Source organism: Vigna umbellata, chromosome 1, assembly GCF_029865625.1.
Source record: "Vigna umbellata cultivar VRB3 chromosome 1, Vumbellata_1.0, whole genome shotgun sequence".
Taxonomy (NCBI): Eukaryota; Viridiplantae; Streptophyta; class Magnoliopsida; order Fabales; family Fabaceae; genus Vigna; species Vigna umbellata.
The window spans coordinates 3985332-4057420 of record NC_142165.1 but is presented as its reverse complement, the minus strand read 5'-3'; the positions used below and the strand labels follow the sequence as shown (position 1 = coordinate 4057420).

Sequence of the window (72089 nt, the reverse complement as noted above, 5' to 3'; positions counted from 1 at the left end):
CCAACCCACATGAGCTAGGGCCAAATCTTACTAAAGGGGCTCATTTGACAACTCTAATGGGAAGTGCGCCGGACGGTTAAATTGGGGGATGGGCTTGGATGTAGATGTTGAAGAGGTGGGTGTGGGAGGGTAAGAAGAAGGTTTTCAGGGAGTGGAGAAGGTGAGGTTGGAGTTGGTGGGGAAGAGGAAGGGGAGAAGGTTTCCATGCAATGAGATTTATTGTGCCACGTGTTATTAAATGCTAGCTCACGCAAAGGCAAAAAATTTAACATCGTCCACAACATTTAATGGCATGGACATTATTGATTCAATTTTATATAAAAAAGGGATTTAATATAGCTATTTCAAAATACGAGGACCTAATTGACACAAATCTGCACAGATAGAAACCTCTGAAATGATTAAACCTATTTTCTATTAATAACTTTAAAATAATTTTAGATAAAATTCAATGTAAAATATAATTATAAATAAAGTTAATTTTGTTAAAAAGATCTATTAAAAATATCAATTTTAATAAAAATATTTTTATAATATTTATATAAAAATAAAATTGTTTTGATTTGGAGATGAACAAAAATTGTTTAATTTAAAAAAAAGACTTAATTGAAACAAAATAAAAATACGAAATCAAAGTGAAATTAAGATAATGACAAAGAATGTGACAGTGACATATGACATGACAGTGACATATGATAATATCATGGTCATATCACATTGTCATAGTTAAGTGTCACGATTTTAGCTTGATACATGATAAATTATTTTTTTTAAAACATTTTAAAAAATAAAAATAAAAATAATTAAAAAATATCTAAGAAAAAAAGTCAACAACCATTGATATAATTACACCAATCAAGTCCTTTTGTTAAATTGACAAAAACAGAGTTAACTCTATGGTAATGTGATAAAAAAATCTGTAATTTTTTTTCTCTGTCCTATGTTCTTTCTCGTATGCGCTTTCTCTCTGTCTTCTCTATTCCTCTTAATATTAAATTTACTTATTAATGATTTTCAAATGTTTTGAAGATTACATTGAATACTACCACCAAGCTCACCTCCACCTCCACCTCCTAGACCACCACCACCGTGACCAAATCCACCACACCAACCCACCTCCACCTCCTAAGTAGACTTGTTAAAACAGCCCATTTTATAAGATTTGACCCTAGCCCATGTGGGTTGGAGCCAAAACAAGCCCACAGAGCCAAAAAAAATTCATTAAAAAAACCTACAGGACCAAATATTCCTAAAGCCCTATGGGTCAGAGCTAGCCTATAGACTTTCCTTTTTACCATGAAAAAATATAATAATAAAAGTAGAAACAAAAGATAGTCAATTCTACAACAACCTCAAACCCAACTTAAACTGCATAATAGAAACACCTCTGCAGAGAAACATATAGCAATTGAAGGTTTGTTTTATGATTAAATGCTGAAACAAAAAACATCATATCTGGAGAATAAAAAGCATATCTAGATTTTGTTTTCTTACTTACCCTTGTCACGGTTCATGCTTATTATTGATCATTGTTCTTTACCAGATCCTGTCAGTGAATTGGCAAATAGAAGCCACTAAAGCATAATCTAAAAGATATAAATTGAGAACCAGAAAGATCAGGAGAAACACTCTTGGTTCCTTGCTTTGAATCGAAAACTACTAAATACCATATGAGATTAGATTAGAAAGTAGTTGATGTTAATTAAGATAAGATTATTTTAAGAAGACAAAGAAAAAAGTGGTAGTAAAAGAAACAAAGGGGATAATAAAATCAAATGACAAGTTGACAGTGGATATATGTAGTGGTTTCCAACCTAATTGGTTCAGATTAAAAGGAAAACTGGGTCATAGAGTTTATCTTGTTTCATAGAAAAACTGGGTCAAAATAATTTTTAAAAAAAAAAATTCTACAACATTACTATCATGGCTTTGAATTGCGATCCATTACCCTTATGATTATTCACAAAACATCAAAGCATCAATGAGAGGAACATGGATTGATTAAATCAATCTTTTTGGCGTCCTGTATTGAAGCTGGTACAGAAAATATGTATAAGTGTACCTTATAACTAGTTTAGGGGCAATATGTACATTACACTCCAATCAAATACCCTTGGAACTGAATAAACTGCACTCAAACACCAAATTTCACTCTTCTTGCTTTTACTAGAAACTTTATAATGAATAATTAGAAATTGATGCTCCAAAGTAACATGATAGCCCATTCCACTTGGTTACCCAACAGGTTCTCTGGATTGAATCCCATTTAAATAACCTTAACTATTTATCTGAAAGAAAGAAGATTCTCACTCAATTGATTTTTCTGAAACAGTATATCAACCCTCTGTATACAGAGAACTCTAACCCTATAGTAATAATTACAGAGAGATCTCTAAAATCTTCTAACAGTTTCTAGTAGTACACCCAATATCCTACTAACAATACCTTAGAACCTCTACCTTTTCTGTGATGACATATTATTTAAGTTTAAATTTAAATAGGATTATTGTGATGCAAATTTAGTATTGCAACTTAAATTTGTTGCCAACCTTTAAAATCTTTTACGTTCGCACATCCCACTTAAAGATGGCCTAGTCCCTATTAGTCAGTTAGCTGGATTGTTAATTAGAGAGATAAAAATGACAAGATATAAATGATAGGAAGAAAAATAGAGATCAATCTTTTCTTTAAGAGTGGGAATTGACTGAATAAGTTTCTTTCCAATACGCATTATATCTTGATGGATAGACAGGTGACTTTTGTAGGTTTGCCAGTAAACATCATCTTGAAGCTATATAAAGTAAATTCTTATTCATCAGCAGCAATTTTGCTGTTCACGGGATCTAAACTGAACCAAAAATGAGGTGGAAGGTCCTTTACCTCAAGGACAAACGCCCCACACTAGGAGGACGCAGACTTAGTGCGTATTATGTAACTCAACACTAGTAGTACCACACTACTCAGATTCCCAAAAGTTTATTAAAATCCAACCTTTCACCCTCCTTCTGATGGGATCGATTTGATTTCTTTTGGCACGAACTCGATAACCTAAAAATTCTTCACTAAATTCACACTGAGCTGACTCAAAGAGACTACTCTGCTTCTATACAATGGCTCAATCTTACAAACACCAAAATCACTTCTCATAGCCACAAACTTACATGTGGATAAACGGGTGCTTCACCCTAACTTCGACCATATATCACCAACAAACATATTCAAGATACTATTTCTGGTTCACACTCATAAACACAGAGAGACAAATAAACATGAAGTAGGTGAGAAACGAAGTGGGTACCTTCAAAATGGGCAGTGTGAAATCGACAAGCAAGAGGGTGATTGAGAGAAAGGTCGAATTGGGTTTTGCAGTTCTTGCAAGTTTTGAGGTTGATGCTGCCGTCGACTACTGTGATTGAGAGAAGGGCCGAATGCTGCCGTCGTCGTCGCACAAAAAAATGGGGGCTAGGGGGCTAACCCGGCTCCAATTCAATCTCAACCCATAAAATGGGGTTTTGGGGGTAGGGGCTTTAGAAAAGCCCCCACCACCATCACCTGCTCCTCCTCCAATGCCTTCACCCACACCATGACCAAGTCCGCCACAAACACCGACATCGACTCCGTGACCAAGCCCACCTTCCCTATTATTCCATTACCATTGATGTCTCTCTGTCCCCGTGCTAATGCTTCTGCACATTTATTTATTTTTCTTTTTCTTTTTCTTTTTCTTTCACACCTGCACGGTAGTCTTAAACTACTTCTGCATTATTGGGGTTTATCCTATTCATTCAGCTTTATTTGATTATGCAGAGCTTTTTCTTGTTCCTAGCTTGGTTAATTATACAATATCAATAGTTAGTGATTAATTTCTGTTTGTAATGAGATGGTGACTAATGAGATAAAATCTGCCTGCTTTTGACGAGGAGATTGTACAATTTTCACAAAGATAGTAAAATCATCGACTTCCCTTTTTTGCATGCATGTGATCCTTCCAAGATGAGAAGAGAAAAATGTGTTCTCGTACCATTTGAAGACCCGTTCAGTTTTCTTCTCTCTCTTTTTTCAAACGATTTTTTGCTAAAACAATTTCATTCATTTCTCATTCAAAATTTATCGTATTTCAAAATTATTTTAAAACTAAGTGTCTCTTTAAAGTATGAATTTCCTTTTTTGGTTTACCAATAAAGTCTAACATAGTTGTGAATAATTAAGTTTCTAAAACATCTTAAAGAAACTTAATTCTTCGATATTGCATATATGAAGAATATTTTGTTTTCATTTTTTTCTTCTATTCTTCTTAAAAACTATATTTTGTCATGTGACTACTCTCCGCTAGATATCTTTTAGCAATCATATTTAGTTATATCTTAAAAACAGTTTTAAAAGAGTTTTTGAAAATTAAAATTAAACACATTTTAATGACCAAAATGTTCTTATTTTTATATATTTTCCTTGTTATTTAGATATTTATGTTATATATATATATATGGTTTGTTAATTTATGTAACCTCTTAAAGTGTACTAAATTTTAGTATTTATAGACTCAATTTGAAATTAGGTCAGAACATTAATAATTCACAATTGTCACGAATAATCAATTATCCTAAATGATAATCAATTATTTATGAATCATTTCAAAAGATAATTTTCCTGAAATAATCGATTATCCTAAGTGGTAATCGATTATTTGTGAGCTTATGCAAAAGATAATTTTTGAGAATAATCAATTATCCCTGAAGATAATTTATTATCTACAAATCATTTCATTTTTAGTTTTTATTGGTACAATCGATTATCCCAAGTGATAATAGATTATACACCCTGATGTGGTAGATCCCAAAAAGAAGCTGGAAGAAAAGACTACAACGGCGGTGGTATCAAATGATGAGAATGTGTTCCTTATCACTGAGGTAAACTATCTAAATATTGCTTTTGATGACTACACTTGGATAGTAGATACCGGAGCATCTTTCCATGTTACTCCTCGTGAGGGATTCTTTCTCATCCTATCAAAACAAAGATTTTGGAACAGTGAAGATGGGAAATCATGTCACAAGCAAAATTGTGGGCATAGGAGAAGTGACTTTGACGATACAAAATGGAAACAAACTTGTGCTGAAGGAGGTAAGACATGTACCAGAGATGCGTCTAAACCTTATCTCAGTCGGTAAGCTAGATGATGCTGGAATGAACAACCAGTGTGGAGATGAAAAATGGAAACTTAGCCGAGGAAGCATGATTGTTGCTCGTGGAAAAAAGCAAGGCTCTTTGTACGTCATGCAAGGAAAGATATGCAAAGGAGAGACAAATGTTGCTCAAGAAGAAAGTAAGGAGTTGTGGCACAAAAGACTGGGCCACATGAGCGAGAAAGGATTAGAGATCCTTGCGAAAGATCATCTCTAGAGTATAAAAGGACAACCACTTGAATTATGTGAAGACTGCCTAGCAGGTAAGCAGCGTAGAGTGTCCTTCCGTAGATCTGAAAGTGGAAGAAGAAAAGAGCATATTTTGGATCTTGTACACTCAGATGTTTGTTCAACATCTGAAAAGTCCCTTGGTGGTGCTCAATATTTTGTTACCTTCATTGATGACCACTCGAGAAAATTGTGGGTCTATCCTTTGAAGAGAAAAGATGAAGTTCTATGAATCTTCAAGGAGTTTCATGCCTCAGTTGAACGTGAAACTGGTAGAAAGTTGAAATGCTTGAGAAGTGATAATGGTGGAGAGTATAGAGGTTCGTTCGAGCACTATTGCAAGACTCATGGGATCAAACATGAGAAAGTACCTCTCAAGACACCTCAAATGAATGGTGTAGCTGAAGGATTCAACAGAACGATTGCCAAGAAGGTCAGGAGCATGTTGTCTCACGCAAAACTTCCCAGGTCATTCTGGGGGGAGGCAGTGGTGACATCAGCTGATTTAATCAATTTATCACCGTCAAGACCATTAAACGGTAAGATACCAGAAGAAGTATGATCCGGTAAAAACGCCTCATAAGCAACTTGAAAGTCTTCGAATGTAAGGCATCAGTTCACATTCCGAAAGATGAAAGAGCAAAGCTCGATGCTAAGGCGAAAGAGTGCATATACCTTGGTTCTCCAAGAGATGAATTTGGTTTCAGATTATGGGATCCTGCAAACAGAAAGATTGTTCGAAGCAGAGATGTGGTGTTCTTTGAAGATCAGACAATCCAAGACATCAAGAAAGTGGAGAAACCAACACTTAAGCTGATAAGTGATCAAAGCCCTATTGTGATGAACAACTTAGGGGGAGAGACTCGTCAAGCTGAGCCAGATCAGGAGTTACAACTTGATGAAATGGCTGAAGAACCTGATCAACCTAATCTGACGGTGGAAGATCAACCAATTGAGAATGCTCCGCAACAAACCCAATTAAGGCGATCAACAAGGCATAAGCAACCGTCAAGAAGGTATTTTTCAGATGAATATGTTAATTTTACTGATGAAGGCGAACCTCAAAGCTTTGTAGAAGCAATGGAGATGAAAGACAAAGACAAATGGTTGCAAGCCATGGAAGAGGAGATGCAATCCTTAAAGGAAAATCAGACTTATGATTTGGTAGAATTACCTAAAGAAATGAGAGCATTGCAGAACAAATGGGTGTTCAAGATCAAGAATGAAGAGAACAACCCAAGCCCAAGGTACAAAGCACGAATTGTCGTGAAGGGGTGCAACCAGAAGAAAGGAATAGACTTTGATGAAATATTCTCACCAGTGGTGAAGATGACATCCATTAGAGCAATTCTCGATCTGGCAGCAACACTAGACCTGGAGATTGAACAACTGGAGGTCAAAACAGCATTCTTACATGGAGACCTAGAGGAAGAAATTTACATGAAGAAACCAGAGGGTTTTGAAGAACCGGGCAAAGAACACTTGGTGTGTCGTCTGATGAAAAGCCTCTATGGTCTAAAGCAAGCTCCAAGACAATGGTACAAGAAATTTGATTCCTTCATGATCCAACATAATTTCAAGAAGACCTCCGCAGACCATTGTGTGTTTGTGAAGCATTATGAAAATGGTGAGTCCATCATACTTCTCTTGTATGTTGATGATATGTTGATTGTAGGGAGGGACAAAATTAAAATAGCTGCTCTCAAGAAGGCATTGAGCAAGTCTTTTGCCATGAAAGACCTGGGTGCAGTGAAGAAGATACTTGGAATGAAAATCTCCAGAGATCGTTCCAGAAGAATGCTATGGGTATCTCAAGAAGATTACATTGAGAAGATTCTCAAAAGGTTCAACATGCACAATGCCAAATCTGCTCGTATTCCAATTGCTGGACATTTCAAACTTAGCAAGTCGCAATGTCCAAAGAATGAATAAGAAAAAGAAGAAATGAGCAAGGTACCCTACTCTTTGCCGTGGATAGCCTTATGTATGCAATGGTTTGTACAAGGCCAGATATTGGCTATGTTGTAGGAGTTGTGAGTAGATTCCTGTCGAATCCAGGAAAGGAGCATTGGGAAGCTGTTAAGTGGATACTAAGGTATCTAAGAGGATCTACCAAAAGAAGCTTGTGTTTTGGAAATGGAGACCTAAAGCTAATCGGATATTCAGACTCAGACATGGCTGGAGATGTCGATTCAAGGAAGTCAACATCAGGTTATCTGATTACTTTTGCAGGGGGAGCTGTTTCTTGGCAGTCAAAAAGCTACAAAAATGTGTGACATTGTCTACTACTGAAGCAGAGTATGTAGCGGTGACTGAAGCCTCTAAAGAGATGCTATGGATGAAGAATTTCCTAAGTGAATTTAAACATGATCAAGATGATTATGTGGTGAATTGTGATAATCAAAGTACCATTCATCTGAACAAGAACCCCATGTTCCATTCACGCTCGAAGCATATCGACGTGCGGTATCACTAGATACGAGAAGCGTTGGATGAGAAGAAATTAAAGATAGAGAAAATCCATACAGACTTGAATTGGTCTAACATGATGGCTAAGTCAATACCAACCAAGAAGGTTGAAGACTGTTGCCAAGGTGCTGGTATATTGGTACCTTCTGACTAAGTCAGAAAGATAAAAAGGTCCATTTAATGTTTATGGGGGAGATTTGTTGAATAAAAAAATAAAATGGACCCACCACTTGTTGAACAAAGTGAGAAATAATGCACCAAAAGATAGTGCACCGAAAGTTGGAGAAAATGTCTCCCATTTCTCCTTGTTTCACGGAACATGAGTGCACCTCACCAACCATGTTCCTTGTTTTTTCTTCTTTACTCTACTATAAAATGGAGGCCATCCATGGAGAAGAAAAACCACCAACAGAGAAGAAGAATACCACCGCGAAGAAAAGAGAGCCACGGTGAAGGAGAGAAATAGAGAGTTTTTTGTGTGAGAGAAATACCGAGAGGTGTAGACATAGTGCAATAGAAGATACTGTGAGTGTGAAAGTAAGAGTTTAGTATACCATCCGAAAGGGTGAGATTTACTGTGAGATTCTCAGAGAGTGAGAGAAACACTGTAATCCTACTTTTATAGTGGAGATATTTTTCTGGACTAGGTCCCGTGGTTTTTTTCGAGAAGATTTTCCACGTTAAAATTTCTGGTGTTATTTTTTCCTACACCTACACTTTCATTTACACTTCTATTTCTATGCTTCCGCATAGTGCCCATTTTGGGGTTCACAGAGGAGGGAACAAATACCGCTGTTCCCAACAAGACCATACTAGGTATCCCACAGCTAAAATTTACAGATTGAAAAGATGGTGAATGACATGCTTAAGGAGGGAATCGTTCGATGGATAACGTATTTTCTCTCATTCTTCAAGAAAAGGCAGAACGTGATCATTGACCACATTTCATCTATTTCTGTTTCTAATTCCCTTGCTTTCTCGATTTATGATAATCAAAAATCCCCAAATGTTAAATTTTAAAAATATAAAGAAACAATGCCCTATTGTGATTTACTTGCTCACAGAAAAGAAAAATACTACAAGTTTGTCGGTTACCCACCCAATTATTTCAAGAATAGTCCCAATAATGTTGCTAATCAAGTTGAATCTTCGCCTCCTTCTTATGTTGATTTAACTCTAGCTTGATGTAAAAAATTCATCAATTTTCTTTCAACAAAAATTCAATCTGAAATTACCTGATATTGCTATATTAATGTTTCAGGTACAAATAAAAAATTTTCTTCAATTAAAAATTCTTCTTGTTGGATTTTAGATTCTAGTGCTATACCTCACATATATGTTGTTTTTCAAATATTTATCATTCTTATACTTCTGTTTCTAATTCTTCTGTCTTAATTCCAAATTCCACGAGAATTAAAGTTGAAGGTATTGATAGTATCAAGCTTAACGAGGAGATATTTCTTCATAATGTTCTCTATATTCCTATTTTTCGTTTCAATCCTTAATTTTAATTTGTAATAATCTTTTTCATTTTTTCATGGAACCTAATGTTTTCGTTTTACAAGAATTATAAACATAGAGAATGTTTGGCACTGTTAAACTCCTACACGACTTTTTGGTTCTGGATTTTACTTCATGTTCTCCTGCACCTTTTATTTTCCTATGAGATTTGGCACAAAAGATTAGGCCATCTTTCTGTTAAGATGTAAACCTAAACTTGATAACCGTTTTAACTGTCAAATGACAGTTCTATGGCCCTATCTCTGTATACATATATCAGTTGCTGGTTAATGAAAAACAACTAGTTTTTCTCTCTCTATTCTCTGTCACGCTTTATCATATGTTCATCTGCACCAGCGCTATCACTTTCTTCTTCAATATATAAAATTGTGGTTGATAAAATTCCCTTGATTGCCATTGATAATTCTTTTGATTGTGACATTTGCCATCTTTAAAAACAAAATAAATTGGCATTTTTTAATCATACTTTAGTGCAAATTATTTTGACCTTATTCATGCCAATATGTGGGATCCTTTTAAACATGCTACTTATATTGATTGTCGTTATTTTCTCACCATTGTTTATGACAAAAGTTGTTTTTCCTGGGTTTATCTTCTTATAAGTAAAAATGATTGCTTGTATACAATCCATAATTTTTGTGCTTATGTTGAAACTTAGTTTAACACTATAGTTAAAGTATTTCATTCTCATAGTGCTAAGAATTATCTTTTAAAGATTTTTTTTCTCTCTTAAAGGTGTGATACATCAGTATTCTTGTGTTGAAAAGCCTCAACAAATAGCATTGTTGATCGTAAACATCTTCATATTCTTAATATTGCCTGCTCTTTGATGTTTCAATCAAATGTTCCTCTTGTTTATTGGGGTGATTGTATCAAAATTGTTCCTTTTAATATGAATCACATTCCCTCTCTTGTTTTAGGAAATTAATCTCCTTGAGGTTTTGTTTGATAAAATTCCTTATTATGTACATATAAGGGTTTTGGTTCTTTATGCTATTCCTCTACTTTTTCTTCACATATCATAGACATAAATTCAGTCCTAGAGCTACTACTGTTATGTTTTTAGGGTATCCCCTGATTATAAGGCTTATAGATTGCTTGATATTTACGCTAACTAGATTTTTATTTCTAGAGATGTTTGATTTTATGAAAATATATTTCCTTTTAATCATATATAGACTAATTCTACGGATATTTTTTCAGCCTATTATTCTTAACCTACGTCAAACCAATGACATTACTGATAGTGATTGTGATTTTAAGCATCATTTTAGACTCTTCTTCCCCTACCCCTTATGACAATTTCCTGGGACAAATGCTCAGTCCACATATATATACATCATCTCTACCTATACTGATAATCACAATCCTCCTCCATGCAGGTATGTTCGTACCACTATTCCCCTGCTTATCTTTCTGAGTATCACCAATATAATGTCACTTCTGATTTAAATAGTACATATCCAATTCGTCAATGTCTTGATTATTCTCGCATTTCAAATTTTCATAAACATTTTATTCATCAAATATCCTCTAATTTTGAACCTTAGAGCTATAGCCAAGCTATAAAATATCCCCATTGGAAAGTTGCTATAGAATCTAAACTTCAAGCCATGGATATAAACCAAACTTGGACCATTACTCCTTTTTCCCCTAGTAAAAATCCCATTAGTTGTAAATGGTTATTCAAATTAAATTTTGATGGTATTGATTCTATACACAGTTAAACTTGTTGGAGGTTTTTCTCAACAATGGTATTGATTTTCAAGAAACTTTTTCTCCTGTGGAAAAAATTACTACCCTTAGACTTCTTCTTTCTATGTTGCTTTGAAAAACTAGAATCTTTCAGAACTTGACATAAACAATGCATTTTTAAATGGTACTCTTAGCGAAGAAATTTTTTATGGATTCTTTAAGGATATAATCATAATTGTTATTCTACCACTTGTCAACCCTTAGTTGTAGGTTAAATAAATCTATATATGGTCTTAGACAGGTTTCACCAAGTTGGTTTAATAAATTTTATCCTACTCTTATTTCCTAGGGTTTCACTCAGTCTATGTATGATTCCTTAAAGGGTTTGCTTTCAATTTTATTGTTGTTTCGGATTACGTTGATGACATTATGCTTGCTAGTCTTAGTTCAACTATCATTCATTTTGTTACTACTATGTTGAATAATCATTTTAAATTAAAATATCTTGGCAATCTTAATTTATTTTTAGGATTAAATCTTTCTCGTCCAAGTATGGTATTTTTATGTCAAAGTCGTTATGTCTTGTCTATTCTTTCTAACTTTGGCATGGTGGGTTGTAAACCATCTTTAGTTCCCATGATGTCGAATGTTAAGTTTCATTATAATTCAGGTGATCCTTTACGAGATCTAAATATTTATAGACATCCATAGATAGATTACTTTATTCAATTATATACAAGCCTAATATTTGTTATATTATTCATAAAGTAAGTAAATTTTTGTCTAATCCTTGTTTTGAATATATGAATGTGTAACGATTGAGAATAATGTTGTCATTGAGGAGGCAGAATGGGTAGAAGAAATGAGGGGCAAGGAGGAGTTAGTTGGGGACCTAGGACACATGACATATGCAACAAAAGATAGTGGTAGACCACCACATGTGAGGGAGAGAAAAGTGAATACATGGCTCAAGGATTTTCATTGGGGAAGGAATGCATACAAAAAGGGAAATTAGTGGGCACTTGATGTATTTCTTTCATTGCTGATTTTTTGTTTAGTTGATACTACAAATTCCTTAGAAGGACCTTCAATTGAGTTACTTAATGGTTGTTGAGAAACACTTGGTGAACTCGGTACAATTGGAGGAGCACAAAAAACAGGAATATTGATAGTATTAGAAGGAGACATATTAGAAGAAGAATGATCATTAAAATAAAAGGAAGACTCATTGAAGGTGACATTTGCATATATAAAATAACGATCAAGAGAAGGAGAAAAACACTTGTATCCTTTCTTTGATTTAGTAAAGCCTAAAAAAACACATTTGTGTGATTGATAAACTAACTTATCAAGACCAGGACCAAAATTATGAACAAAACATGTAGACCCAAACACTTTTAGAGGTAACGGGTGAAGGAGTTCATAAGGAAATAAGATAGAATGATGTAAAAACTGTTAGATTAAGGCACAAGTTCACTTCTATTAGTTTCTTTTGGTGATTCAGTGGTGGTAGAGGGTGGGAGGTGATGTTTGGTGACTTTAAGAAGTGGGGAAGAAGCCATTCTTACTGAGGTGAACAACTTGGACAAGTTTTGCGTTGATCACCTGGAAAAACACTGTGGTAACCGTTTACGGGGGCCTGGTAAACGATTACGCGAGAGAAATCAATGTTTTGTACAGAAAGCTCAACTGAAGTAGTCAGTTGTGCTGACTTGGGTGATCATTGGCAAAAACTGTTAGTTTCAGGCACAAGTTCACTTCTATTTAGTTCCTTTTGGTGTTTCAGTGGTGGTAGAGGGTGGGAGGTGATGACAAACCATGCCAACATATAACTTTAAAACATTTCATTAACATCAACAAAATTCAGCATAAGACAACATTAATAACAATTACGATAGACAACATACACAACATTATGCAGTGTAGGTTTTATATATTACAGTTATCCATGAAATGGTGATAGTCTTCATAATATACTATTACAGATATCCAAAACCAACTATTGGTTGTTTGGTTCTTTGGATGTTGATGGTTGGTCAGATGGAGGGACAAATTTGCGGAGGATGTCATCCACATTGAGTTTCTTCTCTGCCCACATAGCTAGTCGAATGACAGGTTTTGGGGTCTCCTTCACGAGCTCAATTGTTGGAGGACAAACATCAGCTAGAAAAACCTTCACTACATTGCGATGCACAATATTGAGGTAATAGTTTTTCCGAAATGTAGTGAAGGGGTGCACCTAAATGAACATACCAAATTAATTAAAACAACAACAATGAAAGGCAAAAAAAAAATTGTAATTTAAGTAGTGAATGGATGGGTTACAAGATTGAGTAACATAACAGAACCAACTCCAATATTGTCTCCAAATTGAGGATGTTCAAGAACTTTCTTGTTCAACGAAGCCTTCATTGTGGCAGTTGGGTCTTGCTGACATATAATAATGAATTAATCAACCAGAACAACTACTCTGAGAACATCTTGTGAGAAGTATGACCATGCAAAGAAAGTCTTTCAACCGCCCAAGCCTACAATATCATAATATTATTTAATGACACCTATTTGACAATGTTCTCCATTCCATTAACATAATAAACTATAAATCATGTTACCTGCAACACGACCACATTGCCACTAAGAGTTAGTGACTGCGCGATACCTCCTCTCATAATTTTCTTCATACATTTATTTAAATTTTGTACAATATGTTTATGTACACCGGTGTACCAATCGTATAGACACAAACTATCTAAGTCATCTAACACTGCAAAAGGCATGTTAAAAACATGCCTTGACTTCCTAGGAAAATAAAAAGCATCCAAACAGACTAATATATATAACCTAGATACTACATCAACCTCAATGTTTTTATCATGCACAATCACATTAAACATGTCCGTCAAATCCTTCAAACTGATGATTTTTGAATTAAACATTTCACCAACCAATCCAACTACTGATTCATCAAAGGGAATCTCTAAACCACCTATTTCTAAACCTGTGCTCATGAACACATCAATAATAGAAAATGACACCAATTGTTGACTAACTCTAAACTATTATCATGTCCGGCCCACCGGCACACCATCACCTTCAATAATTTCAAATTGACATCCAAAGGGCTTAGAATGTTCAAACAACAACTAAATGGAGTCATCCTAATGCGCTCTACATGACCCTTTCCTAGTAAGCGATTCATTTCAATAATGATCAATGAGTCCATCGAGGTAAGAAGCCGCCACTACACAAAATTATGATAACCTTATTAATTACAAAACTTATGAGGATAAAACATAATCTATAAAAAAAATTAAATTTTATCTCACACTTCGTTTTTGGGCTTCCATTGCACCTGCACCAACAGAACAACATTCCACACAGGTTAAATCATTACGCTTAATGACACACTATAACGCAAATGTACAAAATACAGTTAGGGTTCGCGCATTTTGGCTTACAACAAAAACACAACCACAACAACAAAGGAAAAGAATAATGCGCCACAGCCACGTCGAACAGACGGAAGTCCACAACACTGTCACGAAAACCAAAACGACACCAGCCTTCGAACGACAGAGAAGATGGAAGAATAGATGACACAACGACAGAGATGAAAGAAGTCAAGACGGAAGTCCACAAAACTGTCACCACCCCCAAATCGACACTAGGGTTCGAACAACGGACAAGATAGAGAGGTTGGATGACACAATGACAGTTTTCAACGAAGTGTAGAGGCAACGATTCGTGGACAGAGCGTTGCTAGGAATTTGAAAAGCGCGAAAACATTTTCGTTATCTTTCTCTTCCTATTTTGCCCTTCCACTCAATATTTTTCTGTTTTTTTTTTAATTATTTTTGGCCAATGCAAAGCCGCCACCTGGCGTTGTCAAAACGTTGGCAAATATATGTTGTCAAAGAAACATTTTCGTTTGGAAAATGATGAAAATGATGTGTTTCGTCTTATATTTATATTGGTTAAATCATTTCTTTCCTTTTCATTTTCGTAACAAAAGCGTAGTTTTTTTATTTTTTTTTCTTAATTTAGTTTTTATTTTTAAGATTTGATATATGATTATGTTTTTTTCTGTAGTATTTTACTAATACATTTAGAAAAGGTACCACGTGTGAGATTTTTTATTTTAAAAAAATAAATATTTTTATTTTTATATTCTATTAACTTTTTTATAATCGTGATTTTTAAATATAAAACATGTCACATGTCAAATTAATATATCATGTTACAATACAAGAATAACATAACAGTGGCAATGCCACGAGACATGCGGGTTATTATCTTATTTTTAATTTGGTTTTTATATTTTTATTTTATTTTAATTTAATCATAATTTTTTAAATTTAAAAAATTTTATTTTTCTCTAAATTGAAATAAATTTATTTTTTATATAAATATTATATAAATATTTTTATTAAATATTTTTACCAAAATTAAGTTTATTTATATTTATATTATATATTAAACTTTGTTTAGAATTTTTTTAAAATAAAATAATTACTTTCTTATCAGATACCAAAGACAATGCAAGCGAAGGCACTAGTAACACCAAGAATGTCGACGCCAGCGAAATTAGAGCGAACAAAAGCATCCCACTAGCGTTTAAGTGTGACAATGTTTAAAATCATTATGGATGGGTTCGAGAATGTTAAGTAACATCATTATAAAATGTTAAGTAACATCATTGGAATGGAACCAAATGTAACAAAGTATAGACTAAAATACCAAACCTTAAGGGCAACCCATGCAAGCTTTTTAGCTGTAGGAGTAGATCTCCTAGATAACATCATATGTGTTGCGATGGAACTATTAAAAAGAATTGCTTTAGCATACATTGATATAACAAAGAAAGTTGAAACATTGAGGTTCTTACCAATCTACTACATATCTAAGAGGGCTGGGAGGAGACTTGTGCAATGAACAAAACCAGGCAGCAGTGTTCTCAGTATAGAGATCATAAGTAGCTGCCAATGACACCTGAAATTGGTAATAACTTAATTGTCATATACCAAAATTAATAAATGAAACTTTAAAGTTAACAAACTTCACTTACCCAATTATATAAGGGAGAAAATATATCTCCTTCCCCATTCCAAAGCAGGTGGTGATGTATGTTTGGATATCGTCAAATTTATTTCTTTCATGAGTCATAGAGGGGTCAATGAACCCATATACATCGTTGAAGAAATAATCTGATATAAGTAACTTGATATAAGTAACTTGATAAAAAGGAATTATATAAAAAAGTTCTCATAAACTTACATCATCCACAGCTGAATGAGTGTAATATTAATTTCTTCTCTCCCCGATGCAAGCTCCCTAACATCTTGCTAATGCAAGTACAATGGGATCTGAGCTTCTCTTCCAAATGTAGTAGAATCCCAGTGTACATTCATCGGCGCATCTGAAATGATTTTAGCAAGCTCGTCTAATGCACCAAGAGGGTCGTCCTAAGATAAATGAGTCTTCTTCGGTGTAGGACTTCCCTCTTGACCTATCTGTTGTTACATGAAAAAATGGTTATGTTATAACGTCAATTAGAAGTAAATATTAAAATTGAGAAGTATATAGTACGAGTGTTTACCCGGAGATCAGATACATCACCAACCAAATGTCTAGGCCAGGCGACGAAGGACTTAAATTCCTCTTCCACAATGAAGAACTCATCTGTAGGCACAGGAAGAACGACATCTGGTACGACAACTTCATCCACCGTGACCGTGACCTCATCTTCTGCTAGTTGTACATCATGCACTACAGTGGCTATCTCATAGACTGTGCCACGAGCCACTAGCATGGTCCCGGTATCAGAGAGAATATATAACTGACATGGACGAGTGTCATCCATGTCGTCTCCTAGGGCACCGACAACTAAGCAACTTCCTTTACCGCTTCTACTTGTCAAATTAAATGTTAGGTTATATAATAAGGAAATTAATAAAAAAAATTGATTAAGTTTACCTGTAGGGGGCACAACATGTTCCGCTATAGGAGATGGCGGAGGACGATTGCCATAATCCTCATAACGCTGCTGAAACTGGCGGGCAACCATTTCAAGAACTTCATCATACAACTCTACCCGAACCTTCTTTGTGATCTCCTGCGTCATCTCTTTTCTTATTTCCTCCTTCATATTTTCGTATGAAGATGGACGCGAGGAAGACCCAAAGAACTATTGTATGCCTATGTCAGTCCCATCAACACGCACCCATCCTGGGTGCTCAGGTCGTCCAATAGCTGTGGCAAGAATATCCTAACGACCTTCTTGTGTGAATTGACCTTGGGAGCTCTGCTCAACCAAGGAGTCCTGTAACATAACAAAATTTGAAAGATCTATGTAATATATATAACAAAAATGTTGTAAAAATATGAGAAATGACATCTTACAATTCTTTCAGATATCTCTCTAGCAGACTTGGAAGTGTAGGAGCCCGATGGTCTTATATGGGCTAACTTCCACTTCTCGTGCCGAGATGATGGTGAAGGAGGAGAAGGGTCACCACCCTCAGAAAGTGGAAGTCTACTATCCGACTTCTGCTTCATTATTTTTTTCTCAAGCTTCCTATATCCACCACGAGACAGTAGGTGTGGATTTTTATTTTGAGCACTTATTCCCTGTGCTTTTGACCTTTTTTCTATGACAAAATAAAACAATTGTCATAAAAAAGAATTATGAATGATGAATTGAATGATTTTACCTACACTTACCTGCCACATCTCGGATGAACGAAGCTCTACAAACTGACGTCATGTTTCTTCGTCAATTATTGAATATTTGGAACACGAAGTTTCATTACTTTTTGGTCAAAATATATATTTGGACATCAATTTTGTCTTAAACCCTCGAAATCTTTCTGCAATTGCAGATAAACACTTATTCCTTAAGCTCTTGACATTTGGCATATCAAATGTCATCTACAACAAAGAAAGTAATAACCTTATATCAATACAAATTTATCAATATAATGAATCTAGAATTTGGAGCAATATTGTTTAACTTATCAATAGATCTTGCCATATGAGATTCCGATCAGCCTCAGATACATGGTCAAAGGATGGAATAAGTATAAAGATACGATCACGTGTTAATACTCCAAGGTAAGACCTAAATACATCTGCATTTGGGCCAGATGCAACTCCAGTGACCACGTCAATAATGACTAGGTGTCCTCTCACTTGCATTTCTTCTAAGTATAAGTTGTCGTAACCTTATCGCTCCTCTCGTTCGTCTAGAAGTGGTGGGGACTTCATCCCCTGACGAATGAGGTGACTCAGCCATATATCTGTCACAATAAATAAGATGAAAGATTAATAAAACACTTATAAGATAACATATATTATTTAACAAAAGCCATAAATATTTACACAAACATGAAATTCATACATAATCATATGGATTGGTCATATGTATATTCCCTCATTGTGATCTTCCCGAATTGCTTGTATATCATCAATTAGAGGGTCGTCATCCAAATTTATTGTCTTTTTAAAGGAATGGTTGTCAACAATATGAAGATTACTTAGATTCCCTTCTTTATCTTCAATTTGTCTTTTTTCCTTGAAGAGCAACATACCAATGGTCAGATGCAGGATCTTTGACATAAAAAACCTGACTTGCTTGATATGCCATGATAAACGGTTCATCTCCATAACCAACCTTTCAAAAATCAACAAGTGTCATACCAGATTCATCTATTTTGACACCACTCTTATTGTCGACCCACTTACATTTGAAGAGTGCAACATAAATCTTAGTGTAATCAACCTCCCATATCTCTTCAATTCTACCATAATATCTCATGGATCCAATTACAGGATTTTGATCTATGAATGTGGAAAATTGTAGCGACTCAGCTTCTAGACTAGCACCACTATTTTGTACTGTGCTTTTATCATCCAAAGTCTTTGTATAGAATGTGCAATTATTAATTTCATCGCATGTACAACATACAACATCAAACTTCAAACCATTTGCAAGCCATAACAAAGTCTCAGAAGACTGTGATTCTTTCAAAACTTCAGATTTGAACCAGGACAAGAATGTTCTGTTATGCTTCATCAACTGCCATTTCTCTAATTGTCTTGGATACTTGTCCTTTACAACGGCTTTGTGTGCTTCCAAAAATGGGATCACTTCATCTGTGTTGTTTAATATGTACAGATGTGCTTGCATCAATTCTTCACGACTTTTCGTCACCACATTCACACCTCGGATGCTTTTACTTGTAGAATATTTATTTAACCATGATGTCCGAGGGACTCCTATCGGATTTGCTTTAGTCATATAATTAGAGCAAAACTTGATACTTTCTTCAGCAATATATCTTTCAATCATTGAACCTTTTGGAAAATATTGATTTTTGACATACCCTTTCAAAATCTTCATATAACACTCAATAAGGTACATCCATCTTAAGTATATTGGTCCACACAACTTTAGCTCTCTGACCAAATGAACAAGTAAATGCACCATGATGTCAAAAAAGGATGGAGGGAAAACATTTCTAGCTGACACAAGATGATGATAATTTCGCTTTGAAGTTCATCTAATTTTGTAGGATCGATGACTTTACTACAAATTGACGAGAAAAATGAGCACAATCGAGTTATGGTCTGCCTAACTTTTTTGGGCAAAATTCCATGAATTGCCACGGGTAACAATTGTTGCAATAAGACGTGGCAATCGTGAGACTTGAGTCCAACAAGCTTTTTAAGTCCTGCATTGACACTAAGCTCTTGATATTTGAAGAGTATCCTTGTGGTACCTTTATACTCTTTAAACAAAGACAAAAAATTATTTTCTCTTGTTTGGACATTGTGTAACATGCAGGGGACAAATAAGTACGTTTACCAATCTCTCTTGGTGCCAACTCTTCTCGGATCTTCATGTCAACCAAATCCAAACGCGCATTCACTCCATCTTTTGTTTTTCCTGGATTTTTAGTAGTGTATCAATCAAGCTATCACAAACATTCTTCTCTACATGCATGACATCTATGCAATGTCTAACATCTAACTTTGACCAATATGGAAGATAAAAGAATATTGATTTCTTCTTCCAAGGGGTCGTTACAGAAGACTTCTTGGACGTTTTCCCAAATACATGATGTACTCTATTAACTTTTTCAAGAACTTCAAGTCCAGTAAGTGGAATGGGTGCATTGTCTTTCTCTTGTTCTCCATTGAATTCTTTCTTTAACCTTCGATATGGATGATTAGATTGTAAAAATCGCCGATGACGCATATACATTGTCTTCCTTCCGTGTTTTAATTGATGAGCTACAGTATTTTCTTCACATATAGGACATGCTTTATGACCCTTCACACTGTACCCCGAAAAATTATCGTAAGCTGGGAAGTCATTAATGGTGCAAAATAAAATGGCATGCATCATGAAAGTTTCTGAAGCAAAGGCATCAAATATTTCAACCCCATCAACCCACAACAACTTCAAGTCTTCAACTAGTGGCCTGAGATAAACAACTATGTCATTTCCAGACTGCTTTGGACCAGATATCAACATTGACAACATCATGTACTTTCTTTTCATGCACAATCCAGGAGATAAATTGTAAATTATCAGTATAAGGGGCCAACAACTGTGATTGGTACTTAAATTACCAAATGGGTTCATTCCATCAGTAGCTAAGCCAAACCTAAGATTTCTACATTCTTGACCAAAATATTGACAATTCTTGATCAATATTTTTCCATTGCTTTGAATCAGTTGAATGACGAAGCAACCCATCAGTTGTTCTCTCATCTGCATGTCATCTTAGGTTTTTAGCGTCTTTGGGATTCACAAACAAACGCTTAAGTCTAGCCACAAGTGGAAGGTACCAAACTACTTTTAAAGTAGAACCATTCTTTTCTGTGTGACCACTATCTTCACTGTTTTTTCTTGACTTGTATCGTGATAACCCACATTTTGGACACTTTATTAAAACTTCATTCTCATTCCTATATAATATGCAATCATTCGGACATGCATGTATCTATTTATACTCCATACCCATCAGACAAATACTTTTTTTGCATCATAATTACGAGTGGGTAATGTATTTCCATCTGGCAACATTTCATTCAACAACGACAACAATTCTGTAAAACTCTTATCAGTCCATCTATTGGTTGCCTTTAAATTCATGAGCCTTAACACCACTGACAATCGTGTGAACTTAGTTGAATCGGCATACAAAGGAGTCTTCGCATCAGTGGACATCGTTTCATACACATGCGCTTGGGCAAAAGCTTCTGCGCCAACATAGCAGATAATGTCCTCTAAGTTGTCTTTTTCTGGTCGATCTTCCATATCCATGATGGAATCATATACATTTTCATTTGGAGAGACAATTGGAAAATCTGTTAATTCGCCGTGTCATATCCATGTTGTATAACTTCGTATGAAACCATCACAAATAAGATGTTCTCTAATATCAGTTGCGTTCAACTTCCAACCATTCAAGCAGTTCACACAGGGACATCTGAACTTGACTTCATCATCACCACTTGTACTCGCATTACGTTGCGCAAACTCTATAAATTTTTCTATCCCTCTCTCGTACTCAGTGCTGATGCGTGGTAAATTAATCCACCCTCATCCATACGCATGTTTACTGAAATTGTTTACACAATTTCATTAATCTTGAATGATCACTTTGATCGTTTTCATATTCAAGGTGTGACCCTATCCCTTTCAAAAAGATTCACTTTTTTTAGTTTATTAAACATATAATTTTAAACAACATATCTAAAATTTCACGAAATTTTGCCAGCATTTTGCATTGGTCTTCAGGTTACACGAAATGAAAGTGATTATAAATTACAATCAAATATGCACCCGAAGATCAATACAAAACACAACACCAAAATTTCATGAAATTTAAGACATGTATATTTAACAAAATTGATATGTATTAATAAACTATGAAAAATTTATTACTCTTCTTAAACTGTCCAACCGGACAATTCAAGATTCAATACTTATAAATTATTATTACCATCTCCTCTCTATTCATTTGTAAAAAGTACATTTGTTGAAAAAAATCTGGAGATAGTAAATAATTTTTGTATTGAATCTCAAACGGGAAATTAAGGCTAATTCACAACAACAAACAATATATTGAAGCAAACAACTCATGATTTCCAACCTTAAACTTTATTTAATCAGCAAATCAACCAATTTAATACAATAACCATTATATCAATCTAATAATCAAATAACAATAACCAATATATCAATCTCACAACAACAATTATCAAACACATATCCATTTTAATACTAAAGAATAATAAAATTATAATTCTATTTATCATCAATATATCATCTCACAACAATTATTATCAAACAAATATCAAAATTTTATGATCAAATAACAATATAATTGCTAGTATTATGGCCAATATATCAATCCCCCACCAATTATTATCAATCAAACACAATAAATTTATTATCAATAAAACACAATAAAATATAATGAACCAACCGTGAAATGCGCGAAAGAAATGGAAGTGGAGGCGGAGCCTGCAATGGTGGAGGCTGCAGCGGCAGGAGGCTACAGTGGCGGAGTGTGACCGGCGGAGGCAGCAGAATCAGTCGTTGGAGGCAGCAGCGTCAGTCGTCGGAGGCTCAAATGCAGAACCCTTGGCTCAAGAGAAATGGAGGCAGTGCGCAACGAGAGAAGGAGGCAGAGTTGTGGAAGGTTGAGGCACAGTGACGGAGAAGGAGAAGAAATGGAAGCAGGGCGAGAACGCCGATGGAGGCACGACAACCGCGGAGGGGGAGGGGCGGCGAGGGAAGTGGGCAGTGGTGGAGGAAGGGCAATGGCACAGAAGAAGAAGAAGAAGAAGAAATCTCGCGTGAACGAAACACTTAGCAATTCTGGAATTTTAACTCCAGATATTACCTCGGTTAACCAAATAAACGAATCAGAAAGAGCCTACTACCTCGGCTATACCTAAGACCGATGCATAAACATTTCAGTAAATTTAATTTTTCAAATTAAATTGAGCTATATGCCTCGGTTAGCTGCCCACCTGAAGCTAAAAAGCCTCTATGGCCTTGGTTTCAAGCAACCGAGGCAGTATCTTATTGTGCTAGAACGTAGAATGTTCAGAGGGAGTAGCTTTTAAGCAGGCTATACTGCCTCGAGTGACTGCAGAACCGAGGCAGTATCATTCTTTAGTCATTTCAGCACTGTGGCAGTAGGGCAACGAGGCAGGAAGTGCAGGAAGAGTAGGCATATATGCCTCGGTTCTGAGTGTTAATCGAGGTAGTATCTTTGTCTTCAAAAAGTTGTCAGCTGAAAGGTCAGAGTTTGGAAATTTTGAAAACTTATATGCTTCGGGTAGCTCTAGGAACCGAAACAGTATGCATTTTAGGCCCCGGTTGATTGAGAACCGAGGCATATAGTGTGTTTAGAATTACAGTAATGCCACCGCATTTTGATACGTGAAACCGAAGCGTAATGTGCGAGTTTGAATCTCCTTTTTTTACTAATGATATTGGCAATGAAGAGAGAAGATAAAACATAATGTGGGAAGAGAGAAGAGAGAAAAATATGAAGAGAGAAGATGAGTGAGGATTTTGGGTTCTCTCAAAGAGAGAAAATTAACCTCAGCGTTCGAATAAAAAAAACTATTAAATCAATTCTTTATATAACCTATCTAAAAGGTTCTTAATTTTCTTTTTGTTTACAAAATTAAAATATTAGGTAAGCTTCTTCTATGACTAATCTAATAGGTGGATATTAGATTAGCTACTTCTATAATCAATCTAATAAACTTTCTAATATTTACAAAATTGTCAACATCATTTTAATTACATCGTTTTCTATACAATTTATCTAATACTTTGTTGTAGTATTCTCATTTTCCACCGGTAGAACCACGTTCAATTCACGTTGATATGTTTTCTCTTAACAATTGAGTTTTGTTAGGTCTATTCACTCTAAAAATAAATAAAAAATTCATGTAGAGTGACTTGTTCTACAAGAAAATCACTAAGGCATAGTCAAACTTGAAGCACTTGACCTTGATTTCAAACTGAATTTTAACCATATAAAAAATGTTTTACATTATCACCAACTTTAAATGTGTTTGTCAACAAAAATATCAAAATAAAAATACTACAATCATCCACCATGGTTTGAACAAAAAAAAAATCATACTTACCAAAAGGTATCCAAATGTTTCAATGTAAGATATCAAATAATAGTTGAGACACCTTATTAGAGGAATTGAAAGATGATCTTTAAAACTATACAAGAGATAAAGTTTTACAATTAAGTATAACAATTACGTGGAATGTCAAAAGGAATGTCATTACTCAAAAATCGAATAATTTTATCAAGATTTGTCCAAAATCTTGAATGTCTAATATAAATATTGTAATAAGAATTTATATTTTGAAAAACAATATTTAAAAATTAAAGGAAACAATATGAACAATCCTCCAATAAAATTACCACTACCACTACATTTCATTTGAATTAGAATCTGTATATAATTATCGGTAAATAAATTTAGTTTTTCTTCTAAATATTCCTGGAGTCCAACATCTTCTAGATAAAAAACTGATTTTTAAGAAAGAAGATTGACAAATCACTATACTCTAATAAAGCATTGATAGACAAAAAATTAAAATTGAATTAAAGTACATAAAAAATATTATCCAAAGCAAAAGCTGAGCAAGGACAATAGCTACTACAAAAACAACATATGGATTGGGTAACATAAGGAAAGATTAAAAACATGACAAGAAAAAAACAACATGGGTTCTACCACTTCAATCATTGATCCATCTTTTAACAAAGCATTGGTAATCAACCAAAATGTCTTATTTAGAAAAGAGAGAAGGTTGTATATAATAATAAACATAAGAACAATCTAAAAATAAAATTAAACAAAATAACTAATTATATCATATCTAATTATATTTGATTCTAATAATATAATATATGAGCCCTCAGTGCTCTCGAACATGAGCCCTTAGCACATAAATATAAAAAACTTAGAATAATAATGATGCTTATACCATTATCAAAAACATAGTTAGAACAATAATGAATCTTATACCTCAGGTTAAATATCAAAAACTTTCTTCGAACAATAATTATCTCAGTGTTTGGATACGAGCCCTCAATGCTCGAACACAAACCCTCAGTACGTATGATGAAATCAAATTTAACCTAAAAATCTATTTCATGCATAAATTTGTAACATATTCTTTGCATAAATTTGTAACATATTCTTTGCTTCAAAGAAAATAGAAAAGATTGTATATTTTTAACATTCACATAATAATAAAGACACCTTACTTGTTGACCGTTATAATTTGCCCCATTGCTTTGCATCTATTCTTTGAACCCGAAATTATTTCTTATAATATTTTTTAGTCAAATTACATGCCTTCTCGTAATTTAGTTGCAATTATTTCTTATACTAATTTTTAGCCAGGTTACATTCATAGTCCTAATTGAGTTGGAATTATTTCTTGCAGTATTTTTTAGCTAGGTTATATGTTTACTCCTAGTCGAGCTGGAATTATTTTCTATAGTATTTTTTAGTCAAGTTACATGTTTTCTCCCAACCAAGTTGGAATTATTTCCTGCAATATTTTTTAGTTAGATTATATGCCTACTATGAGCTAGAATTATATTTTGTTTATTTCATACATACATTTATTGTTTATTTTACTAATATTTTTTTTATGTCCTCTAGTTATGCTAATAATTTCAAGTTTGATGTTAAGAGTTTATGATGGTTTTGAAGATGAAACTATATTTAGTCTATTATTAAGTTGTAATTATATTTTATTTTAAATTATTTTTATGTTATTAGGGTAATTTTGATAATATAATAATTTGTATTTGACCATTTTGGTAAAAAAAAGTTTATCATATCTTTTGTTATCATTAATATATTTTAACTTTGTTACAAATTAATAAATGTTTGTTGACACAAAAATATAAATATCTCAAATAGTGACCTACATTAAATAAAATAGTAAACCTTTAAACTAAATAATAGAAAAAATAAAGTTAAAACCTTTTTAGTATAATTGTCAAAGAAGGATATATTAATTCCAAAAAATAATTACAAAAAACAAAAGTAATTTTTACAATAAATTAGTTGAGAATAAATGAAGTTTAAAAAATCCACCAAAAAGAACTTTTATAACATGAATGTGATATCAATGATAGCGGAAAACCTTGGCAGTATACACTACAAAAATAATATATTTTAGGAGGGGTTAGTTTCCGGCGGTTTTAGAAACCCCGAATAAATTCCGGCGGTTTTGACTAAACCGCAGTTACCCCCTTTTTTAATTTTTTTCAATTTTTTAATTTCCTTCAATTTTAATGAAGGTGCCTTTCATTTTTTCAATTTGGGGACTGATTATGAGTATGAGTAGGACTGATTATGTATCCCCGCGCCTTTCATTTCTTCTACCTTTCCCTGATTCTCTAATTTCTCCCAATCCCTAATTCTTCTACCTTCACTCATTTCTTCTACCTTCCCCGCTCCTTCTCTGCACCATCTTCGTGTTGGTCTCCCCTTGTTAGGGCTGAGCAAAGTGTCGAGGTGTGGAGGCATTTGTGGGTTGAGCGAGGCTTCGAGGCAGCGTGGAGGCGCCTTATTGTTCGTCGAGGTGCTCTCGGAACTGAACTGTAGATTTGCTCTTGGAATTTCTCGCATCTATGGTTCACGCGGCTTAGAAAGCGGCGAGGTCACTTCATTTTCTCTTCGTTCATTTTCACTCTACACGTTTGTCTCCTGTACCTTAGTCTATTGAACGCGTTCATTGATTCGATTGTGTCTAACTCTTGTATTTTGCTGTTGTTGTTAACTCTTGTATTCGATTATGCCAACTACTGTTCCGACTGCCCCACATCCACCGACAGTGTGACCTAGAGTTCGCGCTAGAAGAGGACAGGCTACTGATCCACACAGTATAGCTGAAAGAATCAGTGTGGAGCTAAAGTTGCAGTAGCCCTTGCCGAGAAAAGAAAAAATTGTGAAAGGTGAGCTTATACTTCCATAAGATATGTTGGCCAATTCATGTATATATGCCTAGAACTGTTAATAATTTGTCAATGCAAATTTTACTCAATGTAATCGTCAAAAATTTCTTCCATGTCAAATGTTAGCTTCTCTGTCTTCTTCGTGCTATTAGATTTTCTTTAAGTAGAAAATATTATATTGAAGAAATTTATTAAATTACATTCCACTTAAGATATGTAGTCATGAGATATGAAACGCACACACACTTTGCGGAACTGCCTTTACTGCTTGTTGGAAGCATATCAGATGGGAGTGGAGTGGACATGTTGATGATGCTGTGTCCACCAGACCATCATAGTTGGTACACACTACATTCTAACTTAGAGCAAAGGTAGTTAGGATACTGAGTGGTTAGTTAGGTGGTGTTGGTATGAACAACCATTCAAGAGTTTATTACTATTTGGATTATAATTAATGAGGCACTCAACCTTCTAACAGAATTAAAAAGGTCTAAGTGTGAGCAACAAAATAAAACTCAATCTTTGTGGTTTTTCATTTCTGAGATGGCTAAGACAGGTAGACTAGGGTGTACTTGCTTTGAAACCAACTTAATGTTAAACAAAGGGAAAAATATGTTTTTCAGGGGGTAATTCACACCCTTCCTCTATGCATGTATATGTAGAATTTTAGGGAGCTATGATCCATAAATGACAACTGCCTATGAACGGGAAAGCCACTAAAGCATACAACTCACACAACTAGCAAAAATTAACATACAGTTAACATTTTCTTATTTTAACAGGAGTGTTTTTATGTACTGAACTTCTCCACTCTGTGATGTATATTCTCTGTTCTTCTAAATTTTAAGAATCTAATATTCATTTATCCTAAAATGAAAATGATTGATTTCATTAAAACACCAACAGAGACAATTGAATACAAAAGTAGTGATATACAACTACCAACACCATTACAGACAACGAAAATCATAGTGATGAAGTTATAGGAGAAGGATGAAGAAATAAAAATCGTGTGAGAATGAGATCAAACCAGAGGAGTTTGTTCTAAAAGGGAGTTGCTCAACGGGAATGACATCGGAGTGGGAAAAATCGTGTGAGAATGAGATTCTAGGACTCACAGAAGAGGAAGAAACTCCACAGTTTTCTGAGCAAAGATCAACTGCCATTTGGTTGAAAAGTTTGGAAGTTGGAAGAAAGGTCGAAGGATAAAAGAAAAAGAAAAGGGTTTGATTAGAGAAACACGAGAGTACAACATAGGATTTAAATGGTTGGAAAAGTTAGCAGAGCATGGTAGGTATATAGTGAGAGGATTTTGAATTGTTACCTTGATAAACTAGTGCTTTTAATTATTGATTGTTGTAGTTTTATCGGATGGGGGGTGGGATTCCCGTGTTTAACAGTATGTCCTTGTTACGACATTTAATATTATATGGTGGAATTAATGAAATATATTATAAATATGGACATTCTTCCAAGTGGCTTGCATATGAGGATCACTGAAAATTGAAGCTGGCTTGGAACTTGGTTTTGTCCAACCACGGACTTTGTCTTAGATTCATGTCAAAGTTTTGGCTTTATCATGCACAAAAATCACTACAATATGAAGCCCTGGTCGGTTCAACCCTTGGTAGATAATCTCAACAGCAGAGATATTTCATCCCATAGATCCATTATTATTTACCCCTCTTGTTTTATACATTATTGGTCAAAGATCTAAGTAGTAGAAGGTTTTTATTTTGCAGAATAATATATTGTTGAATATTTATGACAGTGATAATTCAGTCTATTTAAGATGTTATCATGGAAATTTGTGTGCTGGCATCGCTGTCCAATCTTGGTTCACATATATTTGCTCCACTTGTTCAAATTATGCCACCCACTCTCTTCACTATCTTGCCCTATTTCTTCGTACTGCATACAGATCTTGGTGTCCTCTCTCCCCTTGCTGGAGGATACAAGGCCATTATTTTGTTTGGATTTTGACTGACGTACAAGGAGTTTAACAATCATAGTGTCTCCTTTTTGCCATAAAAGTGGATAAATTATTTCTGTACATCTCAAGTCCAAGAAATGAAAGAGAAGATTAGATCTAATCTTCTCTTTCTCCATTCTCACACACACATCCATTTAATTACTCTTATTTCCCATTTTCTATACTTACATATAAATCTCACACTTTCATTTCATTAATCAATCCTAATTATAATACATGTATTTCTATTTATTATTCATTATTCATTAGTCTTCTTACAACACCTATTTCCAATCCGTTTACAGGTAAAAATCTAAATACTTGTTTTTAGTTTTTAAGATATCAGAATAAAAATCTAAATCCTTTTACTGGTTATACAACTTTCTTCAAATGACTAGTACCTTGTATCCTGACTTAGTTAAAGGTTTATATGCGAATGCTAGATTAGAAGATGGAATTATTGTATCAGAGTGAGAGGGATAGATTTGGTCCTGAATAATGATGTATGGACTATTGTTGGTTTTGGGTTAGGCGGGATGAAATCTCATAACCCAAGTATAGACTTTGCACTTTTGACCCTGGAAAATATAATAACCCAAAGATCAGATTTTGAAGATAGTGAAAGTATACTACTGTTTTTGCTACTGTTTTTGCACACATCTTAAGTTTAAATATAAGTATACTACTGCCAACTTAATAGTTTGTCTCTTTATACAAATGCAATGTTTTTAATGTTGGCATCATTGATTATGTTGTATGTAGGAAAAAATTCAAACATATGAATCTACAATATCGTCTCAATCAAAAGAAATATCAAGTTTAGATTCATTAGCTCATGTTTTAGGAAGCCAAGAGCATTGTGGTCGTGTTCGCGGTCTAGGTTTGGGTCCTTGCCCATCTAAAGTCTTTGGAGTCCATGCTCGTTCTCATTTTGGATCATCTTCATCTACTCCTTCTAATGTTGAATTACAAGCTCAGGTTAATGAATATTTAAATATTTATTTGGTTTGTTCCCTGTAAGATTAACATGTTAGGTATCATATTTCTCACTTTTTAAATAAATTTTTTTGTTATAGGTATCTTCATTGACTTCTTCTAATGTTAAATTAGAATCTCAGGTTAATGAATATTTACTTGGTTTATTCCTTTTAAGATTAACATGTTAGGTATCATATTTCTCACTTTTTAAATAAATATTTCTGTTATAGGTATCTTCATTGACATCACAAGTCAATGAAATGAAGGCAATGATGACACTTTTGTTGCAAAATCATCAAGGTTCATTGCCTTCACAGTTTGTAGTATTTCAACGATCATCGGTAATAATTATTAAATTTATTTGTATGATTTTTTTAATTAAATATATTATCGACTAACTATTATGTTATATTGTAGGTATCTGATCAAGGGAGTGGGCCAAACAATAGATGTAATGAAGAAGAAAATTAGATATTGTTATTGAATATTTTTATGAGTCATACTTTTAGTATTGAACATTTGTATTGAACATCTATATTGAACATATGTAATGAACATCTTTATTTTTAATTTTTATGCATGAACAATTAGTTGTATGAATGATATTAGGTTGAACAATATAGTTTATTTTATACAATATTATTCAATTTTAGTTCATATTAATTTATTGTTTGTTTTGTCAATAAAATCATTTTTATCATAATCTAATTTTATCACAATAAAAAAAGAATGAACTGTATAAATTCTCGGCGGTTTTAACCCCAGTAAACTACACATGCAAAATAGGGACGGTTTTGAGATAACCCTAGCTAGTTCCGGCGGTTTTTGAGTAACCCCGTAATTCCCGGCGGTTTTCACAGAACCCCCGCTAATTCCGGCGGTTTTTGAGTAACCCCGTAATTCCCGGCGGTTTTCACAGAACCCCCGCTAATTCCGGCGGTTTCGACAAAACCTCTGGTAATTCCGGCGGTTTCCGGAAACCCCCGCTAGTACCGGCGGTTTTTTCCAGAACCGCCGGTACTTACTTGGCGACGGCCGTGTTCCCAACGGTTGGTCCAACCGCGGGAAATGTGATTTGCGGGGGTTAAAACCGCCGGTAATATTGAAAAAAACCCCCGGTAAAATTACATATTTTTGTAGTGATAGATGTGACAACTCTAACTATCAAGGTTTAAAACCCTTGCAAAATGGTGTGCAGAGATTAAAAACTTCTAAGAATCGAAAAAAAAGAATTCATTAAATAATAATTTATTTATAGTAAATTTTGTAAATATTTTAACTTTAATTATATAATTTGCATATGTAAAAGGTCATATCAAATAAAAAATAATTTTTACAAAATGTCACTGAAATATTTAGACTGATTAGAATAAACTACCACCATAAAATATTTAAGATTATTAGAATAAAATATCACTGTAAATATTTATATCTAGTAACAATCAACTTATTGCACTATACAGAGTATATCGGTCCGTCCATCGAAGTTCATGATAGACCACCAGCTGACATGGTGTCGATCGGTAGACGTCGGTCGGTTGAGATAATCGGTCAGTCGTACAACAACAGTCAATAGTATATTTGGGAGCATTAAGGATTAATTAATAAATTTAATTACCATATTAAATATGAATATATATATATATATATATATATATATGTTTAGGCAGGATTTAGAACCCTAATCCAAAACATTCAAAGTTATTTGCTTTCGATGTGCAGTTGTGCTGTCTTCTCTCTTCTTGTCCGAGCTACGGGGAAGGGTGCCTGCAAAAGACACTCTAACGCTCAAGTCAGTGACTGTGCATAATAATCTTGTAATCAAGATTTAGTTATCAGAACTTTAAGTTCCAATTCAAGTTCAAGTTACCTGTCTCCTTTGCCAGAAATATATTTATAAATTATAAAGAGCTTACCGTTGGGTCTAACTCATTAACCACCAATGAATGACTATTAATTATCAATAAATGATAATTATCCTCATTAACTCCCCGGCAGTTATTACCATTAATTACCTTAACGGCTGATCTAATCGATCGGTTCACTGATCTGAGAGGTATCATCGGTCGGACTGATTTTACCGATCGGTTCATTGACCTGCGAAGTATCATCGGTCGGACTGATCTTACCGATCGGTCGGCTATGAGCCCATAGTAACATAAGCCCCCCAAGCCTAGCAAAATTTGATATTGCGTTGGGTTTATAAAGTTATATCGATCGGTAGTAGATTTTACCTGAGTTTATATTCTCGCTAGCATGCGTTCTTTATCACCCGAGCGGGTTTTGCGCTAATAGTTCCCCGACCAAGGCGAGAGTTCACAAAAGAGCTTGCTTGAGCTTGCTTTGCCACATGATTTAGGTCTTAGGAGCTCTCTAGAAGCGTGCCCTAAGACCAAGGTGAGAGCTCACGAAGAGACTGCCTCACCCGCTCGGTGTGAGAGCTCACGAAGAGACTGCCTCACCCGCTCGGTTGCTCAAGGTGTGCCAAGTAGTTTGTATACAGAGTCTTGTTATCTGCACCGAAGAAAAAACAACATACAAATTTCGAACGATTAGAAAACTGTAGCTGAATTTAGTTTGAGTTGAGACCGGTCGTGACCGCTCGGTCAACAATATTGAGGCCGGACGTGACCGGTCGATCAAAAATGACGAGGCCGGACTTGACTGCTCGGTCAAAGATGACGAGGTCGAACGTGACCGCTCGGGCAAAATGTACCTGCTTTAGAGTCTTATGACCTGCAAAATAAAATGATTATATTGTATAACATCACTCGGAAGATGTTAAAGAAGAGGCAAGGTGTTCGGTGCTCGGTTGAGAATCAGTTTGGCTCTTTAGCTCTTGGCTCTCAGAAAGTTATTTGACATTAACTTGATTGGCTACGTCAGATGGCCCAGTAAGTAAAATCTGTTTGGTTTCAATTCTTTGATAGTTTGTGCTTATTTCAGACGAACGAGCAAGTGAGACCGCTTGGTCAAAAAATGTTGAGGAGAGACGAACGAGCAAGTGAGACCGTTCGGTAAAAAGTGACGAGGCCGGACGTGACCGCTCGGTCAAAAATGTCGAGGTCGGACGTGACCGCTCGCTCGAGACGTGACCGCTCGGTCGGAAAATGTTGAGGCCGGACGTGATCGCTCGCTCGAGACGCTAAGAGTTGAGGTGTCAAATGTTCCCTACCGATCGACTGCTCAATATTGGCCAAGTAGTTTGTATACAGAGTCCTATCATAGTCAGCTGTGGAAACAAACTTCACCAAAGGCTCATTAGATACATAATCAGTTAGGCAACGCTGCCTCAATAACTGCATAACTCCACGGGGAATGATTCTTTGCGCCAACATTTGCCTGAAATCCAAGGGCAGCGGAAGAGATAACATGATGGCAAGTCCTCGAGTTCCATGCTCTAGGTTCTCTTAGTTCCAGAATCCACTAGTCAGCATAGCAAGAGACAAGTGATAATACACAATCTGATTTTACGTCCGAAGAAATAAAATTAAGCTAGTTAAAGTTGTAAGACCAAACGGCCAGACAAGAGAACCGTTCTGCTTTCGGTTGGATGACCAGAATGGGGAAACCCATATTAAGATGTGTCAGACACATCAATGTCTCACACTTTTGTTGCCTGCAAAAGAGCTAAAGTCATTAATCGTGATTACTGTGATCTCTGTAGTTTCGATGAACGCCTCGTAGGCATCTTCTTTGATGTTAGCATTTGTGTCCGTAGGCCTGCTGGGCAATCCGCAACATGTAAAAGAGCAAGATTAATCACCCTAGAAACTCGTTTCGACAATTCTTCCAATAAGCTTGTACTAGTACGCATCCCAGGACATGTGCCTCGACGCGCTTAGCGGGTTAAACTCCATCGCTGCTCGCGGCTCTCTTCAGGAGATATAGGCCACCACGGGGAATTCCAGGGGGTTCACCATCAACGTCTTGGCTGTCGCGATGAAGATCCCTCCGCTGTCGTCGCAGTTCGAGAAACCGAACCAACACCGGCGGCTGTTATGACTTTCGTAGTGGCTGGGCGCGACGAAGTGATGGTCGCTAGGGGAGAATACCAAATCAACGTTTGATGCTGTGTTGGCAAAGGACGGCGCAGAAGTTGGACCGGACGGCGCCGAAGTTGGATCGGACGGCGCCGCGGATGGCGCGGACGGCGCGAACGGCGCAGCGGATGGCGCGGACGGTGCCGCAGTCGTTGCGTCCGCAAGCGTTACTTGCATGATTTCCAATCACTATGATAGTGGCACCCTCTCCCGCGTGCTTCTCCCTCGGCCGCCGCTCCACGGCAGCCGCTACTGTCGTCCCCCCACACTAAGCCAAAAGCCCTCTGCCATCGGCGACGTAAGACGAGCGAGAGATCTTGGAGTGGTCAAACTCTAACGCGCTGACAGCAGATCAGCACAACGGACCCGTGAGGCTCAATTGGAGATTTAGGAATGGCGGGGGCGAATTCAAGCTTTCTTTTGGAGGATGCTTTGAATGTCTTTAAACAAATGAGTAGGAGAGGATTAACGGGCGAGATCGAGAATACGAGGGCGAGGGTGATGACGAAAGTAACAGTGCCGGCGGTGGATCGTTTGGGTTCATGTACATATCTTTCATTTTAATTAGTTTCCAAAGTAACTTTCTAATACATAAGAAAGGGGTTGTTCTGTGTGAGGAAGAAAAGTTTATACGAAAACATTACTTTTAACATCTTGGGGATATTTGTCAGCGGATGTGCTAGGTTGAGCCCCCCTAGGCTATGACCAACTAGAATGACCTTCTGATTAGGCAGAGTTGTGGCCAATAGCTGCAATAGTGGTTGATTGTACTCTTGTGGTTCCAAGAGTGGCTTCAGCTTGTGCTACCTCCAAGCTCCATGGCACCAGAACAAAATGCTTCCTATCTTTACAATGTCCTTTTCTCCCTGTAGCTTTATCAAGAAAAGTACACCAACTAAAGATAAATCTTGAATAAATATTCATCTCAGGTACGTCATTAATCTCGTACTTTGTTCCTGAGTAAATCTTTTTAATAATATAATATTGAATTAAATTATTCAATAATAATAAAATAACTCTAGAATGGTTTTACAGGAAACAATGATGTGTTTAAACAAAGCCAAGTGTTCGTGAGTGGTGAAGCTGGTTGGTTGGTGGTGAAATAATTGTACAACATGTAATAAAGCTTGCAAAATGCAGTTTTATAAAAATAATATGAAAAAAGGTATGAAAATAATTCTGGAGCATGTGATAAAGCTCACAACATAAGATAAAGCACGGAGCATGGGAAATTGTGCTGGTGAAATCTGCACAGCACAATGTGCCACCTAAGAAACCATCGTCTTTAGTATTTCCTGTACCCCTATGTCTTTTTATAATAAAGTGATATTTCAAGTTGTGAAATACTTTCACTCCTAACACGAAGAGCTTTCCATCCTCCGCCTTTTGGATTATCTCAAGCTTCGGCGTGGAGTGATGGCGGTTTCAGGATCAGTCATGGCGGGATTTATGAGATCTATTTCGTAGATTCTCGGATAATGTTTTTCCTGAAAATTCCTTAAACAAAAACATGTCATTAGAAATTACTATTAAATTTTTGGTTTGTGTTACCAGAGTATTGATCCGAAGTAACGATGTAGAGAGCGAGTGCTCGTCAGGCTCCTAGTGGCCAAAAGGGGATGCCGCTCGGGTCTCACGGTGGGCGCCAAAATGTTTCTGTTGAATGGGACCGGGGACACTCCTGCTACCTCCGTCCGGAAACACTCCTCCTCCTCTGATCGGTCTTCCTCTTCTCGCCTCCTCTGCGCTCGGTCTCGATGTAAGGGTGTGGACCTGCAGCAAACACTCCGACGCTCAAGTCAGAATGGGCTCTCGCATGTCTATAATTATCAAATTGAACAGATATTTTACCTTCCCCTTTGACTTCTATTTATACAATTACAGGGAATATTATTCATTAATTTACCTTTTAATGGCTTTCAATGCTTACTTTGAATGCTCGACAAGGACCATTACCTCCTTAACCACGCATTCAAGAGCCTTTAACGGCTGTCTGCCATCTCCTTTTCTTGCGCTCACCCGATCGGTTATTTTACGAAACACCCGACCGGTTGCCTTTCTTCGATAGTAACGCAAGCCACAGTCCGCTGTCTATCCTCGGTAACAACACAGTCTGTGGTCGGTCGCCTACTCTCGGTTATATCCCAAACCACGGTCGGTTGCCTACCGACGGTAGTAACACAAGCTTCTAAGACCTAAACCGAGCGGGTGAGGCAGTCTCTTCGTGAGCTCTCACCTTGGTCTTAGAGCACGCTCCTCGAGAGCTTCTAAGACCTAAACCGAGCGGGTGAGGCAGTCTCTTCGTGAGCTCTCACCTTGGTCTTAGAGCACGCTCCTCGAGAGCTTCTAAGACCTAAACCGAGCGGGTGAGGCAGTCTCTTCGTGAGCTCTCACCTTGGTCTTAGAGCATGCTCCTCCAGAGCTTCTAAGACCTAAACCGAGCGGGTGAGGCAGTCTCTTCGTGAGCTCTCACCTTGGTCTTAGAGCACGCTCCTCGAGAGCTTCTAAGACCTAAACCGAGCGGGCGAGGCAGTCTCTTCGTGAGCTCTCACCTTGGTCTTAGAACACGCTCCTCGAGAGCTTCTAAGACCTAAACCGAACGGAACTAGTGCGCAGATAAACCAAGCAGGAAATGAAAAGCTAAGTACGAAAAGACAATTAAGACAGGAAAATACAAGTACAAGAACAAAGGTAAGACGACAGAAGGAAAGTGAATTCTTCATTGATCACAAAAGGTTGTTACAAGTACAATGTTTCAAAACATAAAATCCTAAGTCTAGGCGCTTAGGATTGGCCTGCGGTTTCAACGACCTCCCCTACCACCTCAACGGCAACTTCGACATCCGGACCGACTAAAGGGCAAGGTGGGGGAACATGGATGGGAACCAACTTGACACCACCATCATGCTCACGTCGATACGGGGATCGTCAGTAAGCACTTGGAAAAGAAGGTGACATTGAGCGAGAGCTTTCTCAAAGCCGAGCACATGCTCGTTTAATACTTCATCACCTAGCAGCTTGACTTCGGCCAGGAGAGAATCCCGTTCGGTAGCCAATGTGGTGTTGGAAGTAGTGGCTTTCTGAAGGTCCAGCTGGGCATCATCCAAAGACCGTTGCAAACGGCGCTGAGTAGCACGAGCTTCGGTTAACAGTGTGCTGGCTTTTTTCTTATCCTCTTCTGCTATCCGTTCGGTTTCGGCCAGCCGAAGAGTAAGGTCCTGGTTGGCCTTAACAGCAGATTCGAGCTTCTCTTGGAGTGATTGAAGCTCGGCGGAAGCAGAAGCTTTCTTATGGGCAGCATAGGCCTGACATAAGGCCGCCCGTGCCGTCAGCTCCATAGACATGTTGGAGGCCTCTTCTTCGGTCATCCCATTGACCAAGGCCTTGTCTGTTGCGAAATGGTCGAAGTGGAGATGTTTGGCCACCCAGGAGTTGGGATCTAGCAGACTGGGGAGAGGAGGTCCGTCGGGCAAACTTCTTTTAGCAGGAATGGACTCCGCAGAGGTGTCCCGAGCGGCTTTTCGTTTCCCTTTCTTCTTAGGGGGGGACTTGGAAGGAGGAGCTGGAGTGACAACAGTATCAACTAGAGGCGGAGGAATGGCAGGTTCGGCGGTGGTAGACGGGGCGTGGGAAGAGCTCCCGCCCGGTTTTCTCAAGTCGCCCCCTCGTTGAGCGAACAGGCGGGCGAAGGTGCTACCCTGGACGGATCCATCTTCGATAAGTAATCTGCAAAGGCAAACGAAAACTCAGATAAGTTCAAAGGGCTGCTCAGTAAAGGACGGCCAAAAGTAGCTTACCGAACACATTAGAAGGCAGGTTCTTGTTGCCAAGAAACCCGATCAGAACACGGCATGAGGACTTGGGGGGTAGCTGACAAAGCTGACTGATTAAATTCAGGTCCTCGGTACTCATCTGCGGCTTGGGCCAGGAGAGGACCTTCCGAGGGTCGAGGGTCCAGTAATGAGGAAACTTGGCATCCCGGACGGGGCCGGGGTTGCGAAAACTTGCATAGCCAGCCTCCGTCGGCACGACTTTAAAAAAGTGACTTTTAAAGTCTTTATAGGAGCTGTTGTAAAGAGTCAGCAGATGCTTATTCCCGACCGTCCGCAGGGATACCCACGGTTTGGTAGGGTGTGGTTGCACGTGGAAAAAATAGAGGAAAGCTGGGGGAGTTGGCTTAAGCGCCAAGCCAGTGCAGATAGCAGAAAAGGCTTGCATGAAGGCCCACCCGTTCGGATGAAGCTGAGTAGGAGCCAAGTTGAGGGTTTTCAATACACCCATCTGAAAGTCAGTGAAGGGTAGGAGAACCTTCAGATCTTTAAATAAGGTGGCGTAAGCATAGAAGAAATCAAAGCGGTAGTTCTCCCGACCGTGGCAGACGCGTTCGGTCCTCTGACAGAGAGCAAGCTTGAATTGTCTCGCGTCGTTGGCATTCTTGACCAGACAGGTGCGAGTGACCAGACTCCGGAATGCGTCACGATTGTAGAAGGAGGAAGGGATCTGCCTCACTTCGTCAGGCACCCAGTCATAGCCGGGGACAGGAGGCCAATCTCAGGGCTTCCCGTCCCAAGCACCGGTGGAGTCCACATGAATGGCGACTTCGTCCGGGGAATCACTATCTACCAGAAGATCGGAGGAGTTCCCGGAGGGAGAAGCCCTAGCACCGTGACCAGCAATGGCCGTTATGGAGGTCGACGGACTGACATTGTCTTCATCAGCATACCCCCTCCCCTCGTTGCCGGAAAGATCAAACGACATGAGTACCTGAGAGAATGGAAGTAGAGAGACTCGGAGGAAGAGAAGAGGCTAGCGACGGCAAGGAGAGTAGAGACAGTAATAAACTAGGGTGAAAAGAAAGGTATTTATACTTAGGGTAAAACTCACTCAACGGATAAATCTAGAACGTCAAAGGTCGCGAGATCTGACGGTACAGGAGATGTGACGTTTCGGTGATGGGAGGATCTGACGGTTTAGGGGGGGAAGACGTTTCGTTTTTTCACATTTCCCGCCTAAATGTTACAGGCGAGACTTATCAATTCCCACCAGAACACATGGCCAAATTTCGCTAAGGGGAAAGGAAGGCCGAACAGAGGACACTTCAAAACCCTACGCAAAAGTAATGTTGCTAGGGCTTGGGGGGCTTGTGTTACTACCGTCGGTAGGCAACCGACCGTGGTTTGGGATATAACCGAGAGTAGGCGACCGACCACAGACTGTGTTGTTACCGAGGATAGACAGCGGACTGTGGCTTGCGTTACTACCGAAGAAAGGCAACCGGTCGGGTGTTTCGTAAAATAACCGATCGGGTGAGCGCAAGAAAAGGAGATGGCAGACAGCCGTTAAAGGCTCTTGAATGCGTGGTTAAGGAGGTAACGGTCCTTGTCGAGCATTCAAAGTAAGCATTGAAAGCCATTAAAAGGTAAATTAATGAATAATATTCCCTGTAATTGTATAAATAGAAGTCAAAGGGGAAGGTAAAATCTCTGTTCAATTTGATAATTATAGACATGCGAGAGCCCATTCTGACTTGAGCGTCAGAGTGTTTGCTGCAGGTCCACACCCTTACATCGAGACCGAGTGCAGAGGAGGCGAGAAGAGGAAGACCGATCAGAGGAGGAGGAGTGTTTCCGGACGGAGGTAGGAGGAGTGTCCCCGGTCCCATTCAGCAGAAACAATATATATAATATTAATGAATAATTAATGAATTTGATTGTTTAAAAATATATTATATTAAGGAATAGATAGTAGGCTTGGGTGAGTATCAAACCTATAAATATTTCAGGTAAAGACACTTTTTTTCATAATCATATTAAAACCTGCTTCAGAAATATATAGCGGAAAAGTATTTTCTCCAGATGAACCATCCATCGAAAAAAATTACTTCAGGAGTTGAATAATCAGGAGGGGAGCGAAGGAAGTATGTTCAACCTCAACCCTTTCAACTGAAAAACAAACGGAAACAATAACTAACAATATTTAATAAAATACTAAGTATATTGAAATATTACAATAATCTTATTTTATGATTCAAGCATCATATAAAATAATTATATTGAGATTTTGAAACAACCTTGTGTTAAATTATTTTATTTTAAAATCATTCTTTTGAAAATATCTCACTTAAAATTTCTGAAAATATAAAATGTTTCTCATTAAAAAAACCTCTATTCATTTTTTAAAACAAACAGGATTTCATACTGAAAATATGTTTTATATATCACAGCATATATTTCGAATGCAAATTCTTTGTAAAAAGACATTTTGTTTTTATATTTTTAAACGAAAAGCTAGTTTATTAAACTTTTATGATTTATAAATTTCATTATATTGTTTTTCAATAATAAAATAGTTAAAAATAAAAATAATAATGATAATAATGATTATGTTACATTACATACATTTTATAATCTTTTCTACAAAGATAATGGAAGTATACATAAACTTAAACAATATAGTATATATTTTATAAAATACTATTTGATTTTGTGAAGGTTGTGATCCTTTTTAAATTCTTTTTATACCAAAAGAAATTATTTCATTAAGTTTATAAATTCAATAAATTTTTTGAGTATGTAAATTTATTAAATTTGTGATTGTCAATTTTAGATAATACAAGAGAACAACTTATGAGATTATGAAATTATTTTCATAAACCTGCTCTCACTACAAAAATAATGTATTACAAGAGCGATTTATTACCAGCAGTTCCGGGAATATCGGATCGGGTAATTTTTGGCAGTTTTCACCAAAACCACAATTATATTTTACCTTTTTTAAAAAAATATATTTTCGGCGGTTTTATTCTAAACTGCCATTAAGTTTTCAATTAATTTTTTCCCGCACTCGCCTTTACTATTCCCTGACATTCCTCTGTTATTCTTTTCCATTCTCTATTTCCAATTTTCCTCTCTGTCTTCACAGTTGAGCATATGGTTCTCCAGTCCAGCATTCACTTGCCATCTTGACTCCTGTTCATAGTCACAGTTCACAGTTCAGCATCTTCTTCTCCACTTCACTTCTCCACTTCTCGACTTCCACTTTTTCGCGATTCGTTAGGGAGTGTGCGACGGTGTTCTTCGTTCGTCTTTGGCCTCTCACCGGTAAGTTCTCTTCTTCTGAAATATCTAATTGCTTCGCCTGTAGTTTGAACTTTCCACTCTTCCGAAAATCCTAGAAATTAAGGATCCTAGTCCCTATTGGAATTTTACGAAATTAGTTTTACAAATGTAGATAGAAAATGAGGTTGAATGTAAAGAAAATGGGCTTGAATTTTACGAAATTAGCTTTCACTGTTTTCAAGAATCTCGTTGGTTTGTTCTACCTTGCTCTTTACTTTATATGCATTTTCAATTTTCCTATTAGGATTGTGACTTGCTGTTTTGTTAATTTGGCCATTTCGCATAAAGCATATCTGATAGTGAGCCACCTTCGAATCTTAACCTCTGCACTGTTGATCTTAGCGAGGAAACTAATTGGCTTAAATTAGTGAGTAAGCTTTCATCGCTTTCATCACTTTCATTACTTGTTCTGACTTCTTGTTAACTTAAAAACTTGAGTTTGTCTCTCCATTATTCTAATTTTACCGCCGTCCAGTTCTTGATCTTTCTGGCAATGAATTAAAGTCAGAGTTACCTAAGTGGCTATTCAATCTTAGTTCCACTATCTATAGTTTATAACTTAGTTCAAATTCTTTGATAGGACATCTACCTAGGGATTTGTTAAATCTTCGAGAACCGGAAGACCTGGTTATGGAAGACAATAACTTTGATGGACCCATTCCAGATTGGTTAGGTGAATTCAAACATTTAAAAACTCTTTCTCTTGTTATGAATTTTGTTTAAGGGTGAAGTTTTGGTTGTAAACTAAAGTGGTTAGGTTAGGTAGGGATGATGACATAGATGGTAGCTGTGTTATCCGCCCCAGAACATCAAGTCGTTGGGTTTGAGTAAAGGTGGGTGTGAAAGGGTTGCTTCTTTATGCCCAATATTGAAATGAGATAAGAAGGGAAACACCAGTGTCCACCTTCAATCATTCATCACTGGTAAATGTGGTATCTCAGTTAGTCTTTCCAACTTTCACAATTTTTTTTGTCTAGTTTCTAAGCTTTTGAATGGGACGCGTTGGTAGGTGAGGACTAGTGCCTTGATCAGTTACCATTTACCAGCTTCGTTGCCCTTTGCATGGGACCACGATTCCATGTGGTTCCACACCATCCAAGCAAAAAAGCTACTACTGGTTGAGGGAAGAAAGAAAAAGGATGTTTCTGATTATGATAACGTTATCCTCCCAATAGCAATTAGAGAATATCTTACATAGGAAAAGCTACAAGTGCCACGGTAGCACAAAATCTCAAATCCATTATCCATTCTCTGAGCTTCAACCTCTTGAGCAGAATCTTCAGTTCAGACCAAGGCAACTCCTGAGATGGGTTCTGCTTTTGTTCCGATGGCTTTGTCTCTGACCTCTGTCACGCACCGCAAGCCTTCATCTCAAGCCTTCATCCCAAGCCTTCTTCAGGCCATTGCCCCCACCACAACCAAAGAGAACCTTCTAAAAAAAGCCACCGTCAAACTCCAACCCTCAAATTAATGCATCTTTGAAGGAGAAGGCAGTGACAGGACTCACAGCCGCAACCTTCATAACCTCTATGGTGATCCCAGAGGTGGCTAATGCTGCTGGATCCGATTTCTCCCCTTCTCTCAAGAACTTTCTACTCAGCATGTTCGCCGATATGGTCGTGCTGGTAGCCATATTTGGAGCAGTTGTTGGAGTAGTGACAACAATAAGTCAAAGGTAAGTTTGGAATAATAGTCCAGTGACTCTAGCATTACATAAAGACTTAGTTGTATGCATTCTAGGTTCTGTCATGGGAAAATGGGTGTTTACAAAGGATAAATACGTATAGCTTATAAGTTTTATTTTATATATATTTGACAGGAGTACAAATTAATTGCATTAGAACATCTTTAAATAATAATAGCATTTAACTTACATAAAAGATCTTAAAAGAAAACTTTAATGGGTCCCAGTCCTTCTGAAATACATAGCTTATAAATATGACCTGCACATTGTAAAAGCTTATGTCAAATAAGAAAAAAATACTATCCACTAAAGAATCAGGAGATGCTAGATTGAAAACTTACCGTAGCATAAATACTTGACATGGTGGCATATAATACAACAAACAAAGAAAGCCTTATAATTCCAATAACCAATACAATTATTTATCTACGAGCAGTGATGATCCTACATCAAATTTAGCAACCAACAAAAAGGTCAAAATGAATCCTTGTTTTGTGAACCGACATGGTAAATCGAACTCAAAGTAACTTAACCTACCATTTTCAAAATACACCTTCTGCAAACTCGACAATGATGTGTCCTCGGAGGTTTATACATAAATCATTTGTCACATTTCTTCGGTGTTTCGTTCTAACAGATCAAATAAAGTAGATCATCAATATGAAAGAAAAAATAACAATATCAACATCTTAATCTTTCATGATGCTTGATGTGTTACTATGCTTTTGGATATGTTATACTGTCAATTTATGTGGTTTATTTTCAACCTCTAGAACTGTCCTAACTAGCAATAGGCCGAACCAATGTTGGTGTATGTACTTAGCTTGATTTTGCAGCATTTAGAGTTAATCAGATTGGGAATGAGAGGGACCCTGTTAGACAGTTTCCCGTGGTGGATTCTGCAGCATATTCTAGTCTAGAGTAGCATTTGGTTTGGCCCATTTCAGTGGGTTTCATTGGCTAATTCTGCAGTATTTACTTGACTAGTTTAAGAGTCCAATAGGTAACCAAGTTTGGTTGAGCAAGTTAGCACTTGAGAATGGTTAATTATAGGGAGTATTCCAGGGCTGGTCTGCGGCATTAAAACAGTCAGTTTAGCGCCTTTAGCAGCCAAGTATGGTAAAATCGTGTTGGTAAAACAATATTTAGTATAAAACAATTTATCCTCAACCTTCATCCTGTTTAAGAAAACCTCACCCCAGAGACAGTAAGCCACGTCATGCCCAAAAATGAATCTGGCACTTTCATTTTCAGTTTGAATTTGAAACAGTGATGATTTCTTTTCAAGATCAAGTAGATTTAGTTGTGGTTGTATATATCAGCATAATCTGAGTTGTCCATTGAACTGTTAACTTGTGTCAATTTGGTTATCAGTCAATCAACTTATTTAAATTAGTTTTCGTGATTTCTAGTCCCTACTTTATTAGGAGGAACATATAAAACAAAATATTCTTAATTTATTGTTGCATTCCTTTAGTCAACAATATTATAATATTATAACTATGTAGGGTAACTACTTAGTGTTCAATTCTTCAATCCTATAATCAACTGGGACTATTTCATCTTTCAAATTTATGACTAAGTTTGTATAGGACTAGGACTTAGTTTGTTTAGTAAATTCTTGTTATGTAGTTAACTTCATTCAATATGGTCACTTATTCTAACCTTCCAATTCTCTTATCATGAACAGAGCTCATTTTAATGGACAAATCATGGATAGACATGCCTCGAAATACAAGTCAATATATGGCAGGATTGAATACTTTTTTGGACTTCGCATTCAGTAATAGTGGTGTTAGGGGAAAGATAATATGCCCATGTCAGAAATGCAATTTTAAGAAATGGCAATTTCGTGAAGTAGTATATGAGCACTTAATTGTTAAACCTTTTCCAAAAGGGTATACAATGTGGCTTCTACATGGGGAGAGAAGAATAAATGAAGTAGGTGTCACTACCCTATTATTTCCATACATCTTGTTTCACTACCCTATTATTAAATGTTGTATGTAGGAAAAAATTGAAGCATATGAATCTACAAACACATCCTCCTCTCAAACAAAAGAAACATCAAGTTCAAATTCATTGGCTCTTGCTTTAGGAAGCCAAGAGCATTGTGGACGCGTTTGTGGTCTAGGTTTGGGTCCTTGCCCATCTAAACTCTTTGGCATCCATGGTCATTGTCATAGTGGATCATCTTCAACTTCTCCTTCTTATGCAGAACTACAAACTCAGGTTTATACTTGTTTTGTTGTTTTTATCAATAATTTGTTTGCTAAAAAATATTCTTACTTTTCAAATAATTTTTTTCATTCAGGTATCTTCATTGACATCACAAGTCAATGAAATGAAGGCAATGATGACATTTATGTTGCAAAATTATCCTGGACAAGTTCCTTCACGTTTTAATATTTTCCAACCATCACCAGTAATAATTCTTAAACTTGTTTAATTATTTCTTTTTAATATATAATCTACTAACTATTATTTTATATTGTAGGTATTTGATCAAGAAAGCATGCCAAATGAGGAAGAAAATGAAGAACAAGATTGATCTTGTTATTCAAAACATTTTTTAATTTGTTATTCAGAACATGTTTATTTTTAATTTTTAGAAATGAACTTATGCTATTTCTTAGGTTTAATACTTATTTTGGTTTCTATTTTCGTCACTTTAGTTCAAAGTGGTAATAAACATTTTTACGACATTTAAAGTGATCCTGTTTTGTAAAATTTGTTCAATTTACTCATTTTCGTTGATAACATCAACATCTAAATCGTTAACAACCTAACGTCCATCTAAAAAAACAGAATGAGTTGTCATGCATTAGAACTCAGTAGTTGGCTCGTGATTTAATGGGACAGAAGTTGTGTTGTTTCTAATTTTGGTTGCACGATTTGGGTTTTCTATGGTGGGATTCTGGTTCTAGTTTTCTTTGTAGGTTTGGGCAAAGATGAATGTGTGAAGGGGAACACAAAAGAGGTGTGAGCTTGATTGCGCAAACTGTGGTTGATGATTCACGAGTGGCTATGTAATTTGGATGGTTATTTGTGTTTTGGTTTGCAAGTTTGCGAAGATAAAGGCGCAATGGAGGGATTTCGCGATTGTAGCGGAGAAGGTGAACTAGGGCTTTGTGTGGTGGGTGTTTCCATGGTTGTTTTTCTGGTTCTTTGATGTTACAGGTTAGGTGCAAAGATGAATGAGATTTTGCAGTGGTCTGGTTCGCGTGGAGGAGGCTCGTGGATCTGGATGATGGTTTGGGGATTTTGAGTTTTTTGGTCTCTGTTTGCAGATTGATGCATGATGGAGGGGATTTCGTGATTACAGTAGAGAAGGTGAACTAGGGTTTCGTGTAGGTGCTTCCATGGTTGTGTTTCTAGTTCTTTGATGTTGTAGGTTGGGTACGAAGATGAAGGAGATTTCGTTGTGGTTTGGTTCGCGTGGAGGAGGCTTGTGGATCTGGATGATGGGTTGAGATTTTTTTGTTTTTTAGTCTCTATTTGTAGGTTAATGCGCGAGAAGATGACGATGGAGAAGATGAGTGTCACCGGTGTTGTTCCCAACATGGTTGGTGCGTGACGGAGGAGGAAACCACTTTGACTTACCATGTTTCTACGTTACATTCCTTGAACATGCCACATACATGAAAAATTAACAACTCATTCAATATTTACTTGTAAGGACATTTCGTTGTTAATGAGTTAGAGGTCGTCAACGAAAAAAGTTAAATTAAAAATTTTTACAAAAAAAGAAAATCACTTTAAATGTCAAAAAAAAATTTGAGATTATTTGAACAAAAATAACGAAAATATAAATTAAAATAAATATTAAGTCTATTTTTTAAGTTGAGAAATTAATTGTAATTGTAATGTTTACATTTTATTTTATATAATAATTACTTTTGATTTTCAGATTAATTTGTTAATCAAATTATTTTAGATTAATTAATTTATTTTAATTAATCTAAAAATACAAGTAAGTTTCATGGAACCCTGCAAATATTGCCAATTTATGTGAAAACCCATGTAAATGGTTGCTATTAAATAAAGGGCAATGATACTTTGACAACATTTTTTTGATAACATTTTAACATTGTTTACGTGTCATTCTGTGATTGGTTCAAAATTATTTCACAATCAATAATAATAATCATTAACACCAATATAGACCAATCACAGAATGACACCTAGACAGTGTTAAAATGTTGTCAAAAAAATGTTGTCAAAGTATCATTATCCTTAAATAAATCCCCGTAACTAGCGACACTTTCTAAAATATCCTCACAAGTAATGACATTTACGAACAAAGCCTTCGGAAATGATTTTGACGGTGATTTTCCTCGCAGTTTTGCCAACCGCAGAAAATGTTTACTAGAGGTTAAAACCCCTGCAGAAAGAAAAGTCTTGGTAAAATCATTTATTTTAGGTTTAATACCCAATTTTGTCCCCACTTTGGTTCGAAAATCTCAAGTTAGTCCCTTTTTAGAAATGTAAGTGTAATGGATCCTTACTTGTAATTATATGAGTCTAATGAGTCCCTTCCGTTAAATAGAAGGAAACGGAGTTAGTGGACTGATGATGTGGCAGTAGTCATTGGTGAGGTGTCAAAACGCAATTAAAAATTTATAAAAATGAGAAAAGAAGAGTCCATGTCAGTGGGGGCAAAAGGGAAATGTCCTTGGACTGTGCTGCAAATCCTCCTCCCTCCGAAGACTGAACGCAAGATCCGAGCTGAAGATGGTATTGATAATCTTCATGGGACCAGCATAGGACGAACCAGGAAAAAAGGCATACGCAATTCCCTTCTTATCCGAATCCGCAGGCATTGAATCCTGAGCATCCTTCCACCACCTGAAACACACGGAATCAACCACCGACGCTCTTCACACATTCAATCTCAATCAAACAATGCAGACAGGCTCGGATCACAGCAAAATTCGTACGAGGCACAACAAAATCAACAAGCTTGCCAGTTTGATTATTCGAGGAAAAACATTAAAAATACATAAAACCGATAAAATGGAATTCCGCTTCGCCTCGATCGGCCCAACCCTAAACGTCCGTTGCTTTGGATTACGGAGATTCACAGTGAGGAAATGCACTCACAGATTTAGGGAAAGTTAAATAAGGCGCTAATTGAATTGAAGTGAGAAATGAGTGGAATCTTGAAAGGGGAGACCTGTGAGGAACGAAATAGACTCGCTGGTCCTTGTGTGAGTGTGGTCGCTGAGAGTTATCGGAGCTATCTTCGGAGGCACAGTCCATTGCAGAGAGAGATTTAGAATTCGCTTCCAAATTGTGCAGATTATTTATAAAGCCAGAGAAAGCAGAAAATGAGAGAATTGCAGAGAAAGAAGTAACTCGCCAACTGCAAACCACCACTGCTCCGTCTTCCCGCGATCACTGCCTCTGTTCTTTTCCACACACGAACATGCCCTAATTTAGAACAAATTATCCCCAAATCATTTTATCCCCAATTTCTAAGAAAATCCAATTTCAAAATCAGGTACCGTAACACCAGGTAAGCACGCACACATTGCGTCTTGACACCTCACCAATGACTACTGCCACATCATCAGCCCACTAACTCCGTTTCCTTCTATTTAACGGAAGGGACTCATTAGACTCACATAACTATAAGTAAGGATCCATTACACTTACATTTCTAAAAAGGGACTAACTTGAGATTTCCGAACCAAAGTGGGGACAAAATTGGGTATTAAACCTTTATTTTATTTTTGTAGTGTTTGTATTTTTATGTTTTGCAAATTTTATTATTACATATTTCTTAAGAAAAATTAAAAACACACATGAAACTTTGCTTTTTTTTAACTATATTTAAGAAAAAGCTTGAAAAAAAGGCCAGATATTGTGGAGGTAAGATTTGTTGCATCATCTAAGTGTTGTCGTTATCCTCTTCTTGAATTGTGTCTTGTATTCTTCATGGTAATAAGTTTATGTTTTGTGAGTGGAGTTGAAATCGAATTTTATTGAGTCCCCACTGTAGATGTCAATTTGTTTCGATAAAAAACTGAGCGTCATTTATGGAAGATAAATAAAAGAACTATTGATCTAAAGTAAAGTATAGAATATTCAAAATAAAATAATTCTATCCATTAATTATAGAAATTAATATTTTATTTATAAGCAAAATAATTATAAATAGTATATTATCCAAGATATTACAAAATATTTAAGTTACAAACAATAATGATTAAAATATAAAAATTATAAAGATAATAAATACGTCTCATATCTTTATATATCCTTTACAACAATATTTAATAATAAAATTTAAACTAAATATTGGACAAACTTAGTCCCAATTCTGGATTCAGGAACTTTAGATGGACTTTTGAATGTTTAATATATAGTATCGGGTCCGAGACGGTACATATATGAAATAGATTTGACTTTTGTCTTTCCACAAGTTACTTTTTTTTCTATTTTTTTTTTTCAATTGAACACCCTTCATGAAATCTCTAAAATTCAACTCTTCTGATAATAACCTTCACAGGCCACAATTATTTTTCTCTGAAAGTGAAAGTGGAAACCCCACAAGGGAAACATTTTTCTTATCACTCAACACGCTTAATGGAAGTCTGTAACATTTGAAATGAGGTTTCTTTTGACAACCGTCAGAGTTCACACCCATTTTTCTCGGAAAGTTCGTCTAAACCCCACATATAACGTCTCTATTTGACTGTAAGAATTTTTTTAAGTTTAAATTCACTTTTTTCCCTTTTGTTTTTTGAACTTGAAATTTCAGTTTTTATAAAGTTTTAATTACAAATATGATTTTCCATTTTCTAAAATTGAACAATTTTTTATTTGACTATTAAGACAATTCTTTTCACATTTCCTGCGCTTGAAAAGTAACTTAGATTTCATTTGAAGTACTTTGGAATGAGTTCTACGAGGTTGAAGCTATCATTGTACGTCATAAGGTCTTTTTTTTATTTTCTATTGTTTTCCTTTTGGCCAAAAAAGTAACCTGGCTACCCATTTACGCGAAATCTTCATCACAGTGAGGGGTTTCTCTCATCCAAAAATTGGAGGTTGTCTCTCTGTTCGTGGTGGGTGAATGGCTGAATGCAAACCTTGCTCTCTTTTTTGAGAAAGAATACAATGGTCATGCACAACCAAATTCTGAGATGGCTGAAGAAACCAAAGGTACTAAAACTTGTATGTCTTGCTTCATCTGTTGTTGGACTGTTCTGTTATGCTCTCAGTTCCTCTTTCAACCATTTACTGGGAAACTGGAGCTGGTGGAAGATCCTTCTTTATATTGTTCTCAGTTTCATCATTTGTCTAGCCATCTTTTTCACACCGGCAAGGTCAAGTTCCACCTCTTTCCGGCTGGAAACTCATTTGGCATTTTTGGTTCTGATAATCACTTCTGTTTGTTCCTTTTTGTTTGATAACGTGGTGAAGAGTAATCCAGATGTATACAACCTCATCTCTTGGGCGGCTTTTGCTACAATGTCGCTTGGCTTGTCAAATCTCACTCAATTTGGATTCCAGATTGATCTACTATATTTCTTCTGCGGAGGTCTAACAGTACAACTCATGAAGATCAAATTGTGGTTAGTCACTGTTGGAGGGGGTTTCAGTTATTCCCTCCTCCAGCTTCGTTACTATCCGAGCGACACAGACGGGGAGAACCTTCGGCTCGAGGACCACAATCAAATAATCATTCAAGTTAATGACTCAGAGAGTGTTAGTAGTACAAGTCACGAAGAAGCTAATGCTGATGTTGATAGTACTCAAGGCACCTCACCAGAAGATGGGGATCTTAGATTCCAAGACCATCTACTCACTCAAAGCAATTCACATTCACAAGATGGAAGCGTTGATGATGGTCTTATCATCCAACAACAGCTCATGAATTGTATAAAGGAGCTTGAGAAGGAGAATCATATGCTTGTTTACATGGTTTGTAGTCACGTGGACAAATACCTTAAAGCCGTGTTCGACTCCAAAGAAGTACCGGATCCTGACATCAACTTAGTGATGGATGCACTTCCATCGGAAATCATGAGGCGCCTTAAGGAAACCGTGAAGCTGATGGTGGATGGAGGTTTTAAGGAGGAATGCAGCGACATTTACATCAAATGGCGAAGGGAGTTTCTAAAACAGTGTCTGCAGAAACTTGGGTTGCAAATTGAATTGCAATTTGAAGAGTCCAACGAATGGAAGATTATGAACTGGTTAGACACGTGCAAGGTAGCGGAGAAGATACTGTTTCCCAATGAAAGGAAACTCTGCGATTACCTCTTCTCAGGGTTTTCTGTCGCTGCGGATGTTTCCTTCGATAAGGTTTGCGAGGAACTGACGATTGGTTTATTAAGTTTGTCAATGCCACCATAACAATAGGGAGCTATTTGTCGAATCTTTTGCTCGATTTCTTTCCTAAAATGTCGAACTCATTGGGCAAGCTGGTTCTGAATTTCACTTCAGAGACGTCGTTTGTAGATGATATTCAAGACGTTCGGCAAAGATTGGCTATGCTAAACAATTTTGGGCTTATTGTTTACACTAATAATGTGCAGGCACCAGTCACCGTCAGAGGGCTTCATCTAATTACTATGGAAGCAATGGATTACATCCATTGGATAACAAAGAAGAGGGCTGATCGATCTGACAGCATCGGAAATTTTTTATTTTGGGTGATGATAGTAAGGATGATTGAGTTGTTAGAGAACGAGTTGGTAGCCAAGTATGAAAACTACTATCCTAACCCTGCATTGGGCCATGCTTTTATGATCAATAATCTCAGTTACATAGAACAAAAGACGCGTGATTTGAAATTGAACGATGATTGATTTAGACAAAACGCAGCAAAGGTGGAACAATACTGCAACGTGCATCTAAGAAGTAAGTCACAACAAGCTAATGCTGATGTTGATAGTACTCTTGGTACCTCACCAGAAAATCTAAGAAGGATGTCACAACAAGCTAATGCTGATGTTGATACTTCTCTTGGTACCTCACCAGAAGATGGGGATATTAGATTTCGAAGCCATCTACTCATTCAAACCAGTTCACATTCACAAGAAGATGTTCTTATCATCCAACAACTCACGAACTGTGTAAAGGAGCTTGAGAAGGAGAATCAGATGCTTGTTCCCAGGGTTTGTAGTCACGTGGACAAATACCTTAAAGCCGTGTTTGACCCCAAGGAAGTACCGGATCCCTACATTAACTTGGTGATGGATTCACTTCCATCGGAAATTATGAGGCACCTCAAAGAAACCGTGATGCTGATGGTGAATGCAGGTTTCATGGAGGAATGCAGCGACATTTACATAAAATGGCGAAGGGAGTTTCTAGAACAGTGTCTGCGGGCACTTGGGTGGCAATTTCAGACGCCCAGCAATGACGATTTTGAGAAGTGGTTAAAAACGAGCAAGGCAGCTGCAAAGGTACTGTTTCCCAATGAAAAGAGACTCTGCGATTATCTCTTTTCAGAGAGACGTTTTGATGCGGATGTCTTCTTCGAGAAGGTTTACAAGAAACTGACGACTGGTCTACTGAGTTTTGCCGATATCACCATAACAACGGAGAGCCATTTGCCGAATCTTTTGTCCAACATCGTCCCTAAAATGTTGGAATCATTGCACGAGCTGATAGGGGAGATCTCAGCCATGTGTTTTCCCAAATTGTCGTGCGTACCTGATCTTGAAGACTTTCGGAAAAAATTGTCTATTTTATGCGGTTTGAGGAATACTATTTATACTAATAATGTGCAGGCACCTGTCATCCACGGAGGGCTTCATCTGATAACTTGGGAAACAATGAACTACATCCTTGATAATTCTGGCAACATTGGATATTCTTCATTTTGGGTGGTGATAGGAAGGATGATTGAGTTGTTAGAGAGCGAGTTGGAAGTGAAATCTAAAGACTACTACGCTGACCCCGCATTAGGCTATATTTTTATGATCAATAATCTCAGCTACATAGAACAAAAGACGCGTGATTTAGAATTCCACGATGATTGGTTTCGACAAAACACAGCAAAGGTGGAACAAAAGTGCAACCTATATCTAAGAAGGTCGTGGAATAAGATGGTGGAGTTTTTGAAGGTTGAGACAAAGGAGTGGGCCGAAGCTCATGTGGTAGCGGAGTTAATGATAGAAAATATCCGTTTGTTCAACCTGCACTTTGAGGAGACATGCACAATTCAATCTACATGGACGGTCTCTGATAAACAACTGAGGGAACGAATAATAAAATCCATTGAAGGGTTCTTGTTGCCAGAATATGGAAAATTTTATAACAGCTTTCTAGTTGTTCTTGGTAATCAAGCTGACGAGTATATTGAGTTTGGATTTCAAGACATTCGAAATTGTCTCAGCAATTTGTTTCTTCTAGATGAGGAGACGAATCTAGAATACAAGAAAAATGTATGAAGTTTGCAATAATTTAGAATACAAAATTTCATGGTCAAAAGTAACACTGTTACAAAATGGTTACTACGTTGTTGGGAAGGGGTTTTTGCACTGGGGGGAGGAAGCGGGGTTAGCGTTCATGAAAGGCGGCGCATCGGAGTGATAAGGGTTTTGCGGTTGGAGAAGGAAACAGAGGCGTGAGAGGTTACGACGGCGGGGGAAGAAGCTACTACGAAGGTGGCGAACGATGACGAAGGCAGCGGTGAAGAAGCAGAACCGTGGAAGAATCAGAACAGTGGCGACCCTGTTGTCTGGTCCGCCCAAAACGGCGCAACTGTTTACTTCCGCGGGACCTTACGATTGCACTCCTCCGGCTCCCTCCTCCTCGTCAATGGCTTCGGCGCCACCGTGTGGGACTCTGGCACGGCGGGCGCCACTTCAGCAGCCCTTGAGGATAGTGGCAAATTGGTAATTTTGAACAGCAGCACCGTCTGGTCAAGCTTTGACAACCCCCGATACCGTGGTTGGGTGCACTCTCAAAATTTCAGGGTTGGTAACCTCAAAGTTACATTTCTTATGAGACATTTTTAATTTAAGAGGTGAATTATTTTATTTTTTTAAAGAATTTAAAAAGTTTTATAATAAATGTTTGTTTGATTTAGAAATTTTGAAAGAAGTTAAAATTCTGTAATTTTATTAGAGTAATTATTTACTTATGACTAAAGAATTGGTTAACCATATTCAGAGGTCCCTATTTTTGTAGGTTGTTCTAGTTACATCCTCGTCTTTTAAGTTTTGTTAATTAAGTCCTTAATATGGAAAAATTGAATTAATTGGATCCTTACCGTTAAATCAACTTAATGGGATTAAGTTTTTACTTGACGTGGATAATTTTGGAGACGTGGTGTGCGCATACCCTTATACGTGGCTTTTTATTAATGAAACTCTTGTACGTGACATTTTCTAAAGGAAACATTTAAAAAATTGGGGTTTTTCTGAAAGATTTTAAAATTAGGGTTAATTCAAATTTGAATTGAGAAGAGAAAATTTGAAGCTTCAAATTGGCAGGACGTCAACCATGGAAGCATCTTCGTTCTGCGTTCATCATCAAGCCCAGATTCACCTGCAAACAGAAACCAACCCAGAATTGCGCCAACGCAACAACAACCAAAAATCACCATCTTCATCATGAACCAAAAGACGCGAAGCTCCTCGCATGGTCATCATCTCCATTGCACAACCTACATTAGAAATCGGGACCAGAGAAAAGCAAATTCGCGCAACAGCCCAAGAACCCCAAATCAAACCCTAAGCGCAAATTTCATCTACCCCTCTTCTCCATCTCGCGCCACTCAAACCTTCATCCGGCAACCATGACAACCAATCAAACCATAATCGTGTCACCCAGGAAACCATCAACACCAGTCCAATTCACTGAAGCCATGGCAGAATGCAAGCGGCCGCCGCAGAAGCAAGAGAGCGTTTTCCCCTTGCCAATTCTCTTCCTAATTTTAAACCAAATTTTGAAGACTCATTTTTGAAGTTTGAAAAGAGGTAGTAGAAGAGGAGACATATATCCGTGACGCAAAAAATCTGAAATCAAAGCCCAGAATTTTTCAGATGAAACTATGCAATCTCAACAGGGTACTTACGAATGCAATCTTCCCAGGGACTCTTGGGTGAGGGATTCACGTGTCTAAGAGCTTCCCACACCGCACTGTTACACTTGAATCCACTCCCAGACACAATCTGCCATACTTTGTTCCCCTTGCGTAGTTTCACCAACGTCGTCGGACCTCACGCTCTTCTCTCCAAAAGCCCTAATCTCTTCCGCGCTGATAACGTGGCACATAGTAACGAGGGAAGGTGGCATTACACTTGGTTCGTCGTTTGCCACATAAAAACAAAACTTAACGTCGTTCAGTTTTAAGGACTAAACATAAGAGTTTTAAAACTAAGAGGACTAAAATGAACAAACCTTTCGAAGAGGGATGAAACCCAAAATCGCTTGATAGTTTAGGGACTAAAAATATATTTAACCTTTTTTTAAATTCATATTTTGATATATGTATTTTGGTTTGATTAAAGTCTGCATAGGTTCAATTTGATTTAACTCAATTTAATATGGTTTTGTCTCCATTAAATTTATATTGGTCAAATTTGACGTGATTTCTCTTATGCCAATTTCGATCAAGATAAATCCAGCTAAACTTGATACGACATAAATTTGTCCTGACTTGGCTAAACATGATCCTACACTTATTTAGCTTAACTTGGACTCGGGTTAACTCAACTCGATTGTGACTCATGTTGACTTGGACCCAGATCGACTTAGGTCGATTGAAGCATATTGATTTTGTTTAACTAAACTTTAGCCAACTCGACTCAACCTAGACCTAGGCTAGGTCGACTCAACCTAGGCTAGGACAAATTTTTCTCAACCTTGGTCGAGGTTGACCCAACTTAACCTAGTCTTTCTCGGGCTATGCTCGACCTAGTTTTAATCAGACTAGGACCCATCTGAGTCTAGTCCAATTCGGCTGAAAGTGGGTTGTTCCATTTCAGATGAACGTTGACATGCTACAAACTGGCTTGACTTGGACACAAGTTGACTCCGATCAACCTAGATCCAAACTAACTTTGCTAACTCGGGTCAACTAGATTGAATTTGGGATGAATTGACTCAATCGAACCTAGACCAACTTAACTCTATGAACTCTGAGTCGACTCAACTTGACTTGATTGAGCTCAAGATGACCCAACTTGATCGAGCTTGAGACAACTTGACTCGAATGTGACAACTCAACTTAATTGAGCTCGAATTGGCTTGACTTGAATGGGCCTGTGTCAATCTGACTTAAACTGGCTTGGGTTGACTCATCGAACTTGTGTTGATTGGAATTGATGAGACCTGGGTCTCAAGTGAATCAATTTAACATTGACCTTACTTTGTTGTTGTTAATGTCCTTACAAAAATTTTCTCTTTTCCATTTTATCAATTTACTTAAAATTGTTTTGAATTATAAATAGTTTTGTTTTTATGCACTAGATGTTTATAAGATTACATTAACAGTCAAATGAGTTATGTTATGTTAGAAATATATAAGCTAATATTATTTAATTAATTTTATTAGAAATATAATTATATATTTTAAAATTTTGATGATTTTATCTTAGGTTTAAACCTTCGGTTGATCCTTATATTTGTTGAGGAATCTCAAGTGGGCCCTCTTGTTGAAAACTATCTTAATTGGGTCCTAAATTTTGAAAAGGCTTAATACCATTGTTGGTCCCAATTTACGTCAACTTTGTTCGAAATGGTCCTAATTTTTTTAAAATGTTCAATGTAGTCAGTCATATATATCGTAATTTCTGTTCAATTTAGTCCTTTTTTGCAAACGTTGTTTGGTCAAAAGCTTATTCTACTTGGCCCAAAATACAAGGTCCAATTGAAATCCTACACTACTAGGCCCATAATACAAAACCCAAATAAAATCTAGACTACTTGGCCCATAATACAAAGCCCAAATAAAATTTAGACTACTTGGCCCAAAATACAAGGCCCAAAATTATTCCTACTCTACTAAATTTTCATGATGGCTTAAGATGACCCAAGAGAAAGAGTCTAGACCTATCTTCCATAGATGTCTCCAACTCTCATGAATGTACTAGGTCATGGCTAGGGGTATGCCATCAGATTACATGATGGATAACACCTTTATTTATAGGCTAAGGTATACTTGTCAATTTGGTCCCCTAACATGGTTTGACCCTGACCCACGTGGATTAAGGCCAGAAAAAGCCACAAGACCAAAAAGCCCCTCATAGAAAAAGCCCACAGGTCAAAATATCTATAAAAGTCCTGTGGACTAAAGCCAATCTATGGATTTTTTTTAAAATAATCTTAATTTTAAATACAAAAAAATGTAATTAATCCTAATTTGTTACAAATCTAAGTGTTATAATTTTTGAAAATAATCAAATTACATTTGATAGGCCAAAGTTATTGTCAAAAACATTTATACAAGTTTTCTAAAAGTAAAAAAGTAACAATATTTTTATAAAAATATTTAATTACTTAATTCATTGTCACATAAAATAGTTTAACAATTAACTTTCTGAAACTATATTTCAATTTTTGGATCCTACCTTCTTTAATTTTTTTCTTAGAAAAATGTTCAAAAACCATTTTTGAAAAATATTGTTTATTAAAAATGTTATTTATTTATTAAATACATATTAAAAAAACTAACAATAACTTAGACCCTCTTTAAAAAAATTAATAACAGTGATCAATAAATAATTAAGAAAATAATCAAATTATAATTATAAATATTGAAAAAAAAATTAAAAAGAAAACGAGACCTTAAAATTCGGTCAAAAATTGATTATGTTTCATATATTTCCAATTATAGGATTAATAATAAGTGTTGTAAGTTATTTATAATTCAAAAAACTATTATTAATTTTTTATAATAATAATAATAATAATAATAAATAACAATAACGTTGTTTAAATTTATTACTCTAGGATGACGTCAATCAAAATAGAATTTTTTTTTTATATTTTCGAGTTTGAATTTATCCAAAAAAATTTATGATTAGATTATTCGTATTAGGTATATCAACTTGTAGATAATTTTCACATCAAAATTAAATTATGATTTATTTTTAATAAGTTAAAAGTTGATGATTAATATTAAATTGAATATCTAAAAAAATATAAGCTTTAAATTTGACTTTTTTAGAAAAAAATAAGTATATTAAAAAAATTACATGAACAAACTCATTTTTACTTTAATTATCAAATTAGATCAGTTCATACTAATTGAGAATTTAATTTCTTGAAATTGAATATAAATTATGAATTTGTGAAAAGTAGAGATATTTGAAAATTAAAATAGACATAAGTTTATTTAGTGGAACTAAACCTACTTTAACATTGATCCTGATCCACTTGAGAGAGAATTTGGGTGTTAGGGTTTTCTTTTGCCCCTACTTGAGGGGCTTCCTAAGATGGGGATTTTGAAAGAATGGGTTATGGCTGCATGAGTCAAGTTGACACCTCTAACTTAAGGTGTCTCAAAATGGTTAGAAACTTTAACTTAAAAGAGCCACCTTGGTTGGTTTGGAGAACAAGGAGAAATTCTCTTCAATAGGAAGGAGACAAGTAGCAAAAAATCCTCTCAAATGAGAGAGTAACATGTGACCACTACCTGTGGAAATACTCTCCATTCCTAGAGGTGACACATGACCACTAACTATGAGGAAAACTCTTCAATATAAAGCCTCCACATGCCTTGGATGAAATTTTGCTCCCTTGTCCTCCAAGCTTAGCCAAAATGTTGACTCCTTGGTTAAGACACCCATTTTGGATGTCCAAGCATAGTCAACTATGGGCCTTGGCCCTTTGTTGAATTGTTTGGTCAAAATCCTATTCTACTTGGTCCAAAATACAAGGCTCAATTGAAATCCTACACTACTAAGTCCATAATATAAAGCCTAACTAAAATCTAGACTACTTGGCCCATAATACAAAGCCTAAATAAAATCTATACTACTTGGCCCAAAATACAAGGCTCAAAATTATTCTTACTCTACTAAATCTTCATGATGACTTCAGATGGCTCAAGGAAAAAAGTCTAGGCCCATCTTCCGTAGATGACTCTCACTCTTCATGAATGTGCTAGGCCATGACTAGGGGTATGCCAACATCCCCTCCGTCTTAAAAATGATTTGCCCTTAAATCTTCAACATGGGCTAAAGGCAAGTTCCTTTTCTTCATAATCTTCATTTCTTCCTTATTTTCCATCAAGATCAAATACCTATTTTATACACAAGTTAGAACAAGTGTTATAATAGCGAGTATGTGAAGGATATAACTTTCAAGAAGGATACACCTTAAATCAAATGAATGATTAAGGTATTAGAAAATAGGAGCAATTTTCTTTTGATTTCCCACACAAGGATCCTTTGGGTCTTTTCTTGCCATGTTTCTTGAGGAAAATGGCAAGGAGACCTTTACATTTTTACACAAGCTTTGTGCCCTTAACATCATAATTTGCTTGTTGGGGGCATTCTTGTGAATTGTGCATCATGCTTTGACTCTTAGAACACAAAGTGTCTTTTATTTTCTTTTTACCTTCTTCTTTTTCTCTTTCTTTTTCTATTTTCTTTCTCATTTGTGCTTGATCCTCTTCCTCTTCAACAGATTTTGAAAGTCGTTGAAGCCTTCAATGGATTTCAAAAGTCGTTGAAGCCTTCAACAAATTTCTAAATCTGTTGAAACCTTCAATGTTTTTTCTTATTTAATTTTTATTTAATACTTTTGATATGTTTTTAATTATTTATTTTTTAAATAATTTTTTATAGTTTCTGTATATACTTTTAATTATATAATTAAATTTTATTTAATTAATTTTTATTTAAATTTTTTTATAGGTTTAAAATTTATAGAATTAGATTTTTTTGAATTATTTTTGATCTATTTTTATTTAATTTAATAAATTTTTAATTAATATTTTTATATTAAATTTATTATTTTTATTTAATTTTTTAGTAGTGTTTGGATGGGTTTCTAATTTTTATAATTTAATATTTTTTAGTTTTTCTATAATTGAATTTAAATTATTTTTAATAATTAACTTTTGTTTAATTTTTTGGATAGGTTTATAATTTATTTAATATAATTTTATTTTTAATTATATTTTGTTTAGTTTTGGATACGTTTATAATTTATTTAATTTATTATGTTGTTTAATTATTTAATTGTGCTTTATTTAATGAATTAATTTTTGACTAAAATGGCAAGAATCTAAGGTGCATCTACTTATCAAGGAGAGAGTTCTTCATAGGATGAAGGAAGGAGAAAACCTACAACTTCAGCTCGTAGAAGGCGTGAAGTTGATAATGATGTTCATGTAGATGACCCTACAATTGAGGAGCATGTAGTTGAGGACAAGGAGCATCAGGATGTTCCTCGTGAGGAAGTTGGAGGATTTGCAAGAGGTCCATAAGATCCTTCCTTATTAATGCATTATGTTAACCATTTTGCTTACGTCATATGGCAAGGTCGGGTGAGTGCACAACTTTAATTTTAATAGTTATTGTTTAGTTTGAATAAATTTTATATTAAATATTATTGTGTAGGATCGAGAAAAGATCAAGTTGATCTCTCACGGAAAGAAGCTAAATAAATTAGGACCCTACGCGAGGGAATTCAACAATTTGTGTTGAATTCTGGTTTGATGCCTCTCACCGACATCTCGTATGACTACACGAATAAGGGCTTTTTGTTGACATTCGTTGAGATATGACACTTTGAGACAAGCAATTTTCATCTCCCCATGGATGAGATGATAGTGACTCTGGATGATGTGTTGTCATTGCTGGATGTTTTGGTTCTATGACAGTTCTATAATATCGAGGAGTTGGAGTATAAGAAGCTTAGACAATCATTGTCGAGCTTCTAGGCGTCAATCACGGAGGGTTGGTGGTGAAATGATGGAAGTTAGACTAAACTGTTGTAGTTCATTTCTCGACCCTCTCAATGGTCGTTTGTTCGCATATCTTTCGTTGTAAATTTGTTTAATCATTGTCACATTACGATAATTATTTTCTTTCAGAGTTAATAAAATATTTGCAGGTGTAACTTTAGTCTTATTCATATCACAAATAATGATTGTTCACTCAGATTTAACCTACTAACATAAGGGTGACCAACTAAAGTTTCAGCCAAATCGTGGTTGTGATATCCACACATGACCTTCAAGACTCATCCGTCCCCATTAGAAGATGGTTTACCCTTTAACTAAAAGGGCTCTTACATTTTCGAGTCCTATATACATTAGGCTCCACATCAGGTTTATATTTCCTATACTTTTCACCTCTTTCACGTCCAAGCAAGATGAACGTCTTTCTTTCTCGTTTACCAGTAGCTTTGTCAGCAGTAACCACCACAAATTGTAGATCATGAACAATCCCTCTCACCTATTCAATTAAGTGATCACAAGAGAAAAATATTTCGTTCGTAGTAAAATTATTTGTGAGATATTTCTCTCCAACTTCTTGTATGAAAGAAGAAAAATATGTTATAAAGCTAAAGTATACTTTAAGATCCATACCATAAAGACATTCTTTCATTTTAAATATTCACCTATAAAATAATATTCATTTTTCAATATGTAACATCATCCATAATTAAATAAAAATGTAAAAATTTGATAAAAAAGCTAAATAATTGTTAAACAATAAAAATTCAAATAATTAATCATCTATAAAATTTATAATAAATTAAAAATAATAAATAACTTATTCTAATATAATAAACAAATAAAATAATAAAAAAATTAGCTTGAGGCACAAAATGGATTTTGAAATCCGTTTTGCCATTCAGCAAATTCCAAAATTTGTTCGTCTTTAGTTCGATATCCATTAAAGGCCTCCATCTAAACATTTTCATGCACCTGAGAGAAAAACTGCTTTATCTTGCACAAATCATCTTTATTTTTATTTCTTTCATTTGAACACGCTTCATGATGTCTCTAACATATGACCCTTCATCCACTAGTATTTGGAAAATGTTTTTTAAACATCCAATTCAATCACAGTTGAAAACCATTGACAGTAATATACTTATTTAAAAAAGTAAATTTTTATATTTATAGAAAAAAAAAGATAAAAGATCAAAAAATAAATGAGAAGTAAATGTAAAAATTTATTAAATGTCAGGATCCAAGTCCTTTTTATTGTAAGTGAAAGTTGGTGGAAACCCCACAAGTGAAACATTTGTTCTTTGAACTCAACACGCTTTAAGAAAAGCCTTTAACATTTGAATTGAGAGTCTCTTGACAACCTTCACACTCCACGGTTAATTTTCTCAGAAATTTCGTGGAAAAGATAAGGTGTGGAGTCTATATGACTCAATGAGTGTAATTTTATAAGAATTTTTTTAGTTTAAATTCACTTTTTTTTTTCTGTATTTTTTTGAACATGAAATTTTAATTTTTATAAAGTTTTCATTACAAATATGATTTTCCATTTTCTAAAGTTGAATAATTTTTTATTTGACTGTTTATAAATTAACATTTTGCAGGACAAAAATTGCACACTGACAAAATCATAAGTAACAGAAATAGACAATTCCTTAAACATTTGCCCCGCTAGCAAAGTAACCTAGATTTCATTTGAAGTACTTTGGAGTGAGTTCTTCGAAGATGAAGTTGGCATTGTAGGTCAAAAAGGTGTTTTAGTTTACTTCCTTGGTTTCCTTCTAGGCCAAAAGAGTAACACGGTTCCCCCTTTCGGCAGAACTTTCGGCTAGGGGTTTCTCATTGAAAAATGGAGGCTCTCGCTCTGTTTGTGGTATGGGAATGCCTGAATGCAAACCTTGCTCTCTTTCTTGAGAAAGACTACGATGGCCATGCTCAACCAAATACTGAGATCGCTGAAGAAACCAAAGGTACTGAGACTTGTATGTCTTGCTTCATCTGTTGTTGGATTGCTCTGTTATGCACTCAGTTCCTCTTTCAACCATTTACTGGGAAACTGGAGCTGGTGGAAGATGCTTCTTTATATTGTTTTCAGTTTCATCGTTTTCCTTGCCGTCTTGTTCGCACCGGCAAGGTCGCGCTCCACCTCTCTCCGGCTGGAATCTCATGTGTCATTTTTGGTTCTCATAATCACTTCTGTTTATTCCTTTTTGTTTGATAATCTCGTGAAGGGTAAACCAGATGCATACAGCCTGGTCTCTTGTGCTGCTTTTGCTACCATGTCACTTGGCTTGTCAAATCTTACTCAATTTGGATTCCAGATCGATCTACTATATTTCTTCTGCGGAGGTCTACTAGTACAACTCATGGAGATCAAAATGTGGTTAGTCATTGTTGGAGGGAGCTTCAGTTATTCCCTCATTCAAATTTGTGATTATCCGCGCCACACACAACGGGAGAATCTTCCCCTCCAGCTCCAAAATCTAGTAAACATTCAAGTTGATCCACGGAGTGTTAGTAGTAGCAGTCATGAAGAAGCTTATGCTGATGTTGATAGTACTCAAGGCACCTCACCAGAAGACGGGGATCTAAGATTCCAAGACCATTTGCACACTCAAAATAATTCACCTTCACAAGATGACATCCAGCAACAGCTTATGAATTGTATAAAGGAGCTTGAGAAGGAGAATAAGATGCTTGTTCCCTTTTTTTGTGGTCATGTGGACAAATACCTTGAAGCCGAATTTGGCTCCAAAGAAGAACCGTATGCTGATATCAACTTTGTGTTGGATGCACTTCCATCGGAAATTATGAGGCGCCTTAAGGAAATCGTGAAGCTGATGGTAGACGGAGGTTTCGTAGAGGAATGCAGCGACATTTACAGCACATGGCGAAGGGAGTTTGCAGAACAGTGTCTACGAGAACTTCTGCAATTTCAATTGCCCATCAAAATGGACTTTTGGAAGTGGTCAGCAGCGTGCAAGGCAGCTTGGAAGATGTTTTTTCCCAATGAAAGAAGACTCTGCGATTTCCTCTTTTCAGGTTTATCTGTCGCTGCGGATGTCTCCTTCGATAAATTTTGCAAGAGTCTGACGACTGTTCTACTGGAATATGCCCATACCATAACAACTCAGAGCTATACGCAGTATACGCTTCTCGTGGACGCCCCTAGAATGTTGATGTCATTAGGCAAGCTGGAACCGGAGTTCATCGCTTATAACAATTTGTCGTTCGTACGTGATGTTCGAGACATTCAGCAAAGATTGGCTATGATAAACAGCTTTAGGTATATTATTTACCCTGATATTGTGGAGGCACCTGCTACCGACGGAGGGCTTCATCTCATTACTAAGGAATCAATGAACTACATCCTTGGAATTTGTGAAGGTATGATATACCAGAGGGATTGTCAAACTTACTGCATCGAAAATTCTTCATTTTGGGTGGTGATAGGAAAGATGATTGAGTTGTTAGAGAGCGAGTTGGAACTCGAGTCTACACGCTTATACGGTGACCGCGCATTGCGCTATATTTTTATGATCAATAATCTCATACACATAAACCAAAGGACATGTGATTTGAAATTCGACGATGAATGGTTTCAACAACAAAAACGAAAGGTGAGACAAAAGTGTAACCTGTATTATGAGTGGACGTGGAACAAGATGATGGATTTTTTGACGGTTGAGACAAATGAGTCCGGGGAAGTGGTAGCGGATTTAATGATAAAAAAGATCCGTTTGTTCAACCTGCACTTTGAGGAGACATGCACACTTCAATCTACATGGATGGTCTCTGATAAAAAACTGAGGAAACGAATAACAAAACACATTGAAGGGTTCTTGTTGCCAGAATATGAAAATTTTTGTGGCAGCTTTCTAGCCGTTCTTGGTGATGAAGCTTGCTGGTATTTTAAGTTTACATTTACAGATATTCAAAATTGTCTAAGCCGTTTGTTTATGAATCTGAAATAAAAGAAAAATGTACAAAAAATTTTGAAATAAAATGCGTTTTTAGTTACTACTTTGGAAAAATATTATTTCATAGGAATGTTCGGCGTTGTTATACGTGTGTTAATTCTTACATGATATATTGAATATTAAAATCTGGACTTAATTGGTCTCCAAATTCAACATTTACTGTCTTGTTAGTATCCACTTTTAAAAACGTTTTTATTGCGTCCCAATGTAATATAATTGTATCAATCAAGTCCTATTCAGTTAACGGTGTTTAAATTCATAACATTAACTTTCTTGTATGATGTGTATTGTGCAAGCATTAGTGTTGTGACATTTACTTGACATGTATTAGGTTGACATGTCAGACACAGCATTTGTTACGTGCAAATTGAATATTTTAGGGTTGTTAAATGGAAAAAAAATTAATTAACATAATTAGGTCTTATGAGAATTGAGGTGTTTGACAAAAGAAACCGAATTTGGGAATTTTTTTATCGAGGTTTCATTTGGTGAGTGAATTGGTTTTTGTGAGGAAAGAAGGTTGGTCAACGAAGGAGTTTCGTGATCGAAGGAGTTTCGTGATCGAAGGAGGTTCGTGAGCGAAGGAGGTTCGTGAGCGAAGTAGGTTGGTCAACGTAGTGCTTTCATGAGTGAATAGGGTTCATGAGCGAATAGGGTTCGTGAGCCAAGTGGGTTCATCAACGAAGTTTGGGATTTCAAAGCGAAAGGTGCAATGTGTGTTTTTGATGAATTATTTTATGTAGTTGCGGTGAATTGTGTGTTGTGTTGTTGTCGTCCATAATATTGTGGTCCCCCATAATAACCTTGCCTTTGTTGTGGTCCCCTTGTGTTTTGTGTTTTGTATTTTGTGTTGGTCCCCTACTATTGTGTGTTTCGTTTTGGTCCCCCATTTGAAAATGAAATTTTTTTATGGTTTGTTGTTTCAATTCTTTATGGTATGTTGTTGTTCGTATATTGCATGTAGTTGGTTTGTGTTAAAATATAGGCTTAATTGCTTAATTGATGTGTGTCAGACAAAAACAATAACACTATAGAATATCCCCCTCTAAGGAAGCACTCCCCTCCATAGGAACAAATATCCTTTGTATAGAAAATGTTAAAATATAAGTTTAATCCTAACCTTATAAGGTTTTCCCCCCTTACCCAGCTAGCTGTTAACTGAATAGTTAACAATCTTGCCTCTCTAGAATTTTATTAATGTATGACATGGTCAACTGCATGTAACCTAACAACAACTTTTATTTAGGTATATAATACTTGACAATACTTGACATGTTCAACTCTGATATCGAAGTGGTGTTTCACTTGGGAGTAAGTTTATGAATGATGTGTTACTTAGATACGATGGAGTTGAAACCAGTACCTTGTTCGTTGACACAGATAGATGAAATTACTTTGAAATTTTTTCCATACTGAAGGAGATGGATTAAGATGAAGTTAATGAGCTTGGTGAAGTTTGTCAAGATGAAGATGAGGTTGTTGTGGAAGGTGAAGTTGTTCAACCTAAAGTTGAGAGAGAGGGTGAGGATGAGGTTAGTGAAGAAGGGAAGGGTAAAGGAGTGGATGATGTTGCTGAAGGGGAGGGTGAGGATGAGGTTGTTGTGGAAGACGAGAGTGAGGGAGGGGATGATGTTGTTGTTGAAGGGAATGGTGAGGATGAGTTTGATGTTAGTAGTTGGATTGAGTCCCAAGACGATTTTTTCAGTGAAGATTGTATGTGTGTTTAAAGCTAAGTAAGGAAAACTTTTTATCACTGTTAGACTAATTTTTGTCGTCTAAAATCAGAATAAATTAAGTTTCTCCACTAATGAAATATATGAACAACCTAGGTATCAATCCAAATACTCGAATAATTAAGTTTAGAAAATATAAAGTTAAATCTTGTACTATATTTACTAATGCAAGGGGACAGTAAAAAAATATTGAAATGAAAAAGAAAAGAATTGAAACTAAAATCTGTTTAAAGAGGAAAGAATATGAAATAAAAAGAAAAATAAAAGAATATAGAAATCTAAACTACCTGAGCGAGAACAAAACCTAATTACTATGACTAATATGATCTAAAGGTGTACAAATATACTATACATGTATACTACAATTGAGAAACCTAAATAATAAGAGACTAAAGGCTGAAACTAAAAGCATCAGAATTCAATAAAGTGCAGAAAACTTAAATGCAAAATTCAGAAATATCATAACAGGAAACACAATAAAAAAGGAAACAAAAATAGATCAAATCATGAACTCTGAAACGCACCAATCAAATAACCAGAAACATCAAACATCAAAGTAAACCTCAACTATCGCTATTAAAGCAATCAAAACTGAATCAACAATTAAACTAACGAAACCTTAAAATTGTATAACATCAAAAGTAAATCCAGAAATCATAATCAAAACAGAGTAATCGCAAGACAATCGAAATTTATTAAGGTGAAAATGAAGATTACAAGAAAATAATACCGTAAGAACGATGCCGAAGCGATCACGGGCTGTCACCACCGTGATATCTCGCTCAACAGTTCAAGTATGATGAAAATCTAACCTATGAAAAGCGAGTAAACCTAGACTAAAAAATGAATCGCAGCGCCCAGTGTTTGTCACCCACTGCTCTCGTGGAGTTTCTCACCCTCCACATGCTCTCGAACTCTCGCAATCTCTAAGTCTCGTGAGTGGAGTCTGTCACCCTCCACCCTTCACCCCCTCTAACTCTCTGTACAAGTCTCTTTTTATAGAGAAAACAAAAAAATGGAAAAAAATGGGAAAGGAAAAGAAGAACCCTTGACGCTTCAGACTTCCTTAGATCAGGCAGCCTCTGTTCATCATCCTCTCTAAGCCCTCCGATCGTCTTCAACCTTATTACCGCTTCAGCCTCCGCACGTGCGCTTTGGGTCTCCGCTTGTTCACAATCACGAGCTATGAAGCTCCTTTGCCTCTTTCGCACAAACCCTAACTTCAAAAGAGTGCTTTTCCTCGTTTGGACCTTTGCTCGAGAGATTGTTGGGTGTTGCTATCTCCATCACCACACCTTTCTCTTTCCACTTCCCAATTTATTTTAACTTCAATTACATCCTCACATTAAAATTTTTTATTTTTACTATTTTAATTTATTTCAAATCTAGTTCTCCTACTTTACTCCTGCATCCAATCTTTCCATCTCTCATTTTCGTTTAATAATTTGTCTTTCGTTTTACTCTGCAACTCAATCTGTCTTCTCCATTTCACTTCTCCTCCGTTTCTTTCTTCTTCATTTTCTTTACATTATTAAAATACATTAAAAATATATTCAAAAATAATAAATCAAAACATTTAAATTAAATTATTAAAATATTTCCAAAATAAAGAATAAACTAATAAAAGAAACCCTAAAATAAAAAACGTAACTTTTAAACGGAGATGACATCCGTTGAAGGATTTTGACATCCGTTGAAGGATTTTGACATCCATTGAAGGATGTCTTAAAGGTTACGTTTTTTATTTTAGGATTTTATTTTCAGGTTTATTTGAATACGCACCTTGAGGAAGCAACACACTACACCACTCTACACACTACACTACGAGAGCGACACTACACCACGAGAGGGAGACTGCTTGATAATTTTTTCCACCACCACCAACCTTTGCAACTTGTAAAAGAAAGAGAGGAAGAAATATAATGTTAAAATGAAAGAAAAATATTTTACTCATGTACGGGACACTAGAATAGGTTGTGAATGGATAAAATTAAAAAATAACCCTAAAAATAAAATTTTACTTAGGGGCAAAATAGTAAATGGGAGGTGGAGGGAGAAAGGTGTGGTGGTGGAGGGAGCAATACCCGAGATTATTTCGCTCAAATGAATTGCTGGATCAAGAGGACCCTACGACATCAGCTTCACACACCAAAACGGCGTCGTCCTACTAACTAGAGCCCAAGGTCCAGCCAGCCCAATCTATATCTTAACAACATTTGCATTTCAGCCCAAAGCTTTTCAATTGATTCCTGTCAGCAGCAGTGGCCCAATTTCAATCCAATCAGCTCCAATTCAAAACAGTCCAAGTTTAATTCATTCAGTCCAAGATTTCTGCAATAAAGAAAAATCAATACAAAAATTAAAGAAAGTAAAGGAAATTTAACAAGTAAAAAGAGAGAATTTTTAACAAAAGGTTTTCTAAAAAAATATTAATATCCTAATTATTTACAAACACTAAAAATTACTTCTAAAAACTTAATTTTAACTACAATTTTACAAAACTACAAATATAAAGAAAAATCCTAAAACTAGCCTAATTCTACCCAATAAGAAACTAAAATGAACTAACATGGACTTCTAAACATAGAAAAAGTAGCAAAATTGGGGAGTTATCAATCACGTAGGCCTATTATATATTTGGATGGATGTTTCTGGAAAGGAAATATGGAGGTAAGCTATTAACTATTGTTGAAAGAGATGATAATGACCAAATGTGTCCCTTGGAATACACTGTTGTGGAAGTGGAGAATAAGAAAACATGGACTTGATTTTTAGAATAGTTGCTTGATGATCTTGGTGGTAGTGGAACTTATTCAAGATGTACATTTATGTCATATCAACAAAAACTAAGTAAATGTCAAACTTTCATTCATTACTTTCATACTGACTTTTGTCTTATGGCTTCGTAAGATGTACATTTAAGTCTCATACTTTCATTGATTACTTTGATAGGGACTTTTGCTAGCTTTACAACAACTTTCACTAAAAGAAAATTGCATTTTTATATACCGATTATTATATATGGATTTAAATCGGTATATAATAAGAATGTTAGATACGAATATTATATATGAATTTGTTATATACGGATTTTATATTCGGATTTATAATTAATTAATAAATAAATAAAATTAAGTTATTTTAGAATGTATATAGAAAAAGTCGCCAACCCTATTTTTTTTCTTCTTCACTCGCGCTGCAACCATTTCTCATTTGAAAAAGTGTCGAGCCACTCAGCCTCCTTCAATCCCACCACCAAACCTATTCTTCTTTCTCTTTCACTGCAACCCTTCCTAAATTAGTGTTCTGGTCGTGGTTCTCTCTCGTCGAGCCCTCCTTTCCCTTTAGTGGAGCCTCAATTCTCTTTTGTTGAGCTTTCGTAGGTCGCGCATTGAAACCCTAATTTTCCCTCATTCAAACCATCATTGTGCGGCCTTGGTACCGTGGTTAATTGGTAAGTAATGTTTAATTCTGATTCAGCTAAATTTTTTAATTGCAAAAACCCTAATCCTCTTTTTCTCTCATCCATTTTTGATTTATGCAATTCCTCACGCGATAAGGTTCTATTTCTTCCCCGCAAAGCTATTTTGCACGACTTTTTTTTTTCTACATTTATTTCCTCTTGTTAATCGCCCAAGATTTAAAGCTTCTATTGCACTAAAAAACAAATACTTTTCATGCTTGCGTTTTGATTTCCGTGAAGGCCTCCAAAGGTCCCAAATCGAATATTGATCACGAGAGTAGAGATAAACTGCAAAAGGTTAGTTCACGTGTTCATCTTCTTAGTAGTCGTCTCTCGACTTTTTAAATTTTTTTTGTTTTTTTTTGGATAATTCCGACTTTGAATGCTACTGCTATTACTAGTTGAGAAATTAAAAAGAAACTTATTAATAATTATTTAAAGGGTTAAATATGTTTTTAGTCCCTAATCTATGGAGCGATTTTGATTTTAGTTTCTCTTTCAAAGTAAGGTACATTTTAGTCCTACTCCTTCAGGAAACCTTAATTTTTCGTCCTCCAACACTAATGGCATTAAAAAGAAGTTGAGCGGGCTAACTGTGAAGTGTCACATCATTTTTTTTCTGACACTGAGTTAAAATCTGCCCCCACCGTTCGGTCACCATCATCATTCGGTCACCATCATCATTCGGTCACCATCATCATTCGGTCACCATCATCATTCGGTCACCATCATCATTCAGTCACCATTACCATTCGGTCACCATCACCATTCAGTCGTATAACCGTTCGGCTATTACCAATACCGTTCGGTCATCATCACCATTCAGTTATCATAACTGTTCGACCATTAACAATACCCTGTGAGAAAAAAAATGACATGACACTTCACCGTTAGTCAACTCAGCTTTTTTTTAACGTCGTTGGTTTTTGAGGACGAAAAATTATGATTTTCTGAAGGAGGAGGACTAAAATGTACCTTACTTTGAAAGAGAGATTAAAAACAAATTCGCTTAATAGATTAGGGACTAAAAACATATTTAACCCTTATAACACTTGTGGTGATTGAAACTAACTAATAAGAAAAAAACGGTAATAGGAGTTAAACTGCAGTGGAGGTATGAAATGGTGCTTAGATTTTAGGTTTAATCCTTAAAGACATCCCTATTTTTGTACGAATGTCTCATATAGGTCCTCGTATTTATTTTTATCTCAATTAGGTCCCTATTTTTGTAAAACTGAGTCAATTGGAACCTTGCCGTTAATTTTAATAGACGGCGTTAAATTTATTAAGTCGTGGCACGCTGACGAAGCAAATTTTAATGACGTGGCACGTGGTCCAGTCCAGTCAGGCAATTTTTTAGGTTTTTTTTTTTTACTTTTTTGCTTTTGGTTTCTCTCAGCGCTCTGTTCCATTCTCTGCTCTTCAATTTCTGATTCTCCCACTCCCACATACCTTTCGTATCATCAGTTTCAACCAAATGTTTTCCTGGAAGGAACTTCACTCTGGAGGCACAAGATGCTGGTTCAATGGAATAGAGTGATAAAAGAAGTAGGAAAAGTAGAATACGATGGTGAACCAAATCTGAAGAAATGACACTTGACTGTATACAAATGGGGTTTTCTGTGCCCCCAATGTTTGCTTGCACATAAGATTTAGTTTTTGGTTTATCATTTGGGTTTTTCTCATGAAGTGATTGCCATTCTCTGTTATGTATTGTCTTGTATAGGTATTTGGCGGCCCTTTGCATTCTTTCCTATTGCCTTCATCATCTGCTTTTTTTTTTGGAGTTTTTGTACTCTAATAAAATACCTAATCCTTGTCCGTTTACTTTCCTTGTCGTGTCTTTATTAAATTTCTGAATCATCTTTAACCTTCCAAATACAACAAAAGCACTGAAACACAGCTGCAGTGAAAACAACCAAAAAGCACTCGCCCAGATGAAAACCTAATCAGCTCCAATTGAATCCTGTCACCCAGCCACCATCAGTTGAAGTTAAGTATGAGAAAGGACTCAGTCGGCGGAGATGAGATCGCTCGCGGAGATGAGATTGCTCGCGGATCTCCGGTGAGGAAGCGGCGGAGTTGAATCCGAAGCTGTTCGGTG

The 72089-nt window shown here is 36.1% G+C and overlaps 3 protein-coding genes and 1 pseudogene across 4 annotated transcripts; all 4 read left to right on the top strand.

Annotated features, from left to right (window-relative positions):
* The first annotated feature begins 28201 nt into the window (after positions 1-28201).
* On the top strand, positions 28202-30679 carry LOC124829484 (uncharacterized). The gene is made up of 5 exons (XM_088106513.1): positions 28202-28318; positions 29868-30083; positions 30182-30223; positions 30314-30424; positions 30501-30679. Exons 1-5 carry the CDS (start codon positions 28202-28204, stop codon positions 30552-30554), a joined length of 540 nt encoding a protein of 179 aa, XP_087962639.1. The 3' UTR covers positions 30555-30679.
* Positions 30680-40995: 10316 nt separating this feature from the next.
* Positions 40996-45658, top strand: LOC124834301 (uncharacterized). Of its 2 annotated transcripts, none has more exons than XM_047308966.2 (5): positions 40996-41226; positions 44619-44869; positions 44939-45160; positions 45243-45353; positions 45426-45658. In XM_047308966.2, exons 2-5 carry the CDS (start codon positions 44630-44632, stop codon positions 45477-45479), a joined length of 627 nt encoding a protein of 208 aa, XP_047164922.1. In that variant the 5' UTR covers positions 40996-41226; positions 44619-44629; the 3' UTR covers positions 45480-45658. The 2 variants fall into 2 exon arrangements, with proteins under 2 accessions (XP_047164922.1, XP_087947993.1); XM_088091867.1 differs by lacking the exon at positions 40996-41226 and adding an exon at positions 42178-42919.
* Positions 45659-49269: 3611 nt separating this feature from the next.
* LOC124834299 (uncharacterized) lies at positions 49270-54002 on the top strand (annotated as a pseudogene).
* An 8413-nt stretch (positions 54003-62415) lies between these two features.
* Positions 62416-64819, top strand: LOC124834304 (exocyst complex component EXO70B1-like). The gene has a single exon (XM_047308969.2). The coding sequence runs from the start codon at positions 62699-62701 to the stop codon at positions 64781-64783; it is 2085 nt and encodes a 694-aa protein (XP_047164925.2). The 5' UTR covers positions 62416-62698; the 3' UTR covers positions 64784-64819.
* Positions 64820-72089: the final 7270 nt, after the last annotated feature.

Bases quoted from the DNA above. Each gene is read 5' to 3' on its own strand.
- LOC124834304 (XM_047308969.2), top strand. From the start codon at position 62,699: ATGCAAACCTTGCTCTCTTTCTTGAGAAAGACTACGATGGCCATGCTC.
- LOC124834301 (XM_047308966.2), top strand. From the start codon at position 44,630: ATGGACAAATCATGGATAGACATGCCTCGAAATACAAGTCAATATATG. The intron at 44,870-44,938 runs GTAGGTGTCACT...TGTTGTATGTAG, and splicing joins GGGAGAGAAGAATAAATGAA to GAAAAAATTGAAGCATATGA. The intron at 45,161-45,242 runs GTTTATACTTGT...TTTTTCATTCAG, and splicing joins ATGCAGAACTACAAACTCAG to GTATCTTCATTGACATCACA.
- LOC124829484 (XM_088106513.1), top strand. From the start codon at position 28,202: ATGACATCGGAGTGGGAAAAATCGTGTGAGAATGAGATTCTAGGACTC. The intron at 28,319-29,867 runs GTTGGAAGAAAG...TGTTGTATGTAG, and splicing joins TTTGGTTGAAAAGTTTGGAA to GAAAAAATTCAAACATATGA. The intron at 30,224-30,313 runs GTTAATGAATAT...TTTCTGTTATAG, and splicing joins ATGTTAAATTAGAATCTCAG to GTATCTTCATTGACATCACA.